Source organism: Myotis nattereri (genome assembly GCF_964212035.1).
Source record: "Myotis nattereri genome assembly, chromosome: 6".
Taxonomy (NCBI): Eukaryota; Metazoa; Chordata; class Mammalia; order Chiroptera; family Vespertilionidae; genus Myotis; species Myotis nattereri.
In genome coordinates this window covers 13,176,946-13,249,034 of record NC_138081.1, presented here as the reverse complement: position 1 = coordinate 13,249,034, position 72,089 = coordinate 13,176,946, and positions in this window count along the sequence as shown.

Sequence of the window (72,089 nt, the reverse complement as noted above, 5' to 3'; positions counted from 1 at the left end):
CTGGCTGGCTGGGGAGGGGGGAAGGAGGCATGGTGGGGGGAGAGGGAGGCTGCAGAGGGGAGGCTGAGGGAAAGGAGGGCCTGCCCATTACCTCTCTGAAGAGGTGAGCAGACAGCAGTCGTTGGAGCCCCTGGGGTTCAACCTAAAGGCAGGCCTCGCCCACCAGCTTGGAAGTCTAATCTGAAGACAGGTATTGGTTGGGGCTCTGGGGACGCAGAGCGCAGGGATGGGTGGGCTGAGGGTGGACAGAAAGGGACAGGTCTCCTCACCCAGAGGGCGGTGCATACTCAGTACTTATAGGGACCCGGGAAAGAGTCCGGCTCCCTCCCTGGAGCTGCTGCGAAGCAGGGCTGGCTCCCGGGTCCAAGGATGGGCTGAAGAGCTGGGAGGGGCAGAGGGGGCTCTTCTCCACAAGAGGTGAAGTGGGGGTGGGGGAGCCCAAGAGGGTCTTGACGCCCCTCCCTTGCCCCTCCCCACCCCTCCCGAGCTACTGCTTCCCCTGGTCCTTCCTCTTGCTTGTGTCTCCATCCAGGTTCCCCTCAGGTGGCCCAGCTAACCAGCCTCTCTTCAGGCCCTCGGGACTCTGTGTGCCTGGCTCCCCTCTGCCATGCACCTGCTGCCTCCTTCCCTGGGACAGGCGGGCAGCCTGCCTGGGTTTCCTCCACCTCCCGCTCCCGCTCCCTCTCCCAGGGAAGCAGCAAGCTCCCCGGTTGTCCAGGAACAGCCTGTGCATAATTAACATTCTGGGCTGCTAGGTGTGCAGGCACCTCATGTGCAGGAACTGCGGGAATCCCTGCTCCATATCCCCCCTCTTTTACTCTCCGGATGCGGTGTGTGTGGATTCACAGGCGGGCTCTCTTTCTGCGTCTTCCTCTTCTCCCCGTTACCTCGCTCCTGGCCCGCTCGGCCCAGGCTCTGTCTCCCTCCTGTTCTCTGTTCTCCAGCTGCCTCTCAGGCTTTTATTGCTGAGTTTTTTCACTTCCTGTTTCTCTTCCTGGTATCCACCTGCCTCTTTCCCTCCAAGTGTCTGATCTGGCGTCCCGTCCCTCGCTCCATCTCCTGTCGCCCTCCAGGTCTTGCTCTGTTACTCCGTCGCCATCCCTCTCTCTCTCTCTCTGCACCTCACCCACCCCTCTTTTTCTGACTGCAAATGTTCAACTGCATGAAAAAGGCCAAACCCCATGTGCCTGGCAGTGGAAAGTAACTTTGCAACCTGGGAGTGTGGCAGACCCTGCATGGAACAAAAGACTCCCAATTACTGCCTCTCCGTGCTGGGCTGACAGCCCTGAACAAAGAGGAGTTGCAGGCAGGAGAGGGAGAGAGGCCTCGCTGGAGCTGTGGGTGAGGGTGAGGCGGCAGCAGTGAGTGGGCCCTGAGCACCTCCTCCGCCCCAGACACTCCAGGGGCTGTGCTCACCTATCTGCTCACCTGCCTCCAGGCCCCGTAGCTTCTCCCAGAGAACGTTGATGCTTTTGTCCACTAGGAACCCCCGCCCCCCCCCCCACACACACTCACACTCACACTCACACTCACACCCACACCCACACCTAGACCATCGGAATCCCGCCCATCGCAGACCCATGTTTCTCAGCCACAGCTCGGTCACGGCCAGGGGTTGGGAGGTCACCTCAAAGCCTCCAACTTCCCTTCCCATCTCAGTGAGACCCCATCACTCAGAACTAATCTGAGCTGTACTTTAACCTGTTTCTATATCTTCCCTCGTTTTCCCTCTCCGCTGGGGAAAGGCTGGAGAGAGGGTGGAGGAAAGGCTTTTCCAAAATGAATGTTCACCTGCTCATGTTTGCCAGGACGGCCTCTGTGAAGGACGGGAAAAGCTGGTCTAGATGTTCGAGGGAGGGGTCCAGAGTTCAAAGCCAGCTTCCTCTGTCACCGTGGCATGTTGTTTAGCCTCTCAGAGTCTCCGTTTCTGCATGTGGAAATGTGGTTTCCTTAGTGCCTATCTTGTAGGATAATAATGTTGTCTATTTTACTGGACAGCGATGACGACGACGATGATGGTATCTGTCTTACAGGTAACACCTGTCTCCAGGATCGGGGTATTAGGAACAAGCGTGGGAACATTGCCTCACACTGGCCCACGTGCCAGGGGCAGCACCTGTCACTCAGTCCAAGGGAGTCTGCTGGGGCAAACCCAAACTTTGGAATGAATGCCGCTGGGAGCAGCCCTCCGTGACTGCCAGGGGCTGGTGGAGAAACACCCAGATACCTCACCCTCAGGGCGGAAGGTGAGGCTGTTACCATGTCCTGATTGGGTTCCAGGACCCACAGTGTTAACTGGCCTCATGACACATTCCCTGTTGATTCCTTACTTTCTCTGTCTCTAGCAGCATTCCCTTCACCTTCCAGTAACTTCTCGCACCCATGCCCTCGCCTCAGGCTCTGTTTCTGCAGGGGACCAAGACAAGATGGCATATGACCACTAAGATTCTGGGTCTTGCTCTAACTGGTTTGGCTCAGTGGATAGAGCATCAGCCTGCGGACTGAAGGGTCCCGGGTTCGATTCCTGTCAGGGGCACGTACCTTGGTTGCAGGCACATCCCCAGTGGGGGATGTGCAGGAGGCAGCTGATCAATGTTTCTAACTCTCTATCCCTCTCCCTCCCTCTCTGTAAAAAAAAAATCACTAAAATCTATTAAAAAAAAAAAAAAAGACTGTGGGTCTTAGGTCAGGAGCCCTGGGCTCTTGTTTCAACGTCGACATAACTTAGCTGAGGGGTCTTGCCTCTTCATTTTGATCTAAATGTCCTCATCTATGACATGGTTCTATTAAATTTCCTTTCCTACCCATCCTCGGGGCTGCTGTGAGGATCAAAGGAGATGATGCAAACATAAAGCATAAAGCAATGTAGAGTCCCCATGGCCGTTAGTATGTCACTCGCCCATTCAATCCAGCATCAGACTAGGATCGGGGTCTCAGCTGTCTTCCCCGGCCAGGAGTCAGCGCGTCTGCCCGATGGGCCTTCTCATCCATCCTGTGCCTTTTGTGCTGTGATCCCACGCAGCGCTCGCCTGCTCCCCTGACTTTGAAGTATTAAAAGAAGCTCTTATTACCGGCTTGGAATTCCTCACGAGGGGCTTCTCACATTCTTTTCCTGGACATTTGGCATCCAGTTTGCATCTGACCTTTTCCCGTGATTAATGATTAACAATAAAACGTAAATATATGAACAGATGACATGCATTTAACGGCGTCTGCTGTCATCCCCTTTGCACGCCTCTGTTTCTCTGCTAGTTAGCCATGCAGACTTTTCTTTTTTTTTTCCTCTCCTTTCCAGAATCTAGTCTTTTTGATCATCAGCACACATTTTTCCTGGCTTTCAATGAGGATCTTCTTTACTTTTTTCAATAGTGCATGGGTTTCTTATGCTTTTAAAATTTTTTTTTTAACTTTCCTTTAACCATTCCTTTCGATTTTCCCCTTTAACGCCGCTCTCATTTCCTGCCCCTCTCTATGGGAAACGGGCAGTGCCATTATGGGTATTTTCGGCTTTCCCACCGGGGTTGCACTTCAAGGTGCTGGGGCCTAAAGGAGCCAGAGCTTCCCAGGCAAATGCTTTCTGCCCAGTGCCCGCCCTTCCCTGGAAAGGAGCCTGCCCCCTTCCCAGCATGGCACTGGGCGCAGCAAGCCTGGAGCCTGTGAGGCCCTAATCCCGCCACCACTGGGGACTGGCTTCCCATCCACTTATCACTTGCGCCAGCTGCCTGCACTCTCTGCACCTCGCCCTTAATTAATGACACCCTCTGCCGCAGGAGCCGTCTCCTCCCAGGACAGCCTTCATGCCCTGTCAGAGGAAGAAGCGCAGCCCTTTCATCTTTCCTGATGGATCCTCTTTCTGCATCACTCTTTTCCCTTTCCTGCCAAACGCTGGCTCCTCTGAAGATCTGCCTGCGCTCCTGGTCCACAGCCGTCCTGTGGGGCCTGGACTCCGCAGGGAAGTCAGCTCTGGAGGCAGGTGTGGGCCCAAGGGGTAGGGCAGGAGCATGGGTATGGGGTGTGGTCTTCAGAGGCCCCAGCAGCCAGTCTTCAAAGGGATCAGAGGGCAAAGGTGTGTGTGGGGGCGGATCAGACAATGTACGGGGTCTGGGGGGCAGGGGAGGTGGTGGTGGCCAGAGATCGGAGCTGGGCACAGAATGGCTGTGGTCACCTGTGAGCAACATGTGGCCATGGTCCAGGCTCTGCTACTGTGTCACAGACAGTGAGAGGCACAGATGTCACTGAGTTCTGCAAACCACGACACAGCCAGCGACGCCACCAGGGACAAAACTCCACAGAGCAGCTCAGTGACTGTCTCAACATCCGTGGCTCCCCCAGTGCAGACACCACAGCTCCAACCGTGTGACTCTCCACACAGGGGCCAGGCAGGGAGGGGCTCACAGGCGATGCCTCGGACAGCGACAGACCCAGACACCCACAGAGGCGGTGCCCCAACATGGGCTCGGCAGACAGAGGACCAGGGGGCCCGAACTCTGCTGACACCACCACTGAGCACTGCACACAGCACTCCAGCTGGTAGCCTCTCCCCCCCGCACCCACCACGCTCTGCAATGCAACCCAGCTCCGCACGCCGCACAGCGCCACGCTCTCCGAGGATAACGACACATGGCACCACCAAGCCCTGCACATGGCCAGTGTAGCTGCAGCCGGGGTCCTGGACAGCACAGGGGGCCACCGCTGGCATTCAGACTCGGATCCAGAGGCCCCCACGCCCGTCGTCCTCACCCCCTCCAGTGCTTTCCTGACCGGGCTCTCACCTCCTGCTTGTTGGTTTCCTTCCTCTCGGAGCTAAGCCTCACAAACGAAGGCCCAGGCCCCAAGCCCCGTGGCCCATGCTCCTCTCCGCTGACCTCCTCCCCGAGAGGAACCCCTCCGCCAGCCCTCACGGGCCCCTCCTGCGGCCCTGTGGCCCAGCTGCCCACTGCCCCTCAGACTGTCCGCCCAGGCCTGCGGTGCAATCTGCCCCAGCTGCCTGGCCGGGGGCGGGGAGGGGACAGTGACCACATGCAGACACGGTCTCTATGTCTCGATTCCCCACAGCAGGAGGGGGGGCTGAGGACACAGTGCCCACAGGGGGAGGGCGGCTCTCGGCCAGGGTCACGCCGGCCTTACACGGAGGACCAGCGCTGGAAGTTGCGGGTACCCCCCTCTAAGGCTGACGAGTCACTATTGGCAACATGGCAAAGCGGTTAGGCATGCAGGCTCCTGGTAGGACCCGTGGGAAATGATGTGCCCTCTCCGTTCCTCGGTTTCCCCCCCTGGACACTGAGGATAATAGTCATACTCCCCTCCGAGTGTTCTGCTGAGAGAGAATGACATGATTAATTCATGGAACGTGCTCAGAAGAATTTTTCTGGGAACTAGGGCCTGGCCCCCCGAGCCCTGCTTTGGTCTCAACTCCTCATCCTCCCCCTGGCCCCCCACGCCACTCACACCACCTCCCAGTTCCTCTTCAAAGGCACCACACTCCTTCTCTGGGGGCCGAAGCCCACACCGGCCCCTCTGTCCCGGTGAGCTTGCCTCGTGCCCACCTGGCTCGCTCCCTCACCTCCTCAGGCCTCTGCTCAAACATCACCTCCACAGGGAGACTTGCTAGGCGCCTGGTTATAATAAGACACCCCTCAACTCCCTACCCCTCTCACCCCGCTTTCCTCCCCCTTCGGCATCTGTCATTGCTGATTCCTCACCAGTCCGTGAGCTCCGGGGGGCATGGGGCGCAGGGAGGGGTGCACTTCAGACAGGAGGCTGCAGAGAAAGCCTCTGAGCAGGGTCCGCGGGGGCCGTGCTGTGGCTCCCTGGGGACCAGGACCAGGTGAGGAAGACGCCACTGGCTCTTCATGCTGGTCCCTCCCCTCAGGACTTGCTGGGCCAGGGCCTGTCCTAGGGAAGGTGGCGGTGACCTGTCCTTCCCCCAGCTGCCTCCCGGACGCTCCCTCCTGGCAACAAGGAAAGGGCCTGCGCCCTGGCCCTGCTTCTGACACCGAGGGCTTCTGTGGGTGCCCCCCGGGGTCCCGTGGAGGTGCACGGAAATGGAAGCTGATAATGCAAAAACAAAACGGCCCAGGAGAGAGCCACAGCCCCCGCCCCCACTCCCGCTGTGCACACGGATTGAGAGCAGTCACACTGTCCCTGCCTGGCCCTTCAGCAGGCCTGTCTGCCTGCCTGTGACACAGTCCGCCTCCCGCCTTCCTGAGAAGCCTAGGCTGGCAGAGAAGAGACGCTAACAAGAGACCCAGCAGGCGGAGGGGAGGTGAAGCCAGCAGGCATGCCGCTTTCCAGGCAGTGCTCAGCCCAGGGACTCGGCCTGAGGCTGGAAACTCCCTGCATTGCTCTTAGGAATGGCTCTCCCCAATGTTGGGGGTTACAGCTGGGTCAGCCACCAGCCTCTGCTGCCACTCAAGGGATCCGAGTCCCCAGATGTGCCAGGCGGCCAGCTGCAGAATGCTGTCTCAGCACCCTGGGTTGCCACGTCTGGGCCACAGAGCGCGAGGAGGCAGCCAGCTGGGAAGCAGGAGCAGATGCCCTCCTGAAGGACTGGCTTCTCCTCCAGGCCTGCAGTTGAGATCCTGGCTCTGTAGTGGGTCACCTGAGCATCAGGCACGATATTAGCCTGTTAGGCATCTTCACCACTGGGCCCGAAAATACTGTGCGTCCTGGAAAACCACTCTGGGTGGACCACCCAGCCTGCTATCTTCTAGGCTTTGAAGCCCCCCAGGTCGGGGAGGGGAGCAGCTCGGCCATGCCCTCCGCAGGTCCAACCTCTTCCTGTATCCGGCCCTGCTCCCCAGGGGGCACACCCAGGCCCCGGAGTCAGGGAGAGCTGCGGCCTGTGCCTGCTCGCTGCTCGGAATCTCCGAGCTGGCCGCAGGGAATGAAAGCCTTCCTGTAAAACCTAATGGGGCAGGTTTCAGCCTCTGAAAGAGGATCCTACACAAATGAACAAGCAAAGACCCAGGTGCGGGAACGGACGAGAAGAAGCAAGAGAGGAGCAGCAAAGCTTCAGCTGGTCCCGTGGGGAGTCAGAAGCATGAGGGCCAGGCAGACCGGCACAGGCAGCACCCTGGTCTGCTGGAGAAGGGTGCATGTGTCACGTGAGGAGGCCCTGTATTCACTCACCTGATCATGCATTCATTCCCCCACCTGACAGATAGTTCCTGAGCACCCGCTGCGTGCCTGCGCTGACAGCCCAGGGCTGTGGGGAGGCGAGATCTCGTGCTTCCTTCCGAGGCTGTGGTCTCCAGGTGCCCACCCCAATCTGCACACCGTCAGGCTGCTCCTAGGGCATGGTCACCAGGACAGCACATGGTACAGTGGGAAGTGTCCAGGGCCCGCAATAAGCCCTGCTCAGTTCTCCTGAAAGAGCCTTTGGTCAACTTCATCATGTCTTGGGCCAGAATCTTTTAGGTCCTGTTGTGCTCACACCTGGAATGAGTAGACAGGACGTGCCATCAGACTTCGATGGCCAAGCCACTGACCCCCAAAATGGAGAGATCCTCAACCCTCTCCAAATACACGCACACGCACACACAGGCACACAGGCACACACACATGCACACACAGACACACAGTCATACACACATGGACACACAGGCACAGTCACACACATGCCCACACAGACACATATGTCACACACACAGTCAAGCAAAGACCAAGACACATACATAGATACACATTCACACACACACACATTCACATATAGAAACACATCCACACACAGACACATTCATGTATATATGACACACATTCACATACACATCACACACACAGTCACATATTCACAAACAGAGACACACACTTCACCTAGAAACATCCACACACAGACATGCACACATTCACACACACACATGCTCTCTGCCTGTCTCACGTTCTCACTTTTCTTGCTCTTTCTTAAACGGGCTCCTTCCTGTCTGGTGCTGCAGAGAGAGAGGAGCTTCAGGACAACACGGTCAGGACTCAGACAGCCTAAACCCTACTCCTGGGCCTCCTGCTGTCAACCAGGTCTGCATCCTGGGCTAAGATTTCTGACTCTTCAGTGCCTGTTCTGATAAATGACGGTGACGTGTCCCTTTACTTCACAGTGTCCTTGCAATATTTAAATGACAGAATGAGCGCATGCCTGAGGTGGGCGCCTGTCTTTCTTTGGGGCCAGCACCTCACTTTCTCCTGCGCGCGTTGGGTCTGAGTGGGTGGCAGAGCCCATCTGCCTCTACTGAAGGCTTGGCCCTGTGGTGCAGCGCACCTGCCCCGGGCTCCCAGGCCTCAGAGCGTTATCTGGCCGCAGCGGCTCACGGAGACAGCAGTGGCTGTGCTGCGTCTTCGGTGCAGTGTCCAGTTGGCATCAGTGGTGCCTGCTCCAAGTCTGGGGCCAGCCCGGCAGCAGTGTCCGAAGCTGGACCACTTTGGAAGCATCACTGTAGGTGTTATTCTTGAGCGTGTAGCCCCAGACCTGGTTGTTAGGCCATTAGAGATTCTGTGAGCAACCAAAATGTTTTCAGTAAGTTCTTCCTGTTTAAACCAGCAGGGTTGGTTTCTGTTGCTTGCATCTCAGAGCCCAGTCGGACAGTGTGTGAAGGGTTTGGCTCAGTGCCTGGAGCACCAGCAGGTGCTCAATAAATGTCAGCGACTGGCGATGGTATGAGGCGATTGGAGGGCCCATCAGCCGTCTGGGCGGAGCATCCCAGTCTCCCACCCCAGGCTCCCTGTCAAGGCACCAGGAGCCAGAGAGAGGTCCCTTGGTTCTCTGTCACTTGCCTGCTTCCAGCCCAGGAAGGGTCAGGGTGTTTTGCTCAGCCCAGGTGCCAAGGGCGGGGAAGTGAGAGGAGCAGCAGGAGGGGAGTGGATGGGGATTCCCTCCAAGACAAGTGGCTGTAAGTGGGAGCCACGCAGTTTCCTGAGGGATCTGGGCACCAACATAGTCCCTTTTCTCACTGGGTAAAGAAGCCTATGTCTGTTGCCTGGCTTCATCATCCGGCTCCCTGCACAAGCAAACCCTGGTCACTGGGCTTCAGAAGGATGCAGGACGGGAGGCGGTCTATGAAGGCAGAGGGCCCCCAGGAGATCTGTAGTGGTCATGGTGGAAGCAGGGAGGGTAGGGGTCATGGTGGAAACAGGGAGGGTAGGGGTCATGGTGAAGCCAGTTAGTGGTCATGGTGGTGTCAGGGAAGGTAGTGGTCATGGTGGAGTCAGGGAAGGTAGTGGTCATGGTGGTGTCAGGGAGGGTAGAGGTCATGGTGGTGTCAGGGAGGGTAGAGGTCATGGTGGAGTCAGGGAGGATAGAGGTCATGGTGGAGTCAGGGAGGGTAGAGGTCATGGTGGAGTCAGGGAGGGTAGAGGTCATGGTGGAGTCAGGGAGGATAGAGGTCATGGTGGAGTCAGGGAGGGTAGAGGTCATGGTGGAGTCAGGGAGGGTAGAGGTCATGGTGGAGTCAGGGAGGGTAGAGGTCATGGTGGAGTCAGGGAGGGTAGTAGTCATGAAGGAGTCAGGGAGGGTAGAGGTCATGGTGGAGTCAGGGAGGGTAGTAGTCATGAAGGAGTCAGGGAGGGTAGAGGTCATGGTGGAGTCAGGGAGGGTAGTAGTCATGAAGGAGTCAGGGAGGGTAGAGGTCATGGTGGAGTCAGGGAGGGTAGAGGTCATGGTGGAGTCAGGGAGGGTAGAGGTCATGGAGAGGTACCAGTACCAAGAGTGATAGGCAGGGCTGCAGGAAGCAGGTACCACGCCCTTGAGCACCTTCTCCCAAGTGGGACCAGGGCAGATCTGGGCTGTGAGGTGTCTGAGTGCCCTGAAGGTAGAACCTGGCCATGTTCTCACCAACACAGTCCTTTCCCTAAGGGTCAGAGCAGGGAGGGTGAAAGAAAAGAGGTTGTTCCTTCACCAACACAGCAGGCTCTCCTCCACCAGCTAGAGGCGAGCTCTCTGTGAGCCACGTCTTCAAAGGCAGGTTGCTCCACTGGGTGGCCCCCCTCCCAGGGCCCCTCTTCTTCAGTCTCCTGTCCTCCTCCTGAGGTAGCTCCCATGCCATTTCCCCGCTTCCTCCATGGACAACTGCTTTCCCTCTCTGAGAGGAAAGAGGCTCCTCATCCCCAGACTCAGCCTCTCCTTCTGTCTGGCTAACACACACATGCACACACACACACACACACCCCCTCTGCCCAGGCTGCCTGAACTTGGAGCAGGGGGTGGTCTCTGCATCAGAGAGAGAGGGTGGAATGGCTTTTAAAATCTATACATCTTCACATCCTCTTACTTTTCTTGCAACATACTAATCTGAATCTCCGTTCTTTAGTTTTCCATTGTCTAGCTTTCATTGCCTGCATCCCATGTGTGCTTTAACACATTTCTCTGTCCTCTGCAATTCCTGAAGATTAGGAGCGGGATATGCAGCTTTGAGCAGATTCACGACTTTTTCTATCTCTCCAGGTCACACCCACCAGTGGGACTGTGGCTGGTATCCTCATTAGCTGCCCCCTATTGCCAACACCTCAGCAAGGAAACATTAACTTATTTCTCTTAAGAGAGTGCTGTCCAGCCTCATGTGAGCCAAGGCTGTTTCTCCTGCACACATGGCTTGGATTCCACTCCTTGTGACCCATAAACCCTGACACCACACAACTTGCCTATGGCTTTGAGTGGCTGTCCTACCCCCTGCCAGGTGGTTGCCACAATTCCAGGTCCTGGGGATTGCCACAGCTCCCTGCTGACACAGAGGGCTCGGGGATTTCAGTTTGGCCTCACCATTCTAGGAAATTGTCTTTTCCCTCACCCTTTCCCTTCTCATCCTATATAATAAAACACTAATATGCAAATTGACTGAATGGTGGAATGACTGGTCGCTACGATGTGCACTGACCACCAGGGGGCAGATGCTCAAATGCAGGAGGGAAGGGAGGGTAGTGGTCATGTGCACTCCCACAGGGGGAGCACCGCTCAGCCAGAAGCAGGGCTGATTGCTGGCAAGTGCAGTGGCGGTGGCAGGAGTCTCCACTGCAGGTGGGAGGTAGGAGCGAGGGGTGCTGGATTGCAAGAGCCCTGGACTGCAAGAGGGATATCTGACTATGAGAGGGATATCTAAGCCGACAGGCAGACATCACCTGAAGGGTCTTGAACTGCAAGAGGGTGCAGACTTGGCTGAGGTACCACCCCCCACCCCCAGTGTACAAATTTTGTGCACCAGGCCTCTAGTAAAGGCATGTCCTTCTTTCTTCCCCACCCTCCATTCCCAGCCATCTGACTGCCTGAGAGGGCACAGGGAGGGAATGGGAGGGGAAGGAGACCTTTGTCAGACAGTGGAGCTGGGCTCCCAGGGGAGGGTAGAGCTGAGGGGATAGGCGCCACAGCCCTTTAGGCTTCCTTTGCTCAGAATCCAAGGAGGATGGAGATGCATAGATGGAAGTGGGGTGGGGTGGGGGTCACCTTGACCAAGGTATTTATTCATCACTAGCACAGGGAGGAACATAGCCCCAATAGATGAGTAGCTATTACCTGTCTGGACCTAAACCAAACCCAACATGGATTAGGCACTATTCTACTTCAGCGGTTCTCAACCTGTGGGTCACGACCCCTTTGGGGGTCGAACAATCCTTTCACAGGGGTTGCCTAAGACCACCGGAAAACACATATATAATTACATATTGTTTTTGTGATTAATCACTATGCTTTAGTTATGTTCAATTTGTAACAATGAAAATACATCCTGCATATCAGATATTTACATTACAATTCATAACAGTAGCAAAATTACAGTTATAAAATAGCAACGAAATTAATTTTATGTTTGGGGGTCACCACAATATGAGGAACTGTATTAAAGGGTGGCGGCATTAGGAAGGTTGAGAACCACTGTTCTACTTGGAGGCAAAGAAAGAGCCAATGTTACTTTTTTAAAAACCATTTATTTGTTTGAGATCTGAATAAGGGCCATGGGTTTTGAATGAGTAATATGTCTTTTAAATCTTTATTAATCCATGGGTCCTTCTAACACTCTTTCCCCTTGTTGCTTATTAATGAAACTCACAGTTTTCCACTGTCTGGCTTTTACTGATTGTGTCCCTTGGTATCCTTACTATGTTCCTGGGTCCTCTGTCCTGCAATTCGAAGCTCTATCCATAGGCTTGAGTACATTCAGGCCTCCCCTACTCTCTCTCTGTCTCTGTGTGTCTCTCTTTTCCTTTAATAAAACCACCTCGTGGGTTGTGTATTCATCCACCACAAGGCACAAAAGTCTGATTTTCTTTCCTTCTTTTTTATTTTTATTTTTTGAAAGAGAGAGGGAAGCATTGCTTTGTTGTTCCACTTATTTATGCATTCATTGGTTGCTCCTTGTATATGCCCTGACTGGGCATCAAACCCACAACTTTCGCCTCTCAGAACAATGCTCTAACCAAGTGAGCTACCCAACCAGAGCCTGATTAATGATGATGACGATGATGATAATGGTGATGATGCTAGTAGCCCAATGAGCAATACCTGGATCCATTCATTCCCAGGGTTTGTAAAATGATGCTATTTTAATTGTATCCACCTTTATTTATTATCTAGACTAGGGGCCCATTGCAGGAAGATTCCTGCAAGAATAGGGCTTCCTTGGTCCTATTCCTGCAAAAATAGGGCTTCCTGAGGCTGGAGTGAAGCAGAGAAGGGAGCATAGCCTGCCGAGGTGAGCTTTGCTCCCTTCTACGCCATCTCAGCTCCCTCCCGTCTCCACCGCCTTGCTCCCTCCCATCTCTGCCACCTCGCTCCATCCCTTCTCCGCTGCTTCACTCCCTCCCATCTCTGCTGCCTTGCTCCCTCCTGTGTCCACTGCCTCAGCTCTGCTTCCATCTCCACTGCCTTAGCTCCGTTCCCTTCTCCGCCACTTCACTCCCTTCTGCAGCACTTGGCTTCCTTCTACTCTGTCTTCAGTCTTCGCTCTGCACCTGTGTATGCAAACTAACTGCCATCTTTGTTGGGTTAATTTGCATATCACTCTGATTGGCTGGTGGGCATAGCAGAGGGATGGTCAATTTGCATGTTTCTCTTTTATTAGTGTAGATTCTTTATTTATTAGCTGGACTACATCTATACAGAGGAAGTTTCTCAGATCTACTTTCTGGCCTCAGAGGAATAATGTGTATATGACACTACATGGCTTCCCCTTCCCCAGCACACTCAGCTTCCAGCCAGGTGCTGGGTTAGGAAAGAACCCATGCAGGAAAAAGGCTCAAGGTCATCTAGGATGTCCACCTAACACAAAGCAGGACGAGCCATCTTCCTCCATGACAACTGTCCTGATTGGGCCTGATCTTGCTCTCAGGGCTCCTCCAGTCTGAGGCACAAACACTGCTTTGAAAGACAGTAGTTTTATTTCTTGTCGCCATGGTGACACATCATCATGGAGGTCTGCCTGTATTCCTAGGACAGGGATATTGTCTTCACACACAACTCCATTCTTCCACTCTTTTAAATACCAGGAACACACAACCATGCAAGTAGCAGAATTTGGAGGTAACAGAGAGGAAGGGGTGATGACATCATGCCATCAAAAAGCAAATTACTTTAAATCATATTTTAAACATCCATTTTTTTTAACATGCTTCTACCATCCCCATTGAAAGCCCAACCTCTCAACAGCTCTTGGAACGGCTTGTCCTTCCTCTCCCAGATCCTCTGCCTCTTGTCTCTTGTCTGTCCTTTGCCTCCCTCTTCCCAAAAGAAGCCCAAACTTGTGAGTGGGTGTTATCTCCCCCTAGGGCCTCTCCTTTCAAACAGACGCAGGGGAGTCTCTTCCACAGAGAGCCATTTGCCTGCAGGGGAATTATGTTCTTCCAGCTGCTGGGATGAAGCAGCGCCAGTCAGTCAGGGTTTTAAATAACTTTATATCTCTCTGTTTTAACAATAATGAAGAAACTGAAGCTCAGATGCCTTACAGACTTGCCCAAGGTTTCAAAGATAATAAGGCCCGGAGTCGTGACTCAAATACAAATCTTTAAGCTGCAAATCCCAAACAAGTGTCCCCTCCATGCTCACCCACCTGGCACAGTAGCTGGTAGCTCTCTGGCAGATGAGAGCAGAGGCACAGCCCTCCCAGGAACCCTCAAAGAGGGACAGAGTCATCAACCAGGAAGCAGAGGCTCTTATTTCAACAGTTAAACAGGACTTTCTACAAGAGCCTTTAAAAGCCAGCGACTTGGTGCAGAGTGCGGTGCAGTTGAATGGTCAAGAGTGCCAATTCCAGAGTCACATGACCTCCTTTCCAATGCCAGTTCAATAATTATGAGCTGTGTGGTCAGAGCACAGTATTGCTCAGCCTGTCTGTGCCTCACGGAGCAGCAGAGATAGTAATAGTGCCTACCCGATAGGGTTGCTCTGAGGTCATGGATTCAAAGGTGGCAACATTTGCATCCCCGGAGTTGGTTGAAAATGAAAATTCTCAGGCCCCTCCCAGCCCCACTGAGCAGGGCTCAGCAGAAGTCTGTGCTGTCGCCCTCGGGGCAATGCTGATGTACATTCAAGTTTGAAAGCCGCAGGGTTAACCCATGTGAAGGACTTGGAATAGCACCTGGGACATAGTAGGTGCTCATTAAAGTTAGTGGTTTATTATAATTATTGGCCAGGACATCCACTGCCACTAGGGTCTGGGGTGGAGTTCAGTCCAGCTGCAGAGGGAAAAGGGCTGGTCACCATTTTCATGCTCAGTTGAGCATCCTGGGTCCCTGTGGACTTGTCTGTCTTGTGTTTTCCATGCAAGATTCCGTGCCCCCAGAGCAGTGCTCGGGACATAGCCTGGGCTTGACGATTATTTACTGTGTGAATGTGGCTCCTCTCTTTTCCCTCTGTCTCATGTGTTAGTCTGGCCTTGAGAAGAGAAGGAGATGCTGGGGGCTGAGGAGTGGATTTCAGCCCCCACTGGAAACACCACTTCTCTCAGAGCATTCCCTGCCCACAGAGGGCTCAGTCTTCATACCCCATGTTTCTGTTAATCAATTAGAGTGTGTGTGTGTCGGGGTGGGGGGAGGGGTGGTGGTGGAGGGGCAGGGTAGACAGAGGGCAGGCCCTTATGTTTATATCACAATATATCAGCAAGAAAAAAAGACAGCCAATTCAAGAGGAAAGTGGGTGAAATCACCTTACCCCCGTCTCAAAAAAGGGTAGTCACGTGGCCAATAAATATGAAAAGGCGCTCAATGCCATCGGTCTGTAGGGAGATGCATGTTCAGACCACAGTGTGATGCCACTGCGTGCCCACAGGAGCAGCACATTGAAAAAGTGGGAAATCCTGGGTGCTGAGGAAGACGTGGTGGAGCTGGACTCTCATACTGGCGAGTGTGAGAGTGAATCCGCAACTGTGGATGTCTGTTTGGAAATATTTACTAATACCAATATACATATTTACTAATAACACAAATACATCCATATGCTCTTCTGAAAGACACATAAGTAGAATGTTCACAGAAGTACTATTTTTTAATATATATTTTTTATTGATTTCAGAGAGGAAGGCAGAGGGAGAGAGAAATAGAAACATCAATGATGAGAGGGAATCATTGATTGACTGCCTCTTGCACACCTCACACTGGGGATCGAGCCCGCAACCCAGGCATGTGCCCTGACGAGGAATCAAACCATGACCTCCTGGTTCATAGGCCAACGCTCAACCACTGAGCCATGACAACTGGGCAAAGCACTATTTTGAATAGACCCTAACTGGAAAATACCCAAACAAAACTTGTCTGTCAAGAGTGTAATGGGCAAATCAAGTGTGGAATATTCACAGCAATGAGAATGAATGACCTACAATTACACTGAACCTCATGGAATAATTTGATGAACAAATTCCTACTTGAAAGAAGTTAGGATGCGAGAACATGTGTATGCTGTTTGATTCCATGTGTCTGGAGTTCAGTTGCAGACAAGCTAACATGCCAGAGGAAGCACGGGGGCTGCTGAGGTGCAGGCAGGTGTGCTCATCTGTGTGCTGGCTGCACTGAAGTCTTTGGTTTATAAAAACTCATTGAGATGCACACTTCTGATGTGTGCACTTCTCGGCATGATTATTTTAAGAAGTTAAGCAATGGAAGTGACCACAGAATATCAGGTGGTTCATGCCTTCTGCTGTTCCTGAGGGGTCAGCCCTGTGGAGGAGAAAGACAATCCAGAGTCCATGACAAGGACTGTCAGCTCAGGCCTCCTAAACATTCTCGGTCCCATTGTCCTTCTCAATAGGCAACAAGGAGACATAGCCGGTTTGGATCGGTGGATAGAGTGTTGGCCTGCAGACTAAAGGGTCCTGGGTTTGATTCCGGTCAAGGGCACATGCCCGGGTTGTGAGCTCCATCCCCAATAGGGGGCATGCAGGAGGCAACCAATCAATGATCCTCTCTCATCATTGATGATTCTATCTCTCTCTCCCTCTCCCTTCCTCTCTGAAATCAATAAAAACATATTTTAAGAAATAGACAACAGGGAAACAGACCCAAAAGGAGAAGGAGGTCGCCCAAAGTTGATGTGCACTGGCTGGCATAGCCATGACCTACCTTGGCCACATGCAAGGAGGTAGCTGAGGCCCTGGACATCATCTGCTTTTAGAATCAATGGGATGGGATGTGCAGAGGTCTCTGCCCACAGTGGTACAGTAGAGCTGTGCTGACTGCTACAGCCAGCATTCTCTGAGGCAGATATGCATCCGTGGGTTTCTTCATGACCTCCCAACTGCTCATTCTTTCCAATGACATGCTCTTGTTCTTTCTTGAAGGTGATTACCATTCCTAAATGAGCACACAAAAACAGACCTCTTCATTAACCAGAAGGAAAGATGTACCGCCTGAGTGGAACTTGCACCAGGATGCAGTAGAAGCCCAGCAGCACAGGCCACACTAATTACCCTGTCTCCGTAGATGGATGGATGTGTTCAGCACAGTGGTTGCATTATGGGATGGGGTGACGGGAAGCTGCCTTGTTTAGAGCAGCATTTCAAAGGTGTTCTTCAGAATGCAAGTCCCATGAGATGCTAATCGATGCCATGAGGTGACAATTCCAGGCTCAAATGTATTTTGGGAACTGCTAGGCTAAATGTTATAAGATGCATTCTTTGCTGCAGGACTTCTCAGAGACTTTATAATATGCTAATGGGCATAATGAATCATCAAGGTGGGGATCAAGTAGGCAACATTTTTCTAACCTATATTATTACTCAATTCTTTTGAATTTAAAAAACCCTTTTGTGAAGAGTATTCCCTGGAACTCACAGTGGAAAATATTGACATGGACCCAACTGTGGTCCAGGAGTCAGAGACCTTGTTTGCAGATCTAGCTTAGTTATCAATCAGCTGGATGTCTTGGACAAGTTCTTTTTTTCTCAGTTAATGAGCCTCAGTTAATTAGAAAGAAGGGGCTTGAAGAAAAGCAGGGATGTGGATTTGCCAGAGAGAAGGGAATGGTGTTCTAACTGTTATCTTACTCCCTTTTTTGCATTTAATACTGTGTCATTATGCAATGCAGCTTAATTATTTATACACGAGGCAGTTGCTATTGATGACTTACTCAAAAGCTGCTATCCTCCTTTCTTGCTAAAAGAATCCTGATTTTTCCCATGCGACATTGAGTTCAGTGAGAGGTCAAACCCTGTTCTTTTTTGTCTAGGGTTAGCCTTATGAATCAGTTCTGTCCATTGAAGGGAAAGTTTTCTAGGAGCTTCTTAGGAAAACTTTCTTCTCTGATAAGACAGAGCCACTCAAGAATAAATAATCTTTATTCTGATTAAAAGGTGGTTATGTGATGTGATGGTTGGAGCTATGTCAGTCATCTTTTGACCATAAAACGAAGATGAGAACCAGTAAACGAAGGATGCATAGAATTATCAGGGAAAGAACCTGAGTCCTTGCTGACATCATTGAACTTCTGAACTAGTATTCAAACTACCTACCTCTGACTTCTTGTCAAATAAGCAGTAAGTGCCTTCATAGTTTTAATCCTGATTAATTTGAATTGCTGTTACTTGTACTCACACAGAAACTTACTGTTAATAATCATGTCCTTTGTTATCTTTTATTATATTACTAGAGGCCCGGTGCATGAATCCGTGCACAGATGGGGTCCCTCTGGGTCGCCTGCAGGGATTTGGCCAAAATCCGCAGTCCAATGCTGCCTGCAGCTCTTACCTGCTGCTCCCGCTTATTCCGGCCCCACTGTGCCTGCCACAGGCTCGCGCCCAATCAGTCCCAATTGGGAGAGGCTCTCACTGCTGTAGCCATGAGCCCTGCATCTGATGCCCTCCCAAGTGGAGTAGCCTGCAGGATTGGGCTGAAACTGGCTCTCCGACATCCCTCGAGGGGTCCCGGATTGTGAGAGGGTGCAGGCCAGGCTGAGGGACCCCACCAGTGCACGATCAGGCCAGGGAGGGACCATGGAAGGGCTCCAGGGCGTGTCCAGCCCATTTTGCTCAGTCCCGATCAGCCGGACCCGCGCAGCAAGCTAACCTACCAGTTGGAACATCTATCCCCTGGTGGTCAGTGCACATCATAGTGACTGGTCGATCGGTCAACTGTCTGCCCCCTGGTGGTCACTGCACGTCATAGTGAGAGGTTGAGCAGCCTTAGCATATTATTAACATATTACGCTTTGATTGGTTGTTCTGTCATTCAGTCTATTTGCAAATTATCCTCATTATATAGGATTTTTCTCATTTTAAGGGGTCCTCAGTTATAGAATGTACTTTTGATTGATTGATTAGTGAAGATAGGTTAGGAGGCTCTGATGCAGCAACAGAAAATCCTAAAATCTCAGTGACTTAACCAAGTAGTAGTCACTCCTCACTTCATCATAGTCCAATATGGGTTAGGTGACCCCATCCCAACTAGTAGCTGTGTTATCTGGAACATATGGTTTATAAGTGAGGCACAGCTAGGCCAGGCTGCATAAAGGTTTATTTTGATTTATACAAAGTCTGTTTTTGATCCATTAAATCTCCAGAGAAGTTCTCTTCCATGCAGTGACTCAGGGATCCAGGCTGCATCCTATATAGATAGTCTCTGGAATAGGTGATTTCCAAGTTGCTGAAGCGCGAAAGGAGAGACCTCAGGGTCATGCACCAATTCATACATATTTGGCCTGGAAGTGGCATGACTTGTTTTTATAACCCATTGCCTAGAACAGCGGTTCTCAACCTGTGGGTCGTGACCTCTTTGGGGGTCGAACGACCCTTTCACAGGGGTCGCCTAAATACATCCTGCATATCAGATATTTACATTATAATTCATAACAGTAGCAAAATTAGAGTTATGAAGTAGCAACGAAAATAATTTTATGGTTGGGGGTCATCACAACATGAGGAACTGTTAAAGGGTCGCGGCATTAGGAAGGTTGAAAACCACTGGTCTAGAACAAGTCACACACCCCACCTTAACTTCAAGGGAAGCTGGGAGATATTGAGGAGCATATGAATAATGAGAGAATACCAATTGTTCCTGAAATAATTTAAGAAAAGCTCTGACTGAGAACTTGAAATGTATTAAGCGGAGACTTGGGGGCAGGAAGAGGTGGAAAATGAAACTTCCCTGATTCTGCTGAATCCAGTTTTCAGAGGCCAGACCAGGCCTGGCTCTGGGTTCAAGGCAGTACATGGAAAGAGCAAGCTCAGGACTCAGAAGTCTAGTCTCTGTGTTTCTATCAACCTTGGGCAAGCTCCTTTCCTACGGGCTTGCCTAAGCTGTGAATAAGGGTTGTGACCCTGTTCTAGTCTCTATGGCTGTGTAACAAGTCACTTCGAAGCCCAAAACAATAATCATTTGTATCTCTCCTGGTTTCCATGGGTCAGGAATGCAGCAGTGGCTTGGCCAGGTGGTTATACCTCAGGTTCACTTACCCACAGTCATCTGAAGGCTAGACTGGGGCTGAAAGTGCACCCTCATGGCAGTTCTCTTACATGGCTGGTGGGTTGGTGCTGGCTGCTGGCATGGGGTCTCAATCTCTCTCTACATGGGCCTCTTCTCAGGCCTGAGTGAGCATCCCGATGGCATATCACTGGCTCCCTCCCCCGCCCCCCCAAAAGAACAAATGATCCCAGCCACCAAGAGGGAAGCTCCATGCCTTTAAGACGTGACTTCGGAAGTCATACGATGACAGTCCATGGCAATCTCTGTGCCACACAGGCCCATCCTGACGCAGAGTGGGCAGGGACCACACAGGGGTGATCACCAGGAGGTGGAATCACTGAGGTCCATCTCTAAACCCTGACATTCTTTACCTATGATGCAGCAACACCCTCCCTCCCAGGAAGGTGTGGGTAAGACCAGATCTTCCTGCGGCTTTCATAATGTCCCTCCGGGTCCTCTGGGTTGAGATGATTTTTGGAATAAGAACCTTAACTCATTTTCTATTTAATTCCCTCAAAAACTCTATGAAACAGGTGCTCTATTTATCATCCCCATTTCACAGTTTTGGACACTGAGGCCTAGGGAGGTTGACTAAGGTCACGGTCAGCATAGGCTGAGTCAGATTTCACACCCAGAGCTTATGTTACTAATACCTCCTGGAGCCGGGCCCAGCCCAGGCTGGAGCTAAAATGTTCCCTCTGCAGCATGGCGTTGGGGCCACTAATGTCTCCCCCACAGAGAAGCACTTACAGCTCCCTTCCTCCCACAGGAGCCACTCTCTCCCGCACAGCTTCCGTCCCATCGGGCAGGACTTGCATCCCAGGAACTTTCTTACAGACTGGAAGTCCTTTTAATAGTCTAGCTTACCTTGAGCTGGTGGTGTTAGTGTCTGAGCAAACCAGTGTGTGCCTGCTTGAGGGAGTGATAACGGAGTCTGATAAGTCCAAACAAGGAGTGATTTTTTTGTGAACCGGCCTATTAGGGCTTAGCCATGAAACTGCCCCTTTTCTGTAACTGTCAGCAGCAAGGGGAAAACCTCTGGCCCACAGATGTATGAAATGCTGCGGACTTAGATAAGACGATTTAGAGTTCAAGCGTCAGTTCCCGACCTGCCTGTTATCAAGAAGGTGGGCAAAGACTGGCCCATCTCAGCAATTTGCCAGCATTTGAATGAGCAAATGAACAATTTATTGGGCTCCGGGGTCTGAGGACAAGAGGGGGACTGACAAGCCTGGAGCGGTGTCCGAGAAGGCACTGCCATCTTTGCCAAGGAGGGACCAGGAGAAACACTGGATGCCCTGGCCTGGTGCTTCTCCCTGAAGAGTCCAGTGCAAACAGTCACGTGTGTCTCTGTGTGTGCTTACCATGAGTGGGGTGTGTGGGCACCATGCATGTGGCCACACATGCTGGGGGTAGTGTGTGTAATGATGGGAAGCCGGGAGGGTCATGGTTGAGAACACAGGCCCTGGAGACCTGCAGGACTATTGTCTCGACCATTTATAGCTGAGGACCCCGAGTGGGTGCCCTCATCTGTGAAATCAGCTTGACAGTAACAATAGCATCTATTGCAAAGGGCCCTTGTGTGTATTAAGTGAGTCCTTCAAACATGGTCTGACATTATAAGCAGTTACAATGATAGCTACTTTTATTTCATGTGTTTTGTGTATATCTGTGTGGACTGTCGTTTCGGGCACGTGTGTTTACCTGCATGTGTACTGTGGTTGTGTATGTGAGCACACGCATAGGGCAACCGCATCCTCGGTGTAATTAAAGACAATGAACTGCCTGGCGGGGGGACTCACCGTTCCCAGGTGGAGTGCGGCACCCACACCTACCAGCTAAGAACCCACCTGGACCTGAGAGCTACAAAAATCTCTCCCCTCGCGGAGGAGGTCGCCTTTGCCAGGGGCTGGGTAGGAAAGGAGAGGTGGGTAACTGGACGACCTGAATGTTGGAGGCAGAGAATCAAAGTCTGACCTATTAGTACAATTAAACTCAGGGTTTCGTGGGGATCGCCAAGGAGCCAGGGATAACTCTGGCTGATTTTACTCTCATTCTTGTTCATTAACGAATTGGGCGGTTTGGCTAGTTCATGGCACCTCAGGGCCCCCACCAGGGCTCCTGGCCATCAGCGTCCCCTGGGGCCTGGGGGCTTTAGGGGCATGGAGTCAATTAAGCACCATGCTGCCAGGCCTGCCAGGTGCCGCCCATCCCTGGCTGCCATGTTTGACTTAGAGCAGATGAGCGGGCTGGCAATCCACTCCGTGCCAGGATTCAGGCTACACTTTGTAGATCAGAAAACTGAGTCCTGAATCAGTAAGATGGCTGAGTCAGAGTCCTGGTCTCAGCCTTTCTCCCTCGGGATTAATGCGGAGTATGCCGTGTGTGTGTGTGTGTGTGTGTGTGTGTGTGTGGCATGCTTTATGGAAGGAAATAGTGACATCACTTTCTTGCAGTTCCAGCAACTCACTCAGCAGAGACAGGGTCGGGAGTATTCCCACGACGTCGTCTGCACATCTGCCCCTGGGCTACCACCCCTCACAGAGATTCAGCCACAGCTTCTCCCCTTAGCCCGGCTGTCTCCATCCTCTACACCTGCGATGGCACGCGGACCCTCAGCCACCTGTGAAAGCCTGTCTTCCCAGCTGTGGATGGAGCATCGCATGTCCTGCTGGGCCCCTTGTCACTACGTCCTGTTTTTGAAAGGAGACAGGGAGCTGGTGGAGCCATGAAGAGTGATGTCAACTGGGCCACTGGGAACTCTGGCCATGACCCTGGCAGCTTGGTATAGTGAAAGGGACCTGGCCGGGGCGGGGGGGGGGGGGGGGGGGAGTTTGGGATGAAAGCCTGTGTATTCACCTGCAAATTGAAGAGATTCAACTAGAGTGATGGTCCAAAGACTTAGGACAGCTTCCCCCGGAGAACTGGTTACAGGTGGGTTCCCAGACCCTGACACTGATGTTCTAACTCAGAAGCTGTGGGGTGGGCTCGGGTTCGTTGTTAGCAGGCACCTCAGGTGATCTCATGCATGTGGTGTATAGGTCATGCCCAGGGCCCCTCCCAGCTCCTCCTTCCATGGGCCTTCCAGCCCATGGTTCATCAGAGCACAAGGATCATCTCTCTCGGGACACATGGTGGAGTGGTGGCTCTTACTGTGCTACAGATAATGCCACATGCCCCATCCACAGGCGGTTACAGACAGGAAGCTCTGTGGCTATGTGCTAAATAGCCACAAATCTGCCCCTTCCTGCAGAGAGCATGTCAGGGTGGGGAGATGATCCCCCTACTCACCAGGAACTCAAGCAAAAATGTTGGCATAGTCTTCACTCTCCCTTTCTCACATCCCACATCCAGCCCATTAAAACTCTTGCCTGCTCTACTTTCAAAGTCTGTCTCAGTGTGACCCATCTCACTTCCTACAGCTCCCATCCTAGTTAGATACACCATTGTCTCTTGTTTGGAAAACAGCCTCCTAACAGGCGTCCGGCTTCCACTCCTGCCCTTTCTGGTCTAGTACCCACACAGCGTCCAGAGGGGTCCTTTTAAAGTATGTCATTCATCTGTGCAGAATCTTCCCGGTCTTCATAGCACACCCCACATCAAATCCTGCATCTTCATCGTGCCTACCTGAGCTGGCCCTCACCACCTCCCTGACCTCGTCTCTGACCACTCTCCTCTTCATTCCCTCTGTTCCAGTCACATGGTCTCATCACTATTCCTTGACTACACTGAGCCACCCCAGGGCCTTTGCACTTGTTCCCTCTGTCTGAATGCTCCACCCACAAACCTCTATGGGTTGTTGTATTGCTCCATTCAAGTCTATCTCTAATGGCAGTCAGAGTTCTTCTGCTCTCCTCTGGTGGGTCCTTGTAAAATAACATCCCCTACATGTGTTATTTCCTCATCCAGCCTAAGTTTTTGTGCATGTGGGTGCATGTGCACACATGCTGGTTTGTTTGCTTAAAGCCTTTCAGTTTCCAGGAGAATGTAAGTTCCATGGAAGCAGGGAGGTTATTTTCTTCTCTGTCCCTAATGCCTAGGACAGTTCCTGGCAGAGAGTAGGCTCTCAAAATGCATGTGTTGAATGAACAAAATGAAGGAGTTCTTCAAGCCTAACCCTGAATCTTTTCTGATGTTTGAAATAAACAAATTGGTCATGAGCGTTGTAATTTCCAGTGTATTATTAACAAGTTTTAAGGGATACACATGTACCTGCCTCAGTGTAGTTGTTGCTAGGCACTCATATGGCACCAATATGGGTCCCTGGGGCCATTCAAGTGCTCGGTCTCTGGATTGAAAGCAGTGCCTGAAATGATACCACTCCCCACTCCCCACTCTCCCCACGTGGCAGGAGTGACTCCCCAGCCCCCTGATCAGGGGGTGACAGTGTGGGGACCTCCACTGGGGTACCCTGTGTGGTGCTGGAGAAGTGACACATTGCCTCCCAAAGGGACCTCAGTGTTTAACTCTGTCACATTGACGGTATTAGTTTGCTAAGGCTGCTGTAACGAGTACCACGGACTGAGGGGATTAAACAACAGACATTTATTTCCCAGCAGGTCTGGAGGCTAGAAGTCTGAGATCAAGGTGTCAGCAGCGTTGGGTCCTTCCGAGGCCTCTCTGCTTGGCTCCCAGAGGGCCATTGTCTCCCTGTGTCTTCACGGCCTTCCCTATCCGCACGCCTGTGTCCTCAGTCTCCTCTTCTTATAAGGACACCACCCACCGTCCTCATTTTAACTTAACTACCTCTTATAGGACTCATCTCCAAATACAGTCACAGCCTAAAGCACTGGGGTTAAGGTTTCAACAAGTAAAGGGGGGGGGGGGTTAGGACACAGTTCAGTTCATAACATTTACCTCTTTCTCTTTCCGTCTTTACAAATCTTTCCTGAGGAAACAATTTTAAAATAAGTTCCCAGCACGGGCTTTGAGTGGTTTCATGGCTCCTCATGATGCATAAAATTATCATCCTCATTTCACAGAAGAGGAGACTGAGTGGGTACAAGCCTTGTCCATGTCCACACAGCGAGCTTAGCCACAGGCCCAGGACTGGACTCCCAGCACAGTGCTCATCTCAGCACCCAGCCACCTCCTGACCTCGCCATAAAAGGCAGCGAATGGATACGAGGTATTAATGAATGAACCCACTGCTGCCATTTTCAAACTCGTGCACTAGGACCCTGGTGGAGTGAGGGGTCTTTTATGCTCTTGTGTTTCTAATAAGGTTAATTGCTCTGCCTGGCACACCATGTGTCGCTGGTGGGTTTGCTGCGGAGGGAGCAGGGAGATGAAGGTGAGGTAGTCATCAGCAGAGGAGCTAAACTGGAGGCCTCCAACGAGCAAAGTCCTGTCCCACAGATTCCATCCCCTTGTGGGAGAGAAGCCTGGATGCCACCAGCAGGTGGAGGACCCTTCAGGAATGAAATCCTTCCACCCGCCCTATATCCTTGCCATCTGGTGATGGATACAGATTCTACACATGGTGAATACAGACCTGCACAGGTGAGCCTCTGGAAACCTGAGTGAGCAGCAAATCGCAAGAGGGCGAGGCCATCAGTCTAAAAGCCTGGGTACACTTCCGCAGGCCCACCTGCTGCTCCTGGTTGGATGGGGCCAGTCTGCTGGATTCGCCCTATCGCCACAGCAACTTCCATGACACCAGATGGCTCCACCCTCCATCGCCTCCTTTTCTCCTTCCTTGAACGAGCCTCTTCCCTAGATGCAACCCTTGATCTCTGCATTGTCTTCCATCTTCCTGCAGCCTCCTTTTCCCAGGTCATCCCTGGGGTTAGTAAACACACACTCAGCCCACCATGTTGTGTGCAAGGAAAAACCCAAAACGAAATTACCAAGAACCTCAATAAAGAGATAAATATTGGAGCAGGACCTATAACAGTTTTTTCACAGTAGGTAGCAACCCAGTTACATCTTCCCAGCAAATCTCTGAAGGAGGCGTTTTCATCCTATTTTGCAGGAGAAGACCTTGCCTGGACCCACGCTGACAAAGCCCAGGTGCTGAGCAGAGAATCAGAGCTGGGCTTGGTTGTGCAGTGTGGTTCTAACCTTATGACCATGTTCTTTGGTGACTGGAGGGTCTTTAGCAGGGAAGGGAGTGGGAAGATGTGAAGAAGGGGCTTCCAGGAACCCCATCCTGGCTGTATGCCGAGCAGCTCCATTTTCAGCTGTTTTTATACTTTAGAAATGAGGTTTCAGATGTTGGCTGCGCCCAGGGAACTTTCAGCTAATTGATGATAGTAACTAACACTTGCAGGGTCTTAACCATTTGCTATGAGCAATTCCCCCTCCAGGTGAATTTGGGACAATATTCTCCTTTCTCCCCATTTTTGGGGAAAATGAGGCTCAGAGAAGTGAGGTGTCTTAGCCAGAGGAACAGCTTTCAGGTGGCGGGGATGGTGTTCTAACACAGGTCTTCTAGTCCCAATCCCCCGGAGGAGCTGACTCCCACTTGTGGAGGCCTCAGGCTATGATGATCATAGAGATCTTGGACTTGGGGGGAGAAACAAATGGAAAAGCCCTACTTTGGGGGAGTCCAGGGATTTCTGAAACAGTCAGAGGGACCAGAAAGTAGCCCAGAGAGAAAAGGCTGTGTCTGTGGCAGCCGATGCAGCTGCCTGCCATAGACAGAATTCAGGCAGAAGAGATGGCATGGTCACCCTGACACTTCCTGAACCAGGTGAGCTGGGCCAGTGTTTGAAAGAGGAGAGGAAATGGAGAGCAGCATTCCAGGGTGGGAGAAAGGCTAAGAATCAAGCTTTCTGCCACAAAGAGTCCTGGAGAAGTTTGCCCCTGCTGGGACACCTGCTCAGGCTGAAAAGTTCTGCACATTTGGGCCTGGCTGCTCCCCCACAGCCCTTCTCTCTGGCGTGAGAGATGTCTGCTCATCTCCAGAGCCAGCCCAGCACCTCAGGCTCAGTGGAACGAAGACAAGGACAAGCGCCAGGCCACCTGTGTCCATCACAGCTGCAGGGCGGCTCTGGCTGGCTGTGGAGGGCACCTTGGCAGGGTGTGCGGAGCTGGGCAGAAGCAGGAATTGGGGCTGGATGCCAAGCTCCCTCATTTCTTGGGAGCTCTCTCTCCCACCAGACTGGGAACTCGCAGGGGGAAGAGGCCATGCCTCCCCCATCAGGTCAAAGGTTCTCTGAGCACAGAGGTCTTTTTTTTTCTGCCAGCCTGAGGTGTGAAGAAAGACAGACAGTGTGCCCTTATCAGTCTGGGCTCTGCTCTGCTCCACCATGCCCTGGTTCAAGGGAAGACTTTCAGCAGACTGCTTTTGCTCAAGTCTTCTTCCCTAAAAACAGTCTTAGAAAACACAAACATTGCATCTTCCCTTCCTCATTGCTACCCTGATGAAAACACCATCCTCAGTCTCATGCTCTGATTGGCCTATGAGCTCTGGCTACAGCCCAATCAAAATAGAAACCACAGGTCAGCCCAGGTTCAGCCACAGGGGTGCTGGGTAATGTAGTTTCCTGACTCCTCCCTGCCCCCACTAGAAGGGAATGGCTTCAAATCTCGAAGTAGCTTCTGTGAGGAGTGAAACTTTTCCTTCCATCAGAACGGACGGGAGTCATGGAATCACTGGAGTAAGAGGAAGAAATTGTCTTTACAGCTTGGCACAGTTCAGTGCGTTTTCAGAGCGAGCAGCGTGTTTTGATGCAGACCCGCAATGCTGTTTCTGACAAGGCTCTCTCCCCTCTCTGCTGCTGGCAGCTGCGGTTTCTCCCTCGGAAGAAGCGGGCTGGTGGGCCAGTAGGTTTGCTAACCAGGAGGCTGCTGGTGTTGTCCGTGGAGACAGCACCGTGCTGCACACAGCGCTCAGTCCCCACACATCGGTCCAGCTAGCCCTGTGTATGCACAAAGGGGCTGTACAGTCCCCGACGAAGTGGGAAAATAAGACGTGTTATACAGTTGTGTGTTATACAGTTAAATGTATTTAAAAGGTTGCCTTTCGGTTTGATTTTCTCCTACTCTTTGAACATGCATGGGGGCATGGGTGGGAGTGGGCAGAGAGGACTTCCCTGGGGTCGGTGTCAAAGTGATTGCCTATGTGTGGGGGATATGCATACGTGCAGTCGGTATTCATAACACAAGATACGCTGCTGGGGTGGGGGGAGAAATGTCCTCTTCTTCCCCTCTTAGCTCCTTTGGCTGCTCTAGTAATCAAACTGACAGGAGACAGGTTAGCAAGAGGAAGTGGGCAAATGTAGTTTCGTGAGTAGACATGAGGGTTCTGTGAAAACTATGATGCCAGGGGGCAAATTGGGCAGCTGAGGTTCACCTGCCCTTCTGGACTAAGGGGAAGGAGACGGAGGGTCTGCCGCTTTAAAGGGAAAGCAGGCAATTCACAGGCGGGTGAGCCAGAAGGAATGTGTGGTAAACAGGTTCTTGCTGGGCCACTGGCACAGCGGGGAGTCTCGCGCACACTCTGCAGGTGCCCCTCGTCTGCCAGACTTAGTTAAAAGCTATCTGAGTCCCTCCAGGCGGGTTAGGGGAGGTTAACATCTCTTCTGGAATTTGTTGGGCTTTGATTGTCTTCAGCTCAAAATAATCTGCCTGCCAGGGTGGCACATTCGGAGCAGACTCTACAGTTTCTTAAAAATAACCAACATAAAAGAGTCAATATACCCAAGAAGGCATTTTTTGGGGGGGAGGGGTGGCAAACTCTGCTCCCCCTCACTGCTAATTATCCGTAAATTCTTAGTTATCTGCACTGAAGAAAGAGAGAGGTGGGGATATGGTGAGGCACCATTCAATAACGGAAGTGGAGCAGGGAAGGAAAATAACATTTATGGAGGGCCAGTTCCGAAAGGCTAATTGACTTGTCCGAGGTCGCCCTGTTAGGTGTGTGGGGTCTGGGACTAGAATCTCCATCTCCTACAGCCCAGTCGAGTGCTTTTTCAAGTGCACCACCCGGATCCTAGGAAAACTGCTCAAGACAACAGTGAATCGTGGCGCACATGCTAAGCGCTTCTCAAGTATTATCTCCCTTCACTCCCACGGCAGCCTGAGAGGTAGGTTCCGGAGCTCGCCTATTTAAAGATGGATGAGTCAAAGCTATTTTCAGTTCAATTCAAGGCACATTCACCAAGAGCCTGCTAGATTCCATCCCAGGTGCCAAACTAGAGACAAGAAATGGAACATTAATAAGACCAGGCTCCTGCCTTAAACAGCTCAGTGGGGCAACACGCACCATCGTGCGATTTCAGTAGAATGTGGTGAGTCCCACGGGAGATTTATACATAAGGGATATGTATGTGGGAGCTCACTGGGGCAAAAGGCCAGATTTCAGGGGAGCAGGAAGGGGAGGGAGTGGCGCATGGAAGGCTTCCAGGAGGAGTTGGGCTACATCTTCCACAGGGAGGAGTCAGTGAGAGCCAGGGGAGAAGGGGAAAGTGGGGATGGGGGCGCTGGGCAGAAGGACGGGCATGGCAAAGCTCCTAAGGCAGTGATGGCGAACCTTTTGAGCTCCACGTGTCAGCATTTTGAAAAACCCTAACTTAACTCTGGTGCCGTGTCACATATAGAAATTTTTTTGATCTTTGCAACCATAGTAAAACAAAGACTTATATTTTTGATATTTATTTTATATATTTAAATGCCATTTAACAAAGAAAAATCAACCAAAAAAAATGAGTTCGCGTGTCGCCTCTGACACGCGTGTCATAGGTTCGCCATCACTGTCCTAAGGTGTGGCAGCAGCACAATGCACAGACGTGGAGGAGGGGGAAGGACCCATGAGAAAAGGAAAGGATGGTTACAGGCTTGCTTGTTGTCCTCAGGGAAATGGGGGGCCATGGAAGGCTTTAAACAGGGAAGTGGGATGATCCCGTCTATAATCATAAGGTGCCTGGTGGGAGCAGCGGTGGGACTGGAAGAAGGGGTTGGGGGTGCACTGGGGTGAGGAGACCTGTCAGGGGCTTTCCTCTTCTAGACCAGCAGCGATGCACCCTGAGCTGGGATCCCGGGGAGGAAGGGGCAGGTTCAGAGATATTAGGAAAGGGGATCTCGGGACCCAGGTGTGATTGGTGGAAGTGGAGTTCCTGGGGTGCCACGGGGAAAATGATGTCCTGAGGAACCCACGGGAGGGCCATGGAAAGCTTTACTTATGATGATGTAACATTAAGGGGGTTCCCCTCCGTGGTCCCATCTCTGCCTCACCATGGAAGAAGAACAATCTTGTCTTCAGCAGGTCCAGAATGAAGGCCACTGCCCAGAATTTCTGTTCCATATCAAAGTCCAGCCCAGTTCAGCACCTGGATAACTTGGCTTGTGTTTGCAGCTGCAGCCATTGCATGTAGGGTCCGCATGGCCATGGAGAGAACAGGAGAGTGTGTGGGCAAGTGCAGGTCACAGAGCAAGAGAGCAAACAAGAGGTAGAGAGAGGGAGCTCTTTGGGGACTTTAACCTGGGTTTTCTTCAAACCAACCAACCTTTCAGGGTTTCCCATGCTTCTCATGGGGCCCACCCCTAGCCGATCCATTGTTCCCAGGCTAGACTGACAGGCAAGCACCTTTCTTAGGTCACCCTCACCTCACCAAGCATGTGCTCATCTCCCCCTTTGTTTTATTCCTTCCCCCAGTGGTCTGCAGGGAATGGATTGGAGGTTCCCTGGGGCATGTGAGGCTGTAGCTTCATGGCAAAGCTGCCCGGGTGACCATGCTTGCAGTGCCTGCCCCCCCTCCCCCTTTGCTCTCTTTCTATCATTAATACGAATAAGTTCACTAATTGGGATGATAACTCCCCCCCCCAAGAGAAAATGAGCCTTTGTAATCTTATAAAAGGTAAGGGGGTGAAGGTCTCATCTTTTGTAGCTGCTTTATGCTGTCAGAGGGGCGTGGCCCTGCCTATTCCAAAGCTTGGAGGTTCTTTTATCTGCCAAGAGAAGAAAGGAGCAAAAGGGAAGGGGAGTCTTCATGCAGGGAAGAGGGATTGTGCAAAGTGCAGGTCAGTCTGCTGTCCCTGGGGGGTGGCATGGGCAATGTCTGGAAGATGGCATTGCTAGACAAGCTGGCATTCTTGTTGTATTCTAGAGGTGACATATTTGATAAGAAAGTTAAAGGGCATTATCCAAAAGTGAGGAGAATTATAGCAACTGAAGGTTTGGTGAGAGGTAAAAACCCTTGTGATCAAGGGAAGGACTAACTTAACAGTGTCCCAGATGAGGCTGGGGGAGTGGCTTCCCTGGAGGAAGGTGTGTGAAGTGGTAGCTTCCTGGTGAAGCTGCCCAGATGACTATGCATATCATGTTTGTCCTTCCCTTTGCTCTCCTCCTTTATTAATATTAACTATCTATTGACCACAATAACTAGCTATTGATCACGGTAACACTGGGACTGGCTGGGTGTAGGGGTGAGGGGGAGGGAGGTGTTAAGGGTACTAGGTTTGTCATCTGGATAAGCCGATGTCTGGTAGAGCTGAGATGGGGACCTTGTAAGAGATCAGGCTGTGTGTGTAGATGATGGGCTTATGAGTGAATTTGAGTGGCTTATAGAACTTATCATCGTCTCCACCCAACTTCTGTAAGTCTCAACTCTGCTTCTGTCTCTACAGCCAGTCATGCGGATCAGAGAAGGGGCAGGTGGGTACCCCTGGAAGCTGGTGAGCCCAAAAACACTGTGGGGTATTACCAGGGACCTGGGCATTTGAGAAAAGGAAAAAGGCAAATTCCTTTCCCCTGTCCTGAGCCCTGGCCCAAGGGACAGCGAAGGGACATGTGACACTCCTCTCCTCCCCCTGCCATGTGGACAGAGCCTCATTATGGGCCCTGCACTGAACACTTTTCCTGGCCTCATTTCTCACCTGCCTGGGAGACAGCAGAGAAGTGGGTCATCTCACAACTGGGTCATCATTTGGGGAGTTTATCTCTCTCCTGTGGTGACTCAGATGGAATGGCACTCTAGATTAATTATCGTTACACGTCACTGATTTGCTCTTGCCAACAAATGCCTTGTTCATTCCTATCCTTGGTGCTGTGCTGGACATATGACATGCGAGACTCACAGGACAGGCCCGGTCTTCAAGGAGCTCACAGACCCCCAGGAGAGACAGGCAAGTAGCGGCCTCTGTGATAAGGTGAGCGCTGCTCCTGTAGAGGTACCTTCAGACACCCCATGAGTGTTCTTGGTGGGGAGGGGCCTCAAGGAGTGCTTAAGAGCACAGGCTCTGGAACCTCTCAACCATGGTTAGATCCTGGCTACTCTCCACTCACTAGCTGTGTGACTTGGGGCAAGTTACTTAACCTCTCTGGGCCTTCCTTTTTCACTTCCAAGATGGGGATAATACAGCACCTACTTTCTAGGGTCACTGTGAGGATTAAACTAGTTAATGGATGAATAGAGTTTTGAAGAGTGCCCAGAAAAGACAGAGCACTCACAGAGGTGCCTGCTATTATCTTATCATCATCTTCTTCATCACAAAGTCAGAGGGGTCTGTAAGGAAGGAGATAGTACCGGGAGAAGCTGCCGGGGAAAGCCTCATAGGGAAGGTGACATTTTGCTAAGGAAAAACCAGACACAGGGAAGCAGCCCAGGCAGAGGGAGCAGGAGGAGGAGCAGGAGCAGGAGCAGGAGCCAAGGCCAGGAAGTGTGGAAATGCAAGCACATCTGGGAAACAATGATAAGCTCCCTGGAATGTAGAGGATGGGAGAAGGGAGGCCCTGGGAAGGTAGGCTAGGGCCAGCTTGGGATTGGAATGCCAAACTAAGGAATTTAGGCTTTATTCGTGGGCAAAGTGGTCCTGGAAGACTTAGTTTTAAGAGAAGCGACATGACCAGCTTTGCCTTTGAGAAGGATTGTGGGGCAAAGGCAGGGGGCTGCCCAGCTAGGCCAGGTGAGATTGCAAGGGCTTGAACTAAGGCAGTGCAGGGGGGTTGTAGGGAAGATGTGACTATGAGGCTGCAGGGCCAGAGGGGAAACTGGGTTCCCATCCCCTTCTGAATCATCAGGATAGAGTTAGAAGTTCAAGGTGAGATGACTGGGCCTCCAGCTGCCCTAAGCAAAGGCCTCCAGACAGGTGGAAGCAGACCCTGGGATCCCTCTACCCAATGTTATTGGCTCTAGCGTGGTCCCTCTGCAGGCCATCAGGGAGCTGTGGCTCTGCCTGGCCCTGGTGCCCTGGTGATGGCTCTGAGCCTATGGGACTGGGCACAGATGTCACCACAGGAGTAATGGTTTTGGAGGCCAGCAGACCAGGTTTCCAGGCCTGACTGGGCCTCTCACACAGAGCTGTGTGACCTAGTGAGTCTGAGACTTGGCTTTCCTCCTCTGTGAATGAGCATAATCGTAGCTGTCTCAGTGGGTTATTTTAAAGATTAAAGGCATAATGAATAAAAGTACCTAGTACCGTGCCTGGCACCTAGGACATGCTCAGTACGTGGTGGGTGTTCATTGTTATCATATTCCCCGGGCACTGGCCATGCACCCCCCTCACTCCCTCCTCCCACCCCACCCACACTGTTCAGAACTCCCTCTGTCCTTCCCACTCCTCACCACACCATGTGGAGAGCCAGTGTCCCCAGGTGGACTTCTGACTGGCACAGGCAGAGGGGTCTGCCCTCCCCCGCACCATTCAGACTCCTCTTCCATTTAACCATGTCCTCTGCTGAGACATGTGGCGAGCTGCACTTTACCGTTTGGGGAATCTCATCTCCTGGGTGGAGTCCAAGGAGTCTTCCTGGGCTGCACTCTTTGAAGTCCTTCTTGGAGGCAGAGGGATGGACAAATTGACCCTCAGACCCTTGTTGCTAAGCCCTTGCCTAAGTGTCCTGATGCCCTCTTCTCTTGCCCTCTGGCCCTAGCCTGGCTGCAGAAGCAGATGCTGCTGCCTATGAAGAGAAGGCTGCTGCTGTGCATTGCTCTCCTGTTTATTTTCATCAGCATATGGGGCTGAGGAGCTATGGCTGGATGCTCTGCGTCTCTGCAGCCCACCTCCCGCTGCTGTGCACATCCTCTGAGCTGGCTGAAATGTGATATGTGGGCTTCGGAAGGAGGAAAGGAAAACAGCAGCTCTGACCAGAGCCGTGGTCCTGGGTCTGTGCCTGTGCTTCCCTCCCTCCACCTGGCACTCCACTCCCCTTCCACGCTAGACTGCCAAACCAGGCATGACCCTCCCACTCAGCCCTCAACCTGGAGCAGAGCCAGTTTCTGCCTCGCTCTGTGCCCCTATCTCACTCCAGTAAAGCTGGGCTCGGGGCAGCAGCCAGGGGATCTGGCCACCAGGAAGGGGAGACAACTCAGGGCCTTTCTGCTCAGGAAGCTCTAACAGATCCATGGCTCCTGCACCAGGAGGGAGCTTCCTGGAGGAACCACACCACAGCCCCAGCCTGAATCCCCTCACCGGGCTCTGTGTGGGTCTCTGTGCCTTGTCACTCTTCTGTCTCCTCCGCTCAACAGCCTTGGTGAGCCCCCTACCCAGGAGATGTACCTTGAAAATGGAAAGCCTGGGTGAGCAGCAACCTCTGGATGGTTTGCCTTATATGGACCTGCTTAGTGAAACAGTGGGGAGACCTATAGGTAAGGGCCATGCAGCAAGAATTATTTTCTTGGAGAAAAAAGGATTGAATGACTGAGAAAGAGAAAGTCGTTCATTCATTCACTCACTCACTCACTCATTCAGGTGATAATTGGACACTTACTGGTTTAGGGATACAATGGGAGGCAATGACCAGCTAGCAGACATGGTCCCTGCTCTCACACAACACTCCCAATCAGAGGGGACAGACGCAGGCAAACCAGCCCTTAAAGTGCAGGATGAACAAGGAAGCGCAGGGAGCTGGGATACAGGGAATCTATGTGAGCCGCGAATCAGGAAAACACAAATCTCTTAAGGTATTTATAACTGAAGCGATTTTTTTTTTACAGAATGGAAATTAATTTCCTTACTACACCAGTGCTCACAATTACTAGTACATCAAAATAATCAAACCACTATCCATCAGGCTAAAGGGAGGAGAAAGCTGAGTCTGAAGGGTCCCGCTCCTCGGGAACTTGGGTAGAGAAGCAGGTCTGGTCTCCTAGTCTCCTGACAATATCATGCAACAGGAGCGGGGCGTCTTCTCTCCAAGAACTCCTCCAGTTGTTCCATCTTCTCATCTGGGGCATAAGGTTCCCGGAGCCTTGATACCAGGCTCAGAAGCACACTCTTCAGCCGATTTTGTACGCGGGGCTGTCCAAAGACCATGATTTCGACTACCTTCCAGGCGTTTGCTGTGTCCACCATCAGCAGGCCCTGTTTCGTTCACTCTGTTTCCTGAATTATGACTCGGTCAAGGTGAAGATAGACTCAGCCAGCCATGCGTCCAGGTGAAACACCAACGGGCTTCTCAGTTCACACAGGAAACCACCACGGCCGGGTGTGGATCCGAGGGGTGGAAGTGGCATCCTCGGCAGCCCATCCAGGGACTGGGCGGACATCCATACCCCCCCAACCCCCTGGACGGCAGCACCTGGCTGGTCGACCATGCTAGGGCCAGCAGCCAGGAGTGGGGTGGAGTGGCTATTGTGGAACTCCAATACAGCTGACGTGATTTAATGCAGGGAATTGGTCAACAGTTGATGGGAGGGGTCAGCTGACCTGGAAATTAAAAACAGCAGGAAGCAGCTACCATCCCAGGGTGGAGGGGCAAAGGCAGGAGGCAGCATGAGATCTCACTAGACGCAGTGGTTCTCAACCTTCTGGCCCTTTAAATACAGTTCCTCATGTTGTGACCCAACCATAAAATTATTTTCGTTGCTACTTCATAACTGTAATGTTGCTACTGTTATGAATCATAATGTAAATATCTGATATGCAGGATGGTCTTCGAAAGGGTCGTTCGACCGCCAAAGGGGTCGCGACCCACAGGTTGAGAACCGCTGCACTAGAGTCTTCTGGTGCAGAGTGGAGCTGTAGTGAGTGTGTCCCAGTGGGTGAGTCCCAGTGGGTGTGTGCCAGTGGGTGTGACCCAGTGCGTGGGTCTCAATGGGAGCCAGGGACCTGCAGCTATACAGGCTCCTGAGGCAGAGGAGCAAGAAAGAAATGCCCCATCTTTCCCCTCTCCTGCCCTCCTCTTTCCTGCCCCTGACTCCCATTGGCTGAACCCAGCCAGGAGCCAGGTGCCAGGGGAGTCTTTTCTTACTTTGCCTCTTGTCAACCATTGCTTTGCAATTTGCTCAAATCTGTACAAGCCAGAACCACATAGCATAGACTAAGGGTGGAAATCCCATAGAACCCAGACGTGGAAATCCCACACCTGCAAGGAGGAGACATGCCGTCATGGGGTGGCAGAAATGGAAAATAGGGGCTTCCCCTACCTGGGCCTCGTTTTGCTCATTTCAAACATGGATATTAGACTCAGTGATCTAGTCTAGTCATCACCCATCTTTCTGTAATCCCCAGAAGCCTGCAGTTGTCCTGGAAGTGATGAGCTCAGCCTCACACGATGAACCATGGTTGACCATGGCAGTGCCAACGTCATTCACCAATAGGTGATTTACTTATTAATCAGTTCTGGCCAATGGGGCATGCATTCGCCAGCTTGGGCTGCCATCACAAACTACCATGAAATGGGTGGTTTAAAACAACAGGCATCTATTCTCTCACAGTTTTGGAGGCCAGAAGTCTAAAAGCAAGACAAAGCAAGAAGGATTCCGAGGGAAGCATGGGAACCAGCCATGCTGCAGAGCTGTGATCAGACAAGGCCACACTGTCTCGAAGGCTGTGGGGAGGAATCTGTTCCATGCTCTTCTCTTAGCTTCTGGGGTCACTGGGACTCCTGGGCGCTCCTGGGCTCACGGCTCCACAGCTCCAATCTGTCTCCATCGTCTCATGGCATTCTCCCCAGGGGTCTCATTCTCACCGGGCTATCTCTCCTCTATCTATCTAGTCCCCTCTTCTTACAAGGACAGAAGTCATATTGGATTAGGGGCCCACCTTCCTCCAGTTCAATCTCAACTTAACTCATTATTCTGCAATGACCCTATCTCTAAAAAAGATGATCTTTGAAGGTATTTCAGAATATTTTGGGGGGTACAATTCAACCCATTATAAGACTGAGGGAAGAGCTTTTCTCCCTGGTCAGGCAGCAGCATCAGGGAGAGCCCCTGCTCTGTCTCCCGAGATCGACTTCATCACAGGAAGACGTGATGCTGATCACTGTGGCATCTCGGGCTTCTGAGGAGGGACGTCTCTCAGTGGGGCTGGCAGGGAAAGACGATGATAGAGTGACATTGCCGAACCATAGCCCCAGTCCTGATACCTCCTTTCTCTATCCTTCTGATTAAGTGGATAAAAGTGTGGAGGCCACCTTTTATTGTACGTTCTGTCACTTATAGCCACTTATAGCCAAATCCTACCCCCTAATTTTTCCCGCTCGGTTTGGGGAAATGTAAGGACCAAGGGATTTTGGAATTGGAATAGACTTCAGCAGCCATCTAACCCAAACTCTTCATTGGATGAATGAGGAAGCTGAGGGTCAGCTGGGAAAGGAACTCACTCAGGGCCCCAGCACAAGTGGGGACACAGCCAGCACCAGGACTAGGGTCTCCAAACTTCCATTCCCCCACTGGTGGCCTGGGCTCCTTGTGCTCCTGTTACTCTCTCTGTGGGGGAGAGAGGGTTGTTTACAAGGGAAGACCTGCAGAGTGGGCTCCTGTTGAGCTGTCAGAGGAAGGAGAGCAGGGGTAGGACAACAGCAAGGCAAGAAGAATTCCGAGGGAAGTGTGGGAGCCAGCCATGCTGCAGAGCCGCGATCAGCCTCAGGACATGCAGCTATTCTGATCACATGCTCTGTGCAGGGCTTGCTGCTCTGAATTAGGAACCTAGAGAGGGCCTTTCATCTCGCCGAGGGTGGATACCAGCCCGCCTGGCCACTGGTGCTGGGCTGTGATTTAGTCTCCAGAGCAATTTGGGACAAGGAGGAGGATAAGGCAAATGAAGTCGCCTGGGACCTTTGCTTTCCTGAGGACTCTGCCCATCTGCTTCCTCCTTCCATCACGGCTGGGGGGATGGGCAGTGTGGTTGGTGGGAGGGAGGCAGTGATCCACCCCTCACCTCAGTCAGTCTGGGAGCCTGGAAGGGATTCGCATGAGCTTGTACCTGGCAGATTCCCAAGAGTGCAGAGAAAATCACTTCATCAGCTCCGTTGAGTTAATATCTTTTAAATTCAAAGAACCTAGAACTCCAGAGGGATGGCTGGAAGACAGACATCTCCTAATCCAGGCTGCTCGTTTTATAGGAGTGGACACTAAGGCCCAAGAAGGTTTAAAGGGACTTGCCCTAGGAGCAGAGCTAGTCAGAGCCCTAAACATCAGCCTCTCCTCCTTGCACACTTTGGTCCAAAGCAGCTGGCTGTTGAGTTCAGTCAACAAATACTGTCTGTCTGAGCTCTCTAATCGGCAGCTTGTGACACAGGCTCCCTGACCCTCACCTCCTGGTGTTCATGCCCTTGTGTAATCTCCTCCCCCTGAGTGTGGGCTGGATCAAGTGATTGCTTCTAACCAATAAAATATGGTAGAAGTGGTGGAATGTTACTGTCATGATTAGGTTACAAAGACTGTGACTTCCATCTTGCTAGCTCTCTCTCTCTCTCTCTCTCTCTCTCTCTCTCTCTCTCTCGTTCTCTCTTTCTTTCTCTCTTCTGCCTCCTCTTCTCCTGAACTTCCTTTGATGAAGTGACTGGAGAGGTCCACATGACAAGATGTTGAGGGCCACCACCAACCCATGACCAGCAAGGAACTGCAGCCCTCAGTCCGACAGCCATGGCAGAACTACATTCTGTTAATAATCATAGAGTGAACTTGGGAGCAGGTTCTTCCCCAGTTGAGCCTTGAGATGAAACCACAGCCCTGGCTGGACATCTCAGTTATAGATATTCATGATAGGTCATGAAGGAGAAGAACTAGTTAAACTATGCCTCCATTACTCACCCCAGAAACTGTGGGGAAATAAATGTGTGTTGTTTTAAACTGCTAAGTTGTGTTATGCAATAATAGATAACTGAGATAATTCCTTATTCCAGGATAGTATTTAAAACTATATGCTTAGCACATTCCAGGCAGCATCAGAAATGGAAAAAAATAAAAAGGTTAATGTGGACTTATAAAAGCTTATCGTCTGATGAGCTAAGACATGGCATGTAAAATGACATCACTGACATTCCATTGTTTCCTCTGCACCAGGCATTGTTGTCACCCTTACAAACGCTGGCGAGGCCTGTGATTAGCCCACTGTGCTGAAGAGAAAACAAAGGGACAGAGAAGTGAAAAACTGGCCCTGTTTCACATCTGCACGTGGTGGAAGTGGGTCTGAACCCAGTCTGGTTGCAGAGGGAAACAGGACAGCATCCATTCATTCTGCGAGCACTCGCATGCCTGCTGTGTGCGTGCTGTGGTTAGTTGCTGGGCCTATGACAGGATGTCTCTGTGGTGAAAGAGCTAGTGGCCCGGCCCCTCACTACTGATGACCTTGAGGAAATGCGTTAACCTTGGTTTCCTCATCTACAAAGAGGAATAAGGGGAACAGCTACTCTCACAGGATTGGAATAAGATAAAAATAAGTTAGTGTTTATAAAGCAGCAGTACCTGGTACACAGCATTAAGTTTGTTATAAATAAATAAATAAATAAATAAATAAATAAATAAATAAATAAATGGCAGTATCAGCAGAAGGAGACCATCGTGTGCAATTGCAGGGACCCGTCTGCTCAGATCAAGGGCAGCCGAGAGGGAGCAATGTCCTTCGCCGTCCGTGTTTGTACCTGTCCTTTAAAGTCCCAAGCTCCTCGGCGGGCTTCCCAGGCAGCCTGTAGCCTTTCCAATGCTTCTTATTCCCTCATTGAGATGATCAGCAGTTCTGAGGCCGGCCTTCTGCCAAGATGCCCATCTCTTAACTGCTCTTCACTTTTATAGCTTAAGCTTCCCAGGAGGAGGGAGTTTTGCAAATAATCTTTGGGAGTCCCAGGGTTCACGTGCACCGCGGACCCCCACTCCCAGCAGTGGCAGGCTCAAAGCTGACATTTCACATTTCACCTCCTCTCCAGGCTCCCAGGCCTCCCAATTCCCCGCTAAACTCTTCCCTGTTGATCAGAACTGCAATCCCTCTCATTACTTTGCTCAAAGTTCAGGAGATTAAAATATTTGCAATCGAGGAAATGCAAAGACTCTAAAAATGCCTAATGAACTACAAATGCCAAAATACATCCCACAGATGGTGAGAACTGCTGTTGGCCAGGCCAAGGGGATCCAGGCAAAAGCAGTGGCGAAGGAGGGCTTCAAGCAGTAGATGGGTTCGGCCAGGCCTTATACGGGGGTAAGGACAGGGAGTAAGGACAGGGGGAATGGAGGGGATAGGAGTGGCCATGCAGGGAGCAGACAGCACCTCCAGGGTACCCACATCAGCTGTTCCTCTGCTATGCACACACACCCACACTTGCCATTATGTGGGGGTCACAGAACTCAATTTGGACAGTTGGTTGCAAGTGAAAGTGATGTGCTCCACTTAGAGACGGAAGCATTTAATGAAGGACCCAATGCCTTCAGTGCTTTGCCTCCTGCCATGGCAACCAGGGACACCTGTGCTGAGGAGGAGCCAGCAGAATGAAGGAGCCGAGAACATGGGATCACATGGAGGACTGCTGCCCAGGGGAGCAGTCTGACCCACACTTGGCTGTGTGAGTGACAAGGGAATCTTTGTCCTTGTGATGACCGGGCCTTCCCTCATGGCCACAGAAAGAAGGGTGTGTGTTGAGGAGCAGGACATGGAGTTGGCCATCAGAATCACCCGGGGCAACTTTGTCCCACCCCAGGAGCTCTAATTCAGCAGGGAGGGCATGGGCATGGGTGTTTTTTAAGCTGTCCCGGTGATCCCCAAGTGCCACCAGAGCAGAGGCCATGGATGTGCCCATCTCCATCCTCTCTTATGATGCAATCTGCAGTCAACCGCTTTATTCTACAAACCCCATATTTTGGCTCTTAAAGGAGAAGAGTATGATTGGATTGGCAGGCTCAAAGCTGACATTTCTTCACATAAAAACGTGAAAGAGCTTTATACATTGTAAAGGGCTGGATATAAGCACATTTTATTCTTGATGATATTAAAGCCTGAAAGGGCAGGGGTTCAGATTCAACCCAGTGGACTGCTCACTTGGAGGACGTGTGTGGCCGATATTTCTAGGCCAGAGTCCGCATCTCTCACCATTGCCCCATTCCCTGCGGGCAGTACAGGCGGCAGGGTGCTCAGTGCCCTGACAGGCTGTGGGGACAGCTCCCGGTGGCTCTCCAGGTTCTGGGGCCGCTTTGATATGTTCTCCACTGACTGGATGAACCAGGTGGCACCTGTCACCAGATAGAGATTGGCAGCACCCTCCTTCTTATAAGAAGTACTAGAGGCTGATGCACTAAATTCGTGCAAGAGTAGGCCTTCCTTCCCCCGGCTGCCAGCAACAGCTTCCCTCCGGCACCCAGGACCTGGGCTTCCTTCACAGCCCCAGCTTCGTCTGGAAGGTCCTCCGGTCTAATTAGCATATTGTGCTATTATTATTATAGATAGTAATTTTTGTTTTTATCCACGTTTTAGATAAGTAGGTTTACACCATGGAAGAACAGTGTCCAGCTGCCATCTCCCCACCCCGAGCCTCTCTCCTGAGGGGCAGCCCTTCAACTCTTCACCTCTTTCTTCTGTTTATTTTTCTCTTCTTGGCGTTTTCTGGATTTTTTCCTTTGAGACATTATCACTGACTCCCCCCAACGGAGCCTGAGCTCTAGCAGCTGCTCTTACTCCTCCCCCTCCCCAGCAGCATGCTCTCGCTCCCCACAGTCTCCGATGGAGTTTTATCATCATTTTTGCTTAAAAATACTAGTAGGTATTTGCTACTTACATTAACATTTATTATTATACAAATACCGTTTAGAAAAGAGCCATGTGCAATAACAGTTTATTTCTTAGACAACTTTTAATTTTCTTGGAGTTAATAAGTGTTTCTATTTTGTTTATTCCTTCACTCACATTTTGGAGCTTCGGGAGGGAGGGCGGCCGAGGGAATGTGCTCTATCCGCCGCCATCAGCTGGACTACAGGCCATTCCCACTGTGCAAAAGTGTGATATTTACAAACACGCCTTCGAACAGGTCCCCCAATCCACAGGCACTAGGAGAAGCCTTCTACATGTCTGTGACACCATAGCACCCTTGTTTCTAGTTTCTCACAAGATTAATAGAAATATCCACTCAGTTGCTCACAGAAAAACGTGTGTTTTCAGAGTCTGAGAGGGGACATTTTTTCTTTAGACTTGGAGCTGCTTGAGAGCAGAGGTTTTATCTTCTCTTAGATGGGGTTTACCTGAGGACAGGGCTGTGTCTCCTTAGACTGGGGCTCCCTGAGGACAGGGCTGTGTCCCCCTCAGACTGGGGCTCCCTGAGGACAGGGCTGTGTCCCCCTCAGACTGGGGCTCCCTGAGGACAGGGCTGTGTCCCCCTCAGACTGGGGCTCCCTGAGGACAGGGCCGTGCCCCCCTCAGACTGGCGCTCCCTGAGCCATGCGTCCTTCCCCCCTACCTGTCTTCCTTTCAGCCCCACCTCAGTGTGTAAGTAGGGGCTCCCCACTTAGGAGTGGGGACTCTGCTGGGTACCGTGAACCCCAGGAGCTGCTCAGGCCCTGGAACTGCTTCCCTTGCTGCCTCTTATTCTGCTGGTGACCTTGGCCCTTCAGGAAGCGAAGCTCTTCAGAGACACCGTGACGGCTCTGCCTGCTCCCTGAGCCTCTGAAGTGGCAGTGCCAGGCCCGCCTGCTCCCGAGGATGCCCCTTCCCGCTCTTCCTTTGCACGTGGCTGTTCTTTCTATCGCTGTTGTCTGGAGAGACGGTGGGCGGCATGAATACTAGATGACTCGCCAGGAGCCTCTCCAGTAAGTGAGACTCGCCACCCAGAAAGACTCACTTATGTTACCAGCAAATTATGGCGGCATCAGAAGTAGCTCCTGCTGAACAGCGGGAGATGAGAAGAGCGAGCAGAGCAGGGAGGAGGCCATGTGGAGGGTGAGTGGAGAGCCAGGCTCTGGGCTGGTTGCTTCCAGCTGCGCTCTCTTGTTTAAGCCTCATAGAGACCAGTGAGAAGGCACTGGAACTTTCCCGAGGAGAGAGAATGAGCTGGTGGAGGCTGGCACTGGTGGAGGCTGGGCTGGTGGAGGCTGGAGCTAATGGAGGCTGGAGCTGATGGAGGCTGGTGTTGGTGGAGGCTGGTGCTGGTGGAGGCTGGCACTGGTGGAGGCTGAAGCTGGTGGAGGCTGGCACTGGTAGAGTCTGGCACTGGTGGAGGCTGAAGCTGGTGGAAGCTGGAGCTGATGGAAGCTGGTGCTGGTGGAGGCTGGCACTGGTGGAGGCTGGGCTGGTGGAGGCTGGAGCTGATGGAGGCTGGAGCTGATGGAGGCTAGAGCTGATGGAGGCTGGAGCTGGTGAAGGCTGGCACTGGTGGAGGCTGGGCTGGTGAAGGCTGGCACTGGTGGAGGCTGGGCTGGTAGAGGCTGGAGCTTGGCCCCAAGGCCCCTGAGTTCTGGCTCCTGGCTGGCACCTCACTGCTCAGACAGGCTGGCCGGCGCTATGGAGTGAGTGTCTCCTGTGAACCAAGCACAACAGTAAGTGCTTTACATTTATTCTGAGATCCATGTCGGGAGCAGCTGGCATCCTTATCCCCATTTCAGAGATGGGCTAGTGAAGGTCCAGAGAAGGCAAGAAACAAGCTGGAGATCTCAAGTTGGTGAGGAGCACAGGTGCACTGCAGACCCACACGGTCTTCATCCCTAATCCCCGTGTTATTTCACCTCTGCGTGCTGATCTCCTAGAGCTATCGGGAGGACCACGTGAGCTCATCCAGTGTCCGTGGGAGAAGCCCCCAGCCCAGCGCACCTCGGGGCTCTGACTCCCGGGTCCACTGTGACAGGGTTGTGCAGGGAGCACTCATGCTTTGGTCCCTAGTGCAGGTGTACTTCCTGGGGATCTCCCAGGTGCCCAGCAGCGTAGCAGGTGCTGGGACAGAGCAGTGAACAGGCCAGACGTGTCCTTGACGCCCTGAACCTCCAATCCAGAGGGGAAGACAGACATTAACAGATAGTTATGCAGGTGATGGATTACAGTCGGGGTCTGTGCTGCAAAGAGCAGCAGTGGGTACAGTGAGGAAATGTAACCAGGAGACCTGGCCTGTGTGCATATGAGGGATTGAGACTCAGCCTCCGCCAGCCTCAGTGTGACCCGAGTCGGACAGAAGAGACAGAGCCTGATCTCAGGGATCCTCAGTTCAAGGGGAGACAGGGCCCTGCCCTCAGGGGGCCCCAGTCTGAGGGGAGCCTCCATCTGAAGGGAGATGAAGCCCCGGTACCTGCTTGGACAATAAAAGGGGAGGCATTCAGGGTTTTCTTCGGAGAGTACAGCTGAGGTCAGTGAGGACCCACGTTAAAGCAGAGACTGTGGTGGAGGCTGACGTCTTACGAGAAGGTTGGCATTTAGGGTCTGTGTAGACCAGCCGTGGGCAAACTACAGCCCGCGGGCCGGATCCGGCCCGTTTGAAATGAATAAAACTATTGAAATAAAAGACCGTACCCTTTTATGTAATGATGTTTACTTTGAACTTATATTAGTTCACACAAACACTCCATCCATGCTTTTGTTCCGGCCCTCCGGTCCAGTTTAAGAACCCATTGTGGCCCTCGAGTCAAAAAGTTTGCCCACCCCTGGTGTAGACACAGGCCAAGCATGCGTCTGGATGGTCTGTTTCCAGGGGCCTCGTGGTGAGAAGAGTGTAGGCAGAGATGGAAGCAAGAACAGGTAACAAAGCTAGGGACCTGGGTGAGTGCTAAACAAATGAGAGCTGTGGTTACGGGAGAGTGAGGGCTGCAATGTCAGGAAAGAGCAGGGAGGAGCCCTGGAGCCAGTAGGTCCCCACCCTTCCGTGATCGAAGGTCCCACTGGGAGCGGGAGCTCCCAGGAGGATTTCTCTCCATCTCTGCCCCTGGCTCTTCCGCGTTGGACATTAGAGTGAAAGGAGGCGCCGGCCGGCTGGGCGCTGGCAGGTGCGCTCCACGGAAGCCCAGGCCGCTTAGCGCTGTGCCGGAAAGGGATTTTCAAAGTGAAGTAGTTGGGAGCAAATTTCTAATGAATCCTATCCAACCATAAAATCATGTAGAAAATGAATTCTATCTGACAATAAAATAAAACTGAAACAAATTACTAGGCTCTCATATTTGTAGGATAAATTAATTTCATGTTTAGAATACTAATTGCTCGCTGAGGTCTGTGGCTACTGCTGCCGGGACTGAGCCTGAGCATGGAACTTGGAGGGGCTGCGGAGGAGGCTGGAGGGTGCGCCGGGGGCCGGTCTGCTGCTCCTGAAGCTGCCTCTGCCGAGTGTCTCTCCAGTGCCCAGGGCTCAGCTGGTACAACTGCTTACCATGTGCGAGTGCTCCCCAGTAGTTCCTCATATCTGGTTTCCCTCACACAGGGATGCGCCTGGGGACAGCAGTTGTATTTCTTCCATCAGACGTGATCTGTCCCAGGCCAGGGTCCCCCTCTGACTGGGGCTCCCTGTGGGCAGGGCTGTCTCCCCTCAGACGGAGGGCAGGGTATGGATCTTTCTCACTAGGCCGAGGGTTCCCTGGATAAAGGGGATCGTGAAGAAAACTATAAACTCTTTTTTCTTAAAAATGAGCAGATACAAAATATAGCCTTTCAGGGATTTGTGGGCCCTGCGCCATGGCGTTGTGGGCCCTGTGCCATGGGGTCAGGCTCCCTAGTGGGACAGAGAGGAGAGGCAGGGGTGGAGCAATGACAAAACTGAGCTCGTGTCTGTGTACTGTAATATGAAGGATGTGTTTTCCCCACCTTTCTCATGTTTTATGCCTCATGGTATGAAATGTGAGCTAATTCCCAATAACCTACATATAAGCGAATATATTAGTGGATTATCGATGAAATGTTTAAAAACCCCAAGGCTGTGTGCCCTGTTGTCCCAGGACCTCCTGGGACACCTGCCCCCATTTGAAGGATGCCTGTTCAGAAGACACTTGGCTTTTGTCCTTGTGACCAGTGCTAGTCGCTGGAAGGACACCTTTGGTCGATCTTTGGGCTAACACTGTCCCAACAGCTCTGCATATATGCTAATCCATCTACCTTCCTGGCGATAGGCTTTATTAGGCCCATTTGACAAGCTAGTGAACAAGACTCCGAGGGATTTAGAATACAAGGCTGCACCGCAGCTGCGCCTGGGGTTGGGATTTGGACCAAGCTCTGGTGAACTTTTGCCTCCCACACTACGCTTCCATGCACAGTCAGGAAAATTAGCCTGTCCCCGCCCTGCCCCCGGATGTAAAATGTAGTCACACTCTTTAAAGATTGCATACACATATGAAAAACTCCTAGCAAACAAAAGTTCTGGTCAGGATGGCTTCACAGGCAAAATTTACCGAACATTCAAAGAAGAGCTATCAACTATTCTCAAACTATTCTAAAAAATTCAAGAGGAGGTAAGACTTCCAAATTCTTTTTACCGGGCCAGTATTATCTTAATTCCAAAACCAGATAAAGACACTACAAAGAAAGAAAATTATTGGCCTATATCCCTAATGAACATAGATATCCTCAACAAAGTATTAGCAAATCAGATCCAACAATACATTAAAAAGATCATACACTATGACCAAGTGGGATTTATTTTGGGGATACAAGATTGGTACAATATTAGCAAATCAATAAATGTGATACATCACATAAACAAAATGAAGGATAAAAATCACATGACCATATCAATAGATGCAGAAAAAGCATTCAACAAAATCCAACACCTGTTTTTTGTTTGTTTGTTTTAAAATATATATTTTATTGATTTTTTACAGAGAGGAATTAAAAGGGATAGAGTGTTAGAAACATCAATGAGAGAGAAACATAGATCAGCTGCCTCCTGCACACTCCCCACTGGGTATGTGCCCACAACCAAGGTACATGCCCTTAACCAGAATCGACCCTGGGACCCTTGAGTCTGCAGGCTGACGCTCTATCCACTGAGCCAAACCAGTCAGGGCAACAACACCTGCTTTTTATAAAAACTCTCAGCAAAGTGGGGATAGAAGGAACATACCTCAACATAATAAAGGCCATATATGACAAACCTACAGTCAACATCACACTCAATGGGCAAAAACTAAAGGTGTTTCCCTTAAGATCAGGAACAAAACATGGATGTCTGCTTTCACCACTCTTATTCAACATAGTACTGGAAGTTCTAGCCACAGTGATCAGACACAAAGAAAAAAGAAAAAGCATCTAAATTTAAGAGGAGGAAATAAAACTGTCATTATTCATAGATGACATAATATTGTACATAGAAAACCCTAAAGACTCCACCCAAAAAAATTTGCTAGATTTAGTAAATGAATTCAGCAAAGTAGCAGAATACTAAATTAACATACAGAAATCAATGGCATTTTTTTTCTTTTTATATGTTTTTAATGATTTTAGAGAAAGAAAGGGTGAGAGAGAGAGAAACATCAATGATGAGAGAGAATCCTTGATCAGCTGCCTCCTGCATGATCCCTACTGGGATTGAGCCCTCAACCCAGGCATGTGCCCTGAATGGGAATTGAACCATGACCTCCTGGTTCATGAGTCAATGCTCAACCACTGGCCAGGCTCAATGGCATTTTTATACACCAATAATGAACTCTCAGAAAGAGAAACTAAAAAAACAATCCTATTTACCATTGTAAAATAGATACCTAAGAATAAACTTAACCAAGGAGGTAAAAGACCTATATTCAGAAAACTATACTACATTGGAAAAAGAAATAAAAGTAGATACAAACAATTGGAAGCATATACAATGTTCATGGATCGGAAGAATAACCATCATTAAAATATCCATACTACCCAAAGCAATCTACAGATTCAATGCAATCCTTATTAACATACAACACCGAATTTTACAGATCTGGAACAAATATTTTAAAAATTTATATGGAAGCAAGAAAGACCCCTAATAGCCCCAGCTGGCTTGAGAAAGAAGAACAAGGTTGGAAGATCACAATTCTGGATATCTAACTATACTACAAAACCATTATAATCAAAACAGCCTGGTACTGGCACAAGAACAGGCATATTTGCCCTCTTTCGAAAAGTATCTATTTAGGTCCATTGCCCATTTTTTGACTGGGTTGCTTATCTTTCTTTTGTTAAGTTGTATGAGTTCCCTGTAAATGTTGGAGATTAAACCCTTATTGGTGATAACATTGGCAAATATATTCTCCCATCCAAGAAACTAGAAACACCAATCAAAAAGGATATATGCACCCCTATGTTAATAGCAGCACAATTTACCAAGCTAAGATTTAGAAACAGCCTAAATGCCCATCAGCAGATGAGTGGATTAAAAAACTGTGGTACATCTACACAATGGGAATACTATGCTGTGGTAAAAAAGAAGGAACTCTTACCATTTGCAATAGCATGGATGGAACTGGAGAGCATTATGCTAAATGAAATAAGCCAGTCAGAGAAAGATAAATATCACATGATCTCACTCATTTGTGGAATGTAATGAACAACATAAACTGATGAACAAAAACAGATCCAGAGACAGAGAAGCATCGATCAGACTGTCAAACCTCAGAGGGAAGGTAGGGGAGGGTGGGGGTAAGGGAGAGAGATCAACCAAAGGACTTGTATGCATGCATATAAGCCTAATCAATGGACACAGACACCAGGGGAGTGAGGGCAGGAGGGGGGTGGGGGGCAATAGGGGGGTACGGACACATATATAATTCCTTAATCAATAAAGAAAAAAAAAGAACAGGCATATAGGGCAATGGAACAGAAAACAGAAATCTACCCAGATCATTATGACCAATTAATATTTGGCAAACGATGCAGGAGCATATAATGGAATAAAGACAGTCTCTTCAATAAACAGTGCTGGGAAAATTGGACATGTACATGCAAAAAAATAAAAAGAAACTAGACCAGCAACTTACACCATACATATGAATAAACTCAAAATGGATAAAAGACTTAAGTGGAAGTTGTGAAACCATAAAAATCCTAGAAGAAAGCATAGGCAGTAAAATCTCAGACATCCCTCATAGCAATATTTTTGCTGATACATCACCTAGAAAAAGGGAAACAAAGGAAAAATAAACAAATGGTACTACATCTAACTAAAATACCTTCTGCACAGCAAAAAAACCATCAACAAAATGAAAAGAGAATCCACTGAATGGGAGAACATATTTGCCAATGGTGCATCTGACAAGGGGTTAAGTTCCAAACTGTACAGAACCAATACAACTCAATACCAGAAAGACAAACAATCTAATTAAAAATGGGCAAAAGACCTGAATAGATACTTCTCCAAAGAGGACATACAGATGGCCAATGGACATATGAAAAAAATGTTCAACGTCACCAATCATCTGAGAGATGGAAATTAAAACTATAATGAGGTATCATCTCACACCTGTCAGATTGCCTACCATTAATAAATCAACAAACAGCAAGTGTTGGCGAGGGTGAGGAGAAAAGGGAACCCTAGTGCCCTGCTGGTAGGAATGTAGACTGGGGCAGCCACTGTGGAAAACAGTATGGAGTTTCCTCAAAAAATTGCCAATTGACCCAATGATCCCACTTCTGGGAATATATCATAAGAATCCCCAAACACCAATCAGAAAAAATATATGCACCCCTATGTTCATAGCAGTGTTAGTTACAATAGCTAAGATATGGAAACAGTCCAAGTGCTAAGATCTGGAATCAGTAGATGAGTGGATAAAAAGTGATGGTACATTTGCACAATGGAACACTATGGGGCTGTAAAAGAGAAGGATCTCTTACCCTTTGAGACAGCGTGGAGAACCTGGAGAGGATTATGCTAAGGAAAATAAGCCAGTTAGAGAAAGGTAAGTATCACATGATCTCACTCATATGTGGAATCTAAAGAACAAAAGAAACTAATGAACAAAATAGGTCCAGGGATATGGGTGCATGGGACAGAATAATAGATCTCAGAGGAGGGAAGGATATGGGAGGAGAAGAGATTAACCAAAGAACATATATGCATATTTGCATAGCCCATGGACACAGACAGTAGTGTGGGGAAGGCCTGGGGTAGGGCGGGGGTTGGGTGGTGGGAGCAAAAAGGGAGAAAATGGGAGACATCTGTAATACTGTCAACAATAATTAAAAAACAAAGCAGGTGGTTATAGCTGTCGTGACAGAGTCCCAGGGGACAGACTAAAACACAGGACCTGGGTCTGCACAGAGAGGCTAAGAGAATGAGATGAGGTTTCATGACATAAAAGGTGACAAATTAAGCCAAAGGAAGGACATGCTTTCCCAGAGGCCACTTGTGAAGATGATTCTGTGGCCTGGAGACCCTTCCCAGGGACACCTTGGGAGGTGTGGGCTGGTGACAGCAGGGGAACACTGGGGAAGGAGCCCAGGTCACTGGGTCACCCAGGAGCAGTCTCCCCCTTCAAGGAAACTTTAGTAGGACCTGCTGGCCCCACAGACTTTATAGCTGTAAGACTCTCCCAGTTCTGCCCTAACCAGTTTGGCTCAGTGGATAGAGTGTCAGCCTATGGACTGAAAGGTCCCTGGTTCGATTCCGGTCAAGGGCATGTACCTTGGTTGAGGGCACATCCCCAGTAAGAGGTGTGCAGGAGGCAATTGATCAATGTTTCTCTCTCATTGATGTTTCTGACTCTCTATCCCTCTCCCTTCCTCTCTGTAAAAAATCAATAAAATATATTTTTTTTAAAAAAGACTCTCCCAGTTCTAATTGGTTTCTTCTGAGATGTCAGGATTGGAAGCCAGGTCCCTTAGTGAATACCCCCTGGCGTGCTGGGCCCCTGCCTGCCCACAGTGATCACACGCAGGAGAGAAGGAGCTCAGAGGGGAGAACCCTGACTGGCTCTTGTGCACAGAAAGAGATGTGGCCTGGCCCGGCTTTGACCCCCTAGGTTGCTGTGGAGCCAAGTGGGCCTAGAGTGACCTATCGATCTCCAGGCTGCGATCCGCATTCTCCTCCTGCCCCAGGGCCTGTGGAAATGTGATCAAGTCCTATTTCAGAGACAAGTTAGAAACTGTTCTATACCTACTGGCTTCCCCAGCCCAACAGATCAGCCCTGGTTGCTAGGTACCTGTTACCTTAGAGACAGAATGCTCCGCAGGGTTCTGAGTGGTGGTTTGTGCCCACTGGACACTGGCAGTCAGTGGCAGAGCTGTGGGCCCTACCAGCCATGGAGGGCCTGCTGCCTGCCATTGTATCCGCCTTCCAGCTGGGCCTAGAGCACCTGTGCCAGATGCTGCTGGTGGCTTCTGAGAGCTTGAGACATGTCCCGGGACTCCCTGCGTTCCCCTGGGGTATCCTGGTGGGCACTCTGGTGGTGGTGTCTGTGATAGTAAAGAGACGGCACACTTCAAGAAGTGTGAAGGCACCAGGTAAAAGGTGTTCTGCTGGTGACGAAGTCTGTGCAAAATGTAGTAAGACTATTGGGCCAATGGCAGACGCTGACACCACCAAGTCACCTGGGGTGGAGGCCAGGTCTCTCTTGTTACAGACCTTGTGCTTGAGGGCACTGAATAAACACCTGAGCAGCTTGTCACCTCAGGACATGGTTGACTCACTGAAAACGGCACGCAAGAGCCAACCTCCTAAACTTTCCCAAGCGACTGATGAAAAGCCCACCGCAAAAGCATCAGGGATTGAAGGAGAACAACTTCAGAACATAATGGATGATTTGAACAAAAATGCTCATTTTCCAGAAAGTCCAGAACTGCTCCCAGAAGAACTGATGGGATGGAAGCGGAAAATCCAAGAGCAGGTGGAGACGAAACAAAGGCTGGAGCAGTTGAAGGCACAAACGGAGCAGGCCCTGCAAGCCAGAGCCCGCCCATCACTGTCAGTGGCTGGCGGCCCCCTGAAGAGCATCCCCAAGCCTGACGACCTTGACGATCACAGGGATGATGGGAACTTGGAATTCCGACAAAAGAGGGGAGCAGAAAGTGAGGGTGGATTCCTCCATGAGTCTGAAGTTGATATCAAAGATGTCCCTCATGATGCTGACGCCAGTGTGTCCCAGAAAAACCAGGAAATAACCAGACAATTGTGGGAGCAGAAGCGGATGAATGAAGCGCTTGCAGCAGAAATAAGGAGTCTGCAAACTGAGAAAGTGTCTTTGCAACATGAAAATTCAAACCTAAAAGATGAGATTCAACAGCTGAAGCTGAAGCTGCGAATTCTGCCCGAGACACATGAAGATCATGTAACATGGCTACAGAAACAACTGATTGAGGCGGAAGTGCACTGCATAGATCTGGAGAAAAAATTTCCTACCATCTGGAGGGACATGAACTCCACCTATCAGTTCCTGAACACGTATAAGAAGATGGCCCGCGACCTGAACCAGGAACTACGAAGAAGCACTTGCTACTATCAAAACGAGATCCGATGCCAGCAGAGAAGAGCTGAAGAAGCCTGGGTGGCAACCGAGGTCACGGAGAGGAAGTTCCAGGACCTGAGGAGAGAAAATGATCGCAACAGGCAAATGCTGGCCAAGGTCAAGTCCAAGTTCCAGCCTTTCCCAGGTGGCCCTTTTGCTCCTGCTGCTCCCCTAGCAGCCCACAGAGGCCCTGCAGTGCCAGGCCGTCCCCTGAGTCATCGGACCCCCAGAAAGGAGGAGGGTCCTGCAGTGAGAGCTCAAGAATCCAGGGTCACCTGCAGGTGTGACTCAGCACCCACAACAGCTGGGTCCTGAGCACCCACAACCAAGAGGCATCATCTGCCTGTGTTTCTGTCCCAGTCATTCTGTTTTCTCTTCCTCTAGTTTAGCTACTCTTATTAAATTGATGCCACAACGACTCTTAGTAGTGTACAGCATTGTAACTTTATGGTAGTACTGGAGGCCGATGCACGAACATTCGTGCAAGAATAGGCCTTCCATCCCCCGGCTGCTGGCACTGGCTTTCCTCTGGCACCCGGGACCCGGGCCGGCTTTCCCCAGGCCACCCGCAGGCACCCGGACTCCAGCTGGTGGCTTTGTCAGGAAGGACATCTGGAATGATGTCTGGAAGACATCCGGTCTAATTAGCATATTACCTTTTTATTATTGTAGATTATTTAAATATAGATTCATTAATATAATCCTCATGAATACAACATTCCCCATGAAACGCTTTGGTATTATATACTGGGAAATATTGTATTTTGACCTAAATGACCACTATTACCTAAACTGCCATCTAAGTTTTACATGGATGTTTAAACAGAGACCATGATTATATGATATGGCTGTTATTACAAATCTATAGAATTAACTTAATATGTACGTGGAAAAAAAAATTAGTTAGTTTTAAAAACAACCCTCCCCCCCCAAAAAAAAACAAAATAACAACAAACCTTAAACAGAACAGCAACGCATTCAAATTACATAATATTTTCATTACTTTCATCCTAAAATAATAGTTTAGTCCTAGCATCATAGGCAAGTTTACCCCTAAAATCATGCATTAGAAATCTTTAGATATTTCCTGCTTCTTAGTTTTTTTTCTTATTCCCTTTTTGTCTAAGATACTGTTTATTGTTTAGCATTTCTAAATTTTGTGCAGAGCAAAGAAAAAAGGTTTCTCTTGATGGCAAACACGCATACATACACTTGCTTTCATTCGCTTTCACACACACATACACACACACTGAAGATACAATGTCCTTTTAGTTGTTTTGAATCTGGAGAAAATGTAAAAATATTGTTGCTATTTTTAATAGATATTTTAAATAAATAAGTCAATTGAAAGAAAGAAAAGTGTGGTAAACTTACACCATGGTATATTATGCAGCTGTGAACAAAAACAGAATCTCTTATGCTTTGAGACAACATGGAGGGAGCTGGAGAGTATTACACTAAGCGCAATATGCCAGTCAGAGAAAGACAAGTATCACATGATCTCACTCATATGTGGAATCTAAGGAACAAAATAAACTGACAGACAAAATAGGTCCAGAGATATGGATACAGGGAACAGACTGACAGATCTCAGAGGGGAAGGGGTTGGGGGTGAAGAAAAGAGATTAACCAAAGAACAAATATGCTTATATGCATAGCCCATGGGCACAGACAATAGTGCGGTGAAGGCTGGGGAGGGTAAGGCCTGGGTGGAGGGGGGCAAAAGGGGGAAATGGGGGGCATCTGTAATACTGTCAATAATAAAAATAGAGGTTACACATACACACACATAATTAGATCTCAGGACAGGGGCAGAGGATGGAAAACTCGGTCTGTACATTTCCTTTGAAGGGTCTGGGCCACAGTGTCTAGCCCCGGGCCTGGCTTCCAGGCCCCGAGTAAGCACCCATTAGTTGTCCAGCATCAGCCAGACAAATATGGGGCCTTGGTCTGGCACAGCCGCCTTCTTGCGGACAATACCTAACATCTGGTGCAGCCACTTAGAGGAGTGTCTGTGGGCTTGTCCTGGCTTTGGTCCTCCTTCAGATAAAACCAGCTGTGAGATTTCTGTGCAGTGTCACACCCTCTCTGGGCTCAGTCTCTGAGCTAAACAAAGAGACAGACGAATCCAATGGCATTGAAAACCTTCCAGGTATCACATGCAGGGGTCTGAGTGGCTCTCCGTCTTAGGATGAGTGGTGGGCGTGATGGGAGAAGGTGTTTACTGCTCACCTCCATGTGTCCTATGCCTGTCATCCTTCTGATGACCTTTGCACCTAGAAACGCTGAGAACAGGGGTCTCTGTCGCAGGGAGAGAGAGTAGAGACAAGGAGTGCATACAGGTGACATGCCAGACTGTTCCTTCATGCCAGGAACTGTAGGTTTGCAGATGCGGTCCCCACTGCATAGACATTGCCTGGCACATTGCTCATGCGCAATAAATCACTGATGAATGAATAGACGAATGAATGAATAAATTAACTCACATGATCAGGACTCAGCCCTTCCAGAAGACCCTATTCCAGGCCTGAATTCTCCTCCCTCACGGCCCCTCCCCCACTCCAGCCCATGAATCTGGACGGCAACAGCCTCCCCTCCTAGCACATCCCCTTGTGTCGGCTACTGGAAACCTTTCACCAACAATTACACTGTCCCCATTCCCACACCACTGGCCATTTCCACTGCTCCCTGCGTTTCCTCTTCACCACTCTTTGCTCCACCACCTTCTGTCTTCTAGTCTTGCATTTCATAACTGCGATGGGACACTCATTCTCAGATAGAGAGCAAGGGTCTCTGGGGGAAGGGAGCCCTGCCCCCCACTTCCAAGCAGGGATCCTGAGGGAGCGGGGACACTGGAGTAGGCATAGCAAACCAGGCCATTGGAGCTGGGCCTCCATGCTACAGCATAGCTACCTCCCATTAGTATGATGATCTCCCACATACAGAACACAGGCCAGTACCTTACTTCAAATAATCGCTGAGAGGACAGAGTGCTGGCAAAGTAGCTCAGGCTGTAGCTGAGTGTTTAACATTTCAATGAAGCCTTTCTGATGAATGTTTCCCATTGCTTCTGACTCTGCCTGCCAATGGAAGAAGGAAGATGGACGGATAAAGAAAATAAGTAGGGTGAGAGGAAGAAGTAGAGAGGGGAAGTGGGAAGAGAAGGGGGAAAATAAGAGGGGAATGAGGAAGAAAGGAGAAAGGGAGGGAGGGGAGGGGAGGAAGGGAAAGGAGGGAGGGAGGGAGGGGAGGTACCGAAGGGAAGGTAAGAGGAGGGGGAGGGAGGGAGGGAGGGAGGGAGGGGCACACAGTGAGAAAGAGATCAGTGGAAGAGCAGACACCAGGCTGACATCTCCACCCCTCAGAGCCGGGCCCTTTGATACTTGCACACTCTCCTAGGCCTGCTCCTTACTCTGACCCTTGAATGTGTAAACTCGATTTTGAAGACAATACAAACCTCTCACTCCCTGCCCTGTGTTGCTAACTTGTATCTTTCTTGACCCACCCTCATGGCCTTGAGTCTCCAGTCCCCACTCCCTCAATTCCCCATCTTTTATTGCCCCTCACCATCTCCATCACCCAGACACCGAGACCCTCATCGCCTAGGAAGCCATAGGCAGACCAGTGGGCATCCTTTCTGAGGGAGGGCCATGGGTTTCTCCCTGAGGGGGGCATCTCCTTGTCTAAGACCTGGTTCGAAGAGTCCTCTATGTGGTGGGTCAACTGAGCCACAATGACGAACAGATGTGGCCACTGGCGTGACCATTTGACCACAATAACAAGTCAGGCAATAGAATTTAGCTCCAATGTGGGTTTAACCAGAGACAGGGTTTTGAGTTGGGAGCAAAAGCCTTTTTATAACCCTTTTTTTGGGGGGGGAATTCAACCACCAGCTTGGTTCAGGGCAGCAGACTGTTAATCAGCAGCCATGCAATGTGTGTGTGAATGCATGAGTATCTGTGTGAGAGTGTGTGTGTGTGTGGGGTGTGAGTGTATGTGTGTGTGAGTGTGTGAAAGAATGTGAGTGTGAGTATGTGTGTATGAGTGTGTGTGAGTGTGTGAGTGAGTGTGTGTGAGTGTGTGTGAGTGTGTGTGTGAGGGTCTGTATGTGTATGAGTGTGTGAGAATGTGTGTTCAGGCCCAGCAGCCCTGGTCTCTCCTCTCTGCTGCCACCCCACTTTGCTGGCCTTAATTACAGCAATTTAGGAGGCACGGTAAAGATTGCAGAGTAAATCTATCAATACTTCACTTAAGAACAGATTTGTGTCAGATGGTATCAGAGGCCTATAAATGAAAGATTCAAGACTTGTTCTCAGGTCACCACACACACACACACACACACACACACACACACACACACACCCCTGATGATTATTAGCTGTGATTCCTTTCTTGCCTTTCTGTCTCAGGCTTTATTCAGCTGCAGTCAGAGATGAGTGTTTCTAGCCAAGTCAGTTGCCTAAAACACATTAGCATAAATATGAGGAAACAGGCCCAATGTACTGTGCTTCCTGTCGGTGAGGAGCCAGCAGACACTGCTGCTCCGTGCTCCCCCCTCTCTGGCTTTGTCAGGAGCGGAAGGGTCATTACTCTCAGTCAGGTGGGCAGGGTCACCAACAGGCCAACCAGGCTCAATGTCCATGTCCAGGAGAAAAGGGGCTGCGGCTCAGGATCCCTTTGCGCCCCTTCCCTGTCCTCCTCTCACTCCCTGTGGGTCCAGAGCCCCAGGGTCTCTCTCCCTTCTGTACTCCTGCCACCTTGGGGTCTGCAAGTGGGTTACTTACTGCTTTGCATCCAGTGTGGGGAATGGTGGGTCCCAGTGGGATGAACACGGGCTTTGTCATATGACAGATCCAGCCACTTGCTAGCTATGTGACCCTGGACAAACCACACCTTTTCTGAACCTCGGTTTCCCTAATTCCAAATGGGGAAACAGTGGTACCCATCTCATTGGGTAGGACTAGTGATGGCAAATCTAAAACCTCTGTACAGAGGAGGGTTCCAAGGAGCCTGTCGATAGCAGGGATGACAGGGTGAATTCTTCGTGTGGGTAGTCCTGGGTGCTATTCTTCAGTTTCTGAGCAATTACATTTGTCCAGAAAGAGGTGACGAGGGTGCTGAATGGTTGGAAAACCATGGTCGTGTAGAGCATATTGAAGGGACTGGAGGTATTTAGCCCGGAGAAGTTATGTCTCCGGTTGATGTATTTGCCCTCTTTACTTCCTCAACATCCTCTTGTTGCAAAAGGACCAGGGGTGTTACGTGAAGCCACTCGGGAGAAATAGAAATCATGGGGAACATTCAGATGAAGGGAAAGATGTTTAGCCATCAGAACTGTGTGAAGATGAAGTGGGCTGCTTTGGATGGTACTGAGCCCTCGTCGCTGACCATTTTTCAGCGAGGCTGGACAGCGCCTTGGCAGGGCTGCCATAGAGACTGGCACACTCGCCCCTGGAGACCATCATTTGATGTCATCTAATCTCTGGCTCCATCTGGAGAGGCCTTCATTAGGCCCTCATGGTTGCCTCTCTCATTGCCATCCCAGGGAAAAAGCTGCTTCTCTGTTGGTGAGTTTGAGGGATCTGAGTGTTCTACCCTTTCGGGAACCTCCTGCTGACAGAAAACCCATGTTCTCTGCTCCTCTCCACCAGGGGGAGGGCTGGGACCTCGGATGCCCAGCTCTGCCTGAGACCCACTAAGTCCGTCAAATTCAGGCACCAGGTGTTAGCAAGCCCAGCTGGCTGAGACCCTAACGCCACAGCCTCAGGAACAGGAGGCTGAAGGTAATGTTGGGTCTTCTTCTGCTTGACTCCCGTATCTATTTCTCAGAAAGCTCTGAACTAGGCGCGGAAGAAGGGGAGTTAGTCATTGGCCACTGAAGAACCTAACGGTAGCTCAACTTCCTCAGGTTGGGACATAGAGTGGTCAATGCCTGCTCGCTTTCAGATCTACTTCCTGCCCTTCTATTTCCTACCCACTTCCCAGCCTCTCTTGTCATCTGGCTTCTTACTGGGGTCAACCAATGGTAGGGAGAGTGGGAGACTGCAGAAAAGACAAAATAAGAAGGCAGGGTATTTCTCCCTCTGCCCTGCTGCTCTCATGGATGTCTTCGGGGGGCTGATTCTCCAACGTGGGTCCAGCTCCTGCCCAACAGCCTTGGCACCTGGTTTCTGGTAACAGATGTTGTCCCTCCACCCCTGCCAGTGGCTTCTGCTCTTGCCGACCTCTGGTTGCTCCCCCATCCTTTGTTGGCCTCAGCTCTTCCCACACTTATGTAATCCATTTTCTGTATTAAATCTCTGGTCCCATCTGGAGAGGTCTCTGTTGGAAATATCTGGAGTGGTTGGTATTTTCATGACCAGACCCTGACTAATACAGAGCACAGCTTCCACTTGGGGATTCTGTGTGGCTGATTTCCTAGGTGGCAAGCATCTCAAAGGCCATCCTATGACTCCCAAGTCCCCTGGTGATCTCTCTAAACCCCCTGACTTCTATACCTTCAAGTCCTGAGTGTTCTGAGGGGGGCTGGGGTTATGGAGGGTAAGTGGGGCTTGTCAGCCCCCCCCAGGATAGGGTATAACAGCCTGTTACAGGCCTGGGCTTCCCCTGCCCAGGGAGGTGTCACTGGGCACCACAGGGTGGGTGTAACAGTCCATTGTTGGTGGCAGTCTTTGATCTGGTTTCAGGGCCCTCTTGCCTCAGGCGCTCTCCAAACAAGTGATTTCCCAGAAGCCTCAGCCTGTTCATCCGGGGTGTCAGCCCCTTCCTCTACTCCTGGCTGCTCACTTAGAGTAGCTCACCAAACCATCAAACGTTTCTGCATTTTGGTCTCTGAGTGCTCTGGTTCAGAGCATGTGCTCTGTGCCCTGCCCTGTGGTCCAGCCCAGCTCAGGGCTCCAGGCCCTTTGTCAGATGTCCAACCTTGACCATGCAAAGAGCCAGCCTTGTCAGAGTCAGGCTTCTTGAGCCTCCCAGGTGCCTCCCAGCTGTTGGCCCATCAGCGAGCCCCCTCCTGTTTGAGGACACTGCCAGCAATGCTGCAGCCACCTGCATTCCTTGTCATGAGCCTGCAAAGGGGCAGGTCTGGGGCTGCAGATGTGGAATCAGACTCCACAGGAGATCTGTAGTGCCAGCTTCATTCTGCATCATTGTCTGCCTCCAGAACCTTGGAAAATTGATTTAGAGTTTTCTTGCCTGGAGAAAGAGAGTAGATGACTTAATAAACTCTCAGAGATTTTTCCATATGAATAAACCTCAAGGGTTTTAACCTACAAACTAATCTTTATCATAATCATCACTATTGCCTTCTCTGTCACAGTGATGGCTGTGAACTCTATCATCACAACCCCCAACATTGACCTCATCACCACCACCACCAATAGTGTCACGATCACCATTGTCACCACCATCCTTAACACGATCACTGGCATTAATATGGTGATCTCCATCGCCATGGCTACTGTTACCCAAATCAACACTCGAAACACCATCAACCTCAGCATCCTCCACATCCTCCTCCACCCCCCATTACTTTTCTACAGGGCTTGGCTGGGCCGGGTGCTGTAGGGCAAGAGAGACCTGGGGGATCTGTGGGTGACAGTCACAGTTTCACGGGAACAGCAGCAGAGCAGCAATGTGAAACGCAGACACACAGGGACAGAGGGGGGCGATCTCTTTTGCACAGGGCTCCTCCTCTCCTGCCCCATCCACTGGGAGAAGCAGAAGCCAGAAGGACAGAGGACACTGCCAGCAATGCTGCAGCCACCTGCATCTCCTTGTCATGGGCCTGCAAAGGGGCAGGTCTGGAGAAGCAGAAGCCAGAAGGACAGAGGAACATCATTGCTGGGGAAGCAGCAGGAGAGGAGGCAGCAGACTCATGCCTGCAATTGGGGACAGGACACCTGGAGCTACACAGGAAGTCAGCCAGAGTATCTGGGGGGTTAGATAATGGTCAGTTGTATTGATTGTTGTTGTCCTTCCTTTGGACAGTGCACAAGCTGCCCAGTTTCCCTGGGGGGCTCGGTAGGGTGGCGAGAAAGATAAAGGCAGCTCTGATGTCTGGGAGTTGGCCCCGGCGCTCTCCTGTTAAACACGGACAATTTCACAGCACATCAACATCACACAAGGCCACCCACCTGTGGTCATGAAAGACCAAGACAAAAACAGTTTATTCTGTAATCATGTCTGAACACAGGCAAAACATGAACATTGCAAACCTTAAAATGCCAATCCCCAAACTCCCAACTAATGTGAGTGACTACTGCTTTTCCCCAATTCCAGCTTTGGCCTTGCTCTAGTTAGCCCTCCCTGGAGATCAGGTTGATTTAGACAGAATCCTAGGATCGCCCCGATTCCTGACAGTTCTCAATCCACAGTAATCCCTGCTTCCTTGGACTCTCCCCAAATCACCACCTCACCAAAGCCCGAGTTCTGTGACAGCTTCCTCCTCTCACACCCTGTCCTTTTACTGTCCCCGCGATGCATGCTCTCCCTCACTGCAGCAAGTAAGAAACTCAACTACTGGTGTGTCCGTGGGGGTCTCTGACTGGGGGCATTGACAGAGGTGTGGAAAGGCCTTACCTCGGGTGACTCTCAGAAGATTGACAGTGCTCCCCGCCCCCCAAAAGGGCCCTCCTGCCTCCTGGAAGGACATGTGGGGTGACCACTGCACGGTGTGGTGCAGTCAGCCAGCCCCAGCACCACTTTCTGAGACCAAGTTCCTCCAGCTGAGCATCCTGATGAAGGAACAAGGTCTAAATAAGATGCGGTTCCTTCAGAAGCGCTGGTCAACGGGCCACAGGCTCCCTGAGCTGCTTGTTGAGATGCAGGATCCTGGATCTGATTCCTAAAACTCTCACAACAAAAGGCCTGAAATCTATTATTTTACCACGCTCTTCGGGTGCTGATCATTTGCAAAAGAGTTTGAGAACCACGGGTTCAGGGGCCTGCCACTCCGAGGGCCTTCAAGGTCACCAAGCACTCAAGATCGGGGCTAGCAGGGCTGGGCTCCGCAGGGCACCCCAGAGGTAACGGAAGAACACCCCTCCCTGGGAAGCATCTGTGCCTGGACTCAGGACCCTCGGTGGGTGTTTCTCTCGCTCTATGGAAAGGCCAGGAAGAGCCAGGTCCCTCTGCCTCCATAGGCGGCTGCACACTTTGTTTAGAGGTCAGGGGTCAACACTGGCCAATACACGGAAGGCAAAGGCCTTTGCTTCCAGAAAAATAGGTCTCACAATCCATATCTTAAAGTGAATGAAAATGTTAATCAATAAATCCATCCTCCTGCCTCCAGGTCTCTGAACAACAGATGCAGGGAATGCAAATCAACAATGGTGTCGAACACCACACACACACACACACACACACACACACACACACACACAGCACAGTTGTTCACACACAGAGGCTGAGCACACAGTCAGATCTCTTATACTCAAAGCCTCGCACAACCTCTCCATCCTCCCAGCCTCTCATCCCACCCCGTCCTCACCAACCCAACCCTCTCCCAAGAGGAGAGTCCTGGCGGTGAGATTTAGGGTAGGACCATTTGCTTGTACTTGGGTCAAGGTGCCCATACTTCCTATTTCCTTTATCCCACCCCTACCTCCCACCCCAGACCAGGAGACCTGTATCTTGGATGAGGGAAGGTAAGGGAGAGTGTGATTATTGGGTTTGTGGGTCTTCATGAACGATTTCCCTCAATGAGAGGGATACTCCAGGCAAAGGGGCCCTAGGGGTCCCAAGGTTGGAGGCTTTGGGAACCCCCTCCCATTCCTGGGCTGGATAAAGCAGCTGGGGGTCTTAGTCCTGTGGGTAGGACAGCTCCCTCTCATTTATGCTGAGTGACCTTGAGCATCTTTTTTACTCTTCTGAGCCTCAGTTTCCTCATCTGGAAAGGGGGCTGATGCATGGTAACTCAGGAAAGTACCTAAGGTGGTGGATGCCCATAGCAGGTTGTTGAAGCCCGTGAGGTCCTTTAACCCTTCAGGCAGAGCAGTGAAAGACAGACTCCACAGCTGTGTACCCAGGCAGAGCGGCCCGTGTAGGGCACGAACTCTAGTGCCTCTCAGACCCCTCCTTGCCTCCCTCCCCAGCCCACGGGCCTGGATGGCGGTTCCGGGTTGGTGCCCACAGTTTGCTGAGCCCTGCAGTTTTGGCACAGCCCAGGAGCCCAGAGGGCCTGCGTGGAAGATGCCTAATTAATCACTGCAATGGTTCCGGCAGCAGCAGCCGCGGCACTCGGCCACACGTGCACCATCCTGCAGCTGCTCACTCACCCTGGAGCCCAGAGAGCCCAGGGCACCCATCATCCATGCGCACACACCCCATGATCCCACATCCCAGGTGCCGGACTGGGTAAACCCAGACCTAGAAAGATGGGACAACCGCATTTCTCTGACTCCCAGAGATGCAGATGCATCACATGGGGTCAAGATGCTCATATTTCCTTTTCCTTTATCCTTCCTTTTCCTTTATCTTTCTCTGATGTGCCTTTCCAGTGTGTCTGTGTGGGGGAGGGGTTGGGAGTGGGGGTTCCTCTGATCTCTTCCCCTGCTGAGATCCCAGATGCAAGCAGGCGTCCCACACACACTGCAGTGAGGCCTGAGGAGAAGCCCTGGATTGGGAGCTGGGAGACCATGGCTGAAGTGTCCGTGTTGCCCTTCCTCCCTGCGTGCCCATAGTAAGCCTCTTCACCTGTCTGAGCCTCAGTTCTCTTATCTGTGAAATGGGGACAATAAGGCCCATCCTGACCAGCACATGGGACCGAAGTGTATTACTTAATAGACGTGAGTTGCTTTAGGTGCTGTACCACAGGATCAACGCCTGGAGGTTTCACTGCACCTCCTGGGAGGCCCCTCCCTGCACTGGAGGAGACCAGGTGCCCTCTGGCTCCTCCATGTGGACCTTTCTGAGCAGTACATCACCCGCTGTGCCCACTTTATTTTGGTAGATGGTCCAGGAGGGCCCTGTGGATGTGGAGGGGAGTCTGGGGGGCAGGGCTGCCTGGTTCTATCATGACAATCCAATCTGGGGAGCAGCATGTTAGGGAGGGTGGATGATCCCAGCCTCAGGGCAGTTTCCATGATTCACAGTCTCTGACCCCCACCCCACCCCCACCCCATTGGACCTGCCAGCCTGAGCCCATCTTGAGGATGAAGAGAAGGTGCACCTGCCCCTGGGACCCTGCTCCACCTGCTCCACCTGCTCCACCTGCTCTGCCTGCTCCAGCTCTGGGCCCTGCAGCTGGGCTGGGGAACATGGCCCCCTCTCCGAAGCTCCCATCGAGGTGGAAAGGCTCCAGGTGCAGGAGGTCCTCACTTCTGCCCAGTGAAAAAGCACCTGAGACACCTGAGGCCCGGTGGTTTAGAGCTAATGGCCCTTTAGGGATGGGACAGCTGCCAGGGAACCTGGGAAAACCTGCGTCCTCACCCCAGGACCCCTCTGGGGGGAGCCTGGCCCCACACATATGCCCTGGGCCTTAGGATAAGCAGAGGATAGTTTTTGGTAGATCAGGGTCAGCAAAAGGCACTCCCTAACTCTCTTGACTCAGTTTACCTCTTTGGGGCACTTGTTTCCCCCAGAATGTTTTTTTCAACCTCTCTATGTCTCAGCTCTTCCTTTTTTTAAAAAAATATTTTTTATTGACTTCAGAGAGGAAGGGAGAGGGAGAGAAAGAAACATCAATGATGAAAGAGAATCATTGATCAGCTGAATTGAGCCCATAACCCAGGCATATGCCCTGATCAGGAATCAAACTGTGACTTCCTGGTTCATAGGTCGACGCTCAACCACCAAGCCATGCTGGCTGGGTTCAGCTCTTCCTTTCAAGAAATGGAGGGGAAATCTATTGGTCTCCCTTTGTTCTGAAAACAGAAGGTAAAATAATGATCAATATAATAAGACCTCTTTTAAGCAAAGGTACCAAGTAACTGAGCCATTTGCTCCTGTTAACAGGGATGCTAACATTGATACAGCATCTTCCATCCACCCGGCTATGCCCTAATGGCTTTTCTTATACTTACTCTCATCATCCCTATGTGCTAGGTTCTCTTAACACTGAGGCACAGAAACGTTAAAAGACTTGCTCAAAGTCTCACAAAGAGATAGTGTCTGGCTTCAAACCCAGACAGCCTGACTTCAGAATCTGTGCTCTTAATCGCCAGCTCCTCCATCCTCTGCTGTGGTGGCTCCTTCCGTCTCCACCTCCCATGCTGGACTGGGAGTTCAGGAGGCAGGACCCCACAGCTCCAGGCATACTCCCTGGCTCATACCAGGCGCCTAGAACTATTTGTTACATGAATGAATGGATGACTGGGTGAATGAGTGAATGGGTGAATGAATGAATGAATGAATGAATGAGAGGCACAGTTACAGATGCCCCTGGAAAGGTATTTGGAGTCCAGCTCAAGGGGGCTTCAGATGCCTGGTAGTGGGAAGATGGAAGACGGGGTGGGGTTGGGGGTGGGGGTTCAGGCATGTCAGGACACAGGCTCCTCGGGTCACCAGACCTCAGCAGTGTTAACCTGGAACCAACCTACATTTTTGTGCCTTGGGAACCTTTACCAGCCCTCTCTACACCCTGCAGGAGGGTTCAGCCCACCAAGGTCTTTAGGGCCAAGCCAGGCTCAGGGCACCACCCAGCCCCCACCATCAGCAGTGAGTATTCTGAGACCCATTCTAACTGCTATTGTTATTACGATCACTGGGATTTTCACTAATCCCTGCAATGTATTTTTCCCCTGGAGGAAAAGTCGCTTCACATGCTGAGGCTGGAATGCTAAGTGTTCTGGTAGGAATTGGAAATAATCATGAGCACAGGCAGGAGGTGGTGTGTGCGGGGAGGCGGGGACCCTCCCCCCTGAGAAATCCTCTTTTTCATAAAGTCCTGTCCTGGGTGGAGGTGAGACTTCCAGAAGGGGATGCCTCCAGGGAGAAGGTGATGGAGGGGCCAGGGGGGGAGGGAGCCCACCTCTTAGCACCTTGTGGGAGGGAGGGGATCCATACCCAAGGGGGGTGTGGTGGTGGGGAGATGGGAAGTCCTGCAGAGTAAGAAATAACGAGTTAAAAGAATCATTCGGTGAGTAAAGAGAACTATCAGGAATATCAGGAATCAAACTGCAGGGGAGATTTCAAGTAATCATAAAGGATTTTCCAAATATATTCACTGCTAAGAGCTACAGATGTCAGCAGAGAAAATTGGTTCACTTACCAATAATCATTGTGGAAGCTGGAGGAACAGGATGCAGACTGGAAAGTACTTAACCAAGCCTTCCCACCCGCTTCTTTCCTGGGATGCTCAGGGGTGGGGTGGGGAGTGGCTGGTCCATTCGCTGAGAGCGTGGAAATGGGTCCAGTGTCCCTGGGAAGTGGGCAGGTGGCCAGAGCAGGCTGAGCCGGGGGAAAGCTTGGAGGGGAGCGAGGAGACCGGCCCCAGAAGCCCTGCCCCAGTGTGATGTCCTCTTCTGTCCCCGACACATGAACAGGTCAAGTGAGGTAAAGACAGGTGTCCTGCTTGGCATTGAGCAGGAGGCTTGTTGATAGTGTCGCCAAGAATTTATTGATGGTTTATGATGAGCAGAGAAGTCTGCCAGGTGTGTGACAGATTGGAGACACTCGGACACTCCGACACTCAGTACCTGCCCTGGGCTTGCAACCTAATTAGGGAGAGTCAAACAACATCCAAGGGAAAATGGGAAAGATCTTCAGCATTACACTGGAAGAGATGGACTCACAGTGATAGGACGCGATAGTGCGCAACGATCATCAGGGCCAACCGTCAGGGAAAGCTCCAGGATGCTTAGCCATATCCACTGCATTCTGCCTGGATGCAGCCTCTCTCAGCCCCCCACTCCACCCCCACCCCACCCCCACCCCCAGCACAGCAGTGTGTGCTGACAACGCTCAGACCTGCCTCCACCTGCCTGGAGAAAGTCCAGGGCGGTTCTGTCAGCAAGAGTAACTCTGGGCAGCGGGTTGAAGCTGACCTAAATCTATCTCTGAGTGCAGAGGCGATGTTATTGGTCATGTTCACTGACATCAGGGACACATTTTATGCCACCTTATCTAGAGTAAATCTCACAGCCATTTCCTGAGTCCCAGTTCCCAGGAGCAGGTGAAGAGGACCAAGTAATACTCCCACATGCAACAGCTGACATTACAGGCGAGGACCCTACACGTGCGGAACCCAAATCTTTTATAATGAACAGTAAGAGGGCCTGGCCTTTGCACCAGAAGAGACAATGACTGTATGAAGCTGAGGAGTCCGTATGTCTCCCTCGGCTGCAGTGGGAAACCCCGTCTCTAGCTCCCAAGGCTGGTTGCCACAAACATGTATTTTTCCCCTGGAGGAACGGTCTCCCCACACGCTGAGGCTGGAATGCTAAGTGTTCTGGTAGGCATCGGAAATAATCATGAGCACAGGCAGGAGGTGACGTGTGAGGTTCACTGGTGCTCAGGGAGGAGGGGACCCTCTCCCTCTTGAAAGAATAATGCAGATCAAGAAGCAATCAGTTTCTCGCTCGCTTACAATATGTGTGAAAATGCAAGGCCGGTGGGTAACTGCCTCCCAACCGTAACAAACTATGTGATGCATTTATTTATTACTAGAGGCCCAGTGCACAAAATTCGTGCATGGATAGAGTCCCTAGGCCTGGCCAGCGATCAGGGCCAATCGGTGCCTTCTGGCTGCAGGCCAGGGCCTTCCTTCGTTCTGTGTCGCCCCCTGGTGGTCAGCGCACGTCATAGGGAGTGATAGAACTCCCAGTCTCCCAGTCAAACTTCCACAGGGACACTTTGCATATTATCCTTTTATATATAGAGATGTTTATTGTGATGTCTGTCTTTTCCAGCTGGAATGGATGCTCCATGAGGGCTGCATTAATGTCTATTTTGTTCCCTGGTGTACCATCAGTAACTAGAACAGTGCCTGACACACACTAGGTCAGCCGTGGGCAAACTACGGCACGCGGGCCGGATCCGGCCCGCTTGAAATGAATAAAACTATTGAAAAAAAAGACCGTACCTTTTTATGTAATGATGTTTACTTTGAATTTATATTAGTTCACACAAACACTCCATCCATGCTTTTGTTCCAGCCCTCTGGTCCAGTTTAAGAACCCATTGTGGCCCTTGAGTCAAAAAGTTTGCCCACCCCTGCACTAGGTAGGCAATAAATGTTGGTTGAGTGAATAAATGATTTCAGAAGGAAGTCTCTGCTTGGCACCTCCCATTCAGAAAGTTTCCTTGCCAAATTGCCAGTATTCTGGTGGAAGAACGAAGAACCTTGGTTCTGAAGAAGCAAACTCTTTCAGTGTCCCTTGAATTGGCTGGGGTCACATGTCTTCCCTATTTGTTCCCGGTGTCTCTCCATTGTTTGGAACTAACTGCTGGCACCCAGGAGGCCCAGAAAGTGGTCAGGGAAGAGCCCGCTGGTTGACTATTTTGGCAGCAGGCAGAGTACAATCATCGCCAGGCCCAGGCGTCTCTCCTGGGCCTCCCCCTGCTCCCTCCCTTCTCAGGCTGGTAATTAAAAGTATCAAAGCAAAGTAGGGCTGTCTCATTACAGGTCCTGCTTCTGTGACTCTAATGTGCTTAGCAATGATGTGAAGGGCTCCGGAGTGAGCAGTGGAGCTCCTTCCACGTCCAGCCTGGAGCTGGCAACCCTGAGATAAGGGTATCAAGACCCGGCTGTGAATTAGTTCCAAAGTAAGCCGATAATGCATCAGTGTGGGTGAGGAATAAAAGAATAACAGAGAGGCCGCATGTGTCTTTCATTAATTAGCCATCCTAGTTAATTTTGCTGCTCAGAGAGACAAATCATGGGTCCAAATAGTGGAGCAATTTCCTCTTGGCTCCATGCCTGCATCCACCCTGGGACCAGCAGGGACAGTGAGCAACAGGGCTCCCCTGAGGGAGGCTACTCCGCCACTTGGGGACTTTTCTGTACTTTTAGACTCTCTCCTCGAACTAGGAGGGATCCACAGAGTGAAGGAAGGATGGGGATTGGACCAGCACCCAGAATCCCCCATTCAGGGGTGCTTGGTGATTCCTAAGGACAGGAGGCTGGGAGGAGAAGGTGGACTTTTGTGACTGTGCCATCATCCATCTAGGGTTATCACAAAGACCCCAAACTCTTGCTGTTTCATTCACTCATTCACTCATTCACTTACTCATCCATTCATTGATTGCCTGTGTATTCAGCCTCTTCCACAAACTAGGCTTTGCGCTGGCCCCAGGGATGCCGAAGTGAAAGAGGAATGCCTGCTGAAGTCTGTGAAGGGAACCCCCAGCCTGAGCCTGGGACACAGCAGCTCTGGCTGTGAGAGACTTCTGTCTCGGTCACAGGCACCCAGAGGTCAGGGGCCAGAAGCCAGGAGGCATGTGGTTTTCACCGGAATATCACGCATGCAAGTTTCTGTCCACCACTTCCCCAGTGCCCGGATTTGGGGCAGTGAGCCTGTATTTTTGTGTTTGTTTGTTTGTTTGTTTGTTTTTAAGTGAACAGACATACTCTGTTTCTTCCCAGAAACAAACTTGCAGACTCAGGAGCTTGGTGCCCTGGGCCAGAGCTTGGGGTTGGGTCTGCTCTGCACAGATGTGGTGATGGCCCAGGCCTAGCCCCTGCCCAAGCCAGATACTTGTTCTTAAGTTGCTCCTGCCTCCAGATTTCTGCACCGAGAAAGCTCCCAGCCCCCAGCAGTGCCAGCAGGTGAGGCTCTGATTGGTTCCAGGTATATAAGGGGTCCAGGCTGTGCTATGGAGAAGGCAGGGAAGGGGGCTCCTGGGGAACTGAGTGTGGACAAGGGGAACATCTGCCCAGGGGCTCTGCCTCTGAGCCGCAGGGGCCAGGTGGGCTCTGTGGAGACTGTGCTGAGCACCAGGACCCGTCGCCAGCGGAAAGGGTGGGCTTTATTAAGCTCTCTCCATGTTGCCAGGCTGAATTGTAGGCCCAGGGGTGCCCGCCTTCTATCTTTTCAGGAGAAGTCATCATTCCATTTTTTATGTGAAAAAAAACCTCTTGGTTTTAACATGCTGGACTGGAATTTAAATGATGTGGGCCAACAATCTATGCCTGGGGACCAGACTCAGTTGGTGAATGTGTCAATTAGAATTAGATTCAGCCTGTGGTAACATAACAAACAAACAAAATAGCGGTGGTTTCAGTAAGATAGTTTATTTCCCTCACGTCTAAGAAATTCAGAAGCAGTCAATCCCAGACTGCTAAAGGGTTACATGAGATCCAGGCTCTTTCTACCCTTCCCCGACCATGCATGGCCTCCATTTCCCATAGTATCTCATGGTCAAAGATGTGTGCTGGAGCCCTATCCATTATGTCTAATATATATATATATATATATATATATATATATATATATATATATATATATATATATAGTATGTTTTTATTGCTTTTAGGGAGAGAGGAAGGGAGAGGGATAGAGAGATAGAAGAAACAGGGATCAGCTGCCTCCTGCATTCCCCACACTGGGTATCGAGCCTGCAACCCAGGCATGTGCCCTGACTAGGAATTGAACCAGTGACCTCTTGGTTCATCGGTTGATACTCAACCACTGACCAACACTGTCCAGGCAGGTCTCTATTCTTGTCAGTAGAATGAAGGAAGGACAGAAGAGGAGCATGGTTCCTAACTTTTAAAGACATTTTCCAAATAAAGTTTCACACTTTGTTTCTTCTCACATCCCATTGGCAAAACTTGAGTCATATAGTACAATCTAGTCGCAATGAAGGCCAGGAAAGGTTGTCTTTATTCTAAATTTAGGATAATCATGTGTCCAGTTAAAAAGCAGATAGAATGGGGAAAGGAGAGAGTGATTTTTAAGGGCCAGCTAGCAGTCTTGGCCCCAGTTTGCTCTCAGTGTGAGACCTATGTGACCCAGTCTACTCCTTGTGGTAGGGGAGGGTGGGCCTTGGGATCTGGGCACTTGGAGATGCCCAGAAAGGGCGAGGCTGCTTTGGAGAAGGGTCTTCTCTCAGTGGGAGAGTTGGATGGGGCAGGCTCTGCCCCAGTGACTTGACCTCCCAGGAGGTTTGGCTCAAGGAGACCCTTTGGGTAATTTGTTCCTTGATTTCTCACAGGAGCAGGAGTTACAGACCATCAATATTTAGACAATGCCACAAGCACCCTCAGCCACACCGTGGCAGAGCAGGGGCAATGCCTTGAGTCAGTCACTTAACTAGCAGCGGGCTCCAGAGAAAGGAACAGGGTGAAGGGCCTTCAACTGCAGCAAGAGTGATTCAGGGAAGGAATCAGGATCTTTCTTCCTTGTAATGATGAGGCTCTGGGAGTGACCTGTCTGAATGAGGTCTGGCAGGCATCCGGCAAACACCCATTGTGTACCCAGGTGTGCTGGTTACCAGGCTCAGCATAGGACGGGAGATAGGTGGGGGCAGATACCAAGAGAAATGAGACATGGAGCATGTCCTCAGGGGTTTCACCAAGACAACTGGAACCCAGGACGGAAGCACATGCCCCTCAAACCTGCCCTTGCTTAGGGTCATTATCATCACCATCACCACCATCCTCATCATCACCATCATCACCATTATCACCATCATTATCAACATCATCACCATCACTTCCATCATCACCATCATCATCACCACCATCAACACCATCATTACCATCACCCCATCATCATCATCACTACCATCCTCATCATCACTATCTCCACCATCATCACCATCATCACCATCACTTCTATCATCACCATCATTACCATTACCATCACTACCATCATCATAATCACCATCACTATGGAAACTGACCTTCATCATTGCGAAAGTCACTCCTTATATCATAACCACCATCTTCACTGTTACCAACAAAAGTCACACACATACTTTTGAAAGGAGTTAAACAGGGAGAGTGACCCTATCTGTGGGATAAGTTGTCATAGAGGCCTGGTGCATGAGTTCGTGCATCAGTGGGGTCCCTTATCCTGGCCTGCGGAATTAAGCCAAAACTGGCTCTCTGACATCCCCCAAGGGGTCCTGGATTGTGAGAAGATGCAGGCCAGCCGAGGGACCCCACCAGTGCACAATCGTGGCCAGGGAGGGATGCAGGAGGTTGGCCAGCTGGGGAGGGACCGCGGGAGGGACCACGAGAGGGCTCCAGGGCATGCCCAGCCTGTCTCGCTCAGTCCCAATCGCCAGACCCCAACAGCAAGCTAACCTACCACTCAGAGCGTCTTCTCCCTGGTGGTCAGTTCACATCATAGCAACTGGTCAACCCATCGACTGTCTGCCCCCTGGTGGTCAGTGCGTGTCATAGCGAGTAGTTGAGCAGCCTTAGCATATCATTAGCATATTACTCTTTGATTGGTTGACTGGATGACTGGACGACCAGACACTTAGCATATTAGGCTCTTATTATATAGGATATAGGATAGTTAGATTATAACATGTAACATTTGCTGAGTATGTACCATGTGTCAGAGACTGCTCTAACCACTTTACCTATTTTAGCTCTTTTAATCTTTAAGCAATCTGTGACGTAGGTGCTATTTCTTCCATTTTGTAGATGAGGAATCTGAGTCACAGATAAGGAGACTCAGAAAGAACAACATGGAATCAATGAGCAGAGGGAAAGCAGAACTAAATTCTGACCATGTCCTCTGGTGAGCACAGTAGTCTGTTTATGGTAGGGCAGCTGGGTGGCAAGTGAGTGGAGTCTTCTTCCACCCAGAACATCGCCAAGGAGGCTGAAGACAGGCCTCCACTACCTGGTCACAGTGACTTGAAGAG